This window comes from Mangifera indica, chromosome 18 (genome assembly GCF_011075055.1).
Source record: "Mangifera indica cultivar Alphonso chromosome 18, CATAS_Mindica_2.1, whole genome shotgun sequence".
Taxonomy (NCBI): domain Eukaryota; kingdom Viridiplantae; phylum Streptophyta; class Magnoliopsida; order Sapindales; family Anacardiaceae; genus Mangifera; species Mangifera indica.
The window spans coordinates 2193025-2265113 of record NC_058154.1 but is presented as its reverse complement, the minus strand read 5'-3'; the positions used below and the strand labels follow the sequence as shown (position 1 = coordinate 2265113).

At 33.2% G+C, this 72089-nt stretch overlaps 6 protein-coding genes and 1 pseudogene across 11 annotated transcripts in view; 4 read left to right on the top strand and 3 right to left on the bottom strand.

The window, feature by feature from the left end:
• Positions 1-1313, top strand: part of LOC123202237 (probable LRR receptor-like serine/threonine-protein kinase At1g06840) — an 8242-nt gene extending 6929 nt beyond the window's left edge. The window contains exons 18-21 of the mRNA XM_044618064.1: positions 1-47; positions 112-362; positions 495-629; positions 714-1313. The exon at positions 1-47 is cut by the window's left edge and continues 5 nt beyond it. Of these exons, the coding sequence (XP_044473999.1) occupies positions 1-47; positions 112-362; positions 495-629; positions 714-1064 (784 nt within the window). The 3' untranslated portion in view covers positions 1065-1313. The remainder of the gene's footprint in view (positions 48-111; positions 363-494; positions 630-713) is intronic.
• Positions 1314-3864: 2551 nt separating this feature from the next.
• Positions 3865-4803, bottom strand: LOC123202236 (annotated as a pseudogene).
• A 13871-nt stretch (positions 4804-18674) lies between these two features.
• On the top strand, positions 18675-26743 carry LOC123202231 (probable LRR receptor-like serine/threonine-protein kinase At1g06840). 3 transcript variants are annotated; one of them, XM_044618056.1, is made up of 21 exons: positions 18675-18925; positions 19507-19660; positions 19822-19893; positions 20011-20082; positions 20910-21053; positions 21150-21221; positions 21355-21426; positions 21627-21701; positions 22089-22157; positions 22273-22341; positions 22684-22755; positions 22865-22951; positions 23162-23230; positions 24271-24773; positions 24878-25039; positions 25139-25422; positions 25548-25599; positions 25664-25781; positions 25854-25914; positions 26046-26180; positions 26265-26743. In XM_044618056.1, the coding sequence occupies exons 1-21, from the start codon at positions 18832-18834 to the stop codon at positions 26634-26636; spliced, it is 2808 nt and encodes a 935-aa protein (XP_044473991.1). In that variant the 5' UTR covers positions 18675-18831; the 3' UTR covers positions 26637-26743. The 3 variants fall into 3 exon arrangements, with proteins under 3 accessions (XP_044473991.1, XP_044473990.1, XP_044473992.1); XM_044618055.1 differs by having other exon boundaries at positions 18677-18925; positions 25664-25914; XM_044618057.1 differs by lacking the exons at positions 20910-21053; positions 21150-21221; positions 21355-21426 and having other exon boundaries at positions 18677-18925; positions 25664-25914.
• A 1719-nt stretch (positions 26744-28462) lies between these two features.
• LOC123202116 (putative zinc transporter At3g08650) lies at positions 28463-33524 on the top strand. 3 transcript variants are annotated; one of them, XM_044617866.1, is made up of 6 exons: positions 28463-28726; positions 29195-29835; positions 30117-30401; positions 30907-31035; positions 31654-31751; positions 32368-33524. In XM_044617866.1, exons 2-6 carry the CDS (start codon positions 29359-29361, stop codon positions 33179-33181), a joined length of 1803 nt encoding a protein of 600 aa, XP_044473801.1. In that variant the 5' UTR covers positions 28463-28726; positions 29195-29358; the 3' UTR covers positions 33182-33524. The 3 variants fall into 3 exon arrangements, with proteins under 3 accessions (XP_044473801.1, XP_044473802.1, XP_044473803.1); XM_044617867.1 differs by having other exon boundaries at positions 29185-29835; XM_044617868.1 differs by lacking the exon at positions 28463-28726 and adding an exon at positions 28785-28818.
• Positions 33525-34621: 1097 nt separating this feature from the next.
• LOC123201359 (protein RETICULATA-RELATED 3, chloroplastic-like) lies at positions 34622-36135 on the bottom strand. The gene is made up of 2 exons (XM_044616829.1): positions 36015-36135; positions 34622-35904 (listed from the first exon to the last, which is right to left on the bottom strand). The coding sequence occupies exon 2, from the start codon at positions 35902-35904 to the stop codon at positions 34849-34851; it is 1056 nt and encodes a 351-aa protein (XP_044472764.1). The 5' UTR covers positions 36015-36135; the 3' UTR covers positions 34622-34848.
• Positions 36136-41452: 5317 nt separating this feature from the next.
• LOC123201263 (KH domain-containing protein At3g08620-like) lies at positions 41453-45915 on the bottom strand. 2 transcript variants are annotated; one of them, XM_044616687.1, is made up of 7 exons: positions 45651-45915; positions 45393-45481; positions 44332-44483; positions 43339-43455; positions 43073-43201; positions 42751-42894; positions 41453-42174 (listed from the first exon to the last, which is right to left on the bottom strand). In XM_044616687.1, exons 1-7 carry the CDS (start codon positions 45728-45730, stop codon positions 42028-42030), a joined length of 858 nt encoding a protein of 285 aa, XP_044472622.1. In that variant the 5' UTR covers positions 45731-45915; the 3' UTR covers positions 41453-42027. The 2 variants fall into 2 exon arrangements, with proteins under 2 accessions (XP_044472622.1, XP_044472623.1); XM_044616688.1 differs by having other exon boundaries at positions 43085-43201; positions 45651-45882.
• A 4348-nt stretch (positions 45916-50263) lies between these two features.
• Positions 50264-60216, top strand: LOC123202296 (NADH dehydrogenase [ubiquinone] 1 alpha subcomplex subunit 1-like). The gene is made up of 3 exons (XM_044618148.1): positions 50264-50451; positions 50542-50628; positions 59975-60216. The coding sequence occupies exons 1-2, from the start codon at positions 50344-50346 to the stop codon at positions 50626-50628; spliced, it is 195 nt and encodes a 64-aa protein (XP_044474083.1). The 5' UTR covers positions 50264-50343; the 3' UTR covers positions 59975-60216.
• Positions 60217-72089: the final 11873 nt, after the last annotated feature.

Here is a 72089-nt window from a genome sequence, read left to right as displayed (position 1 = left end):
GGTGTATGAGTACATGCCTAAAGGAAACTTGAGACACTGGCTTTCTGGTATGAAACCCCTTCTATTTTTCTTTCCCTGGCTTAAAATTTTGATGGTGAAATTTAAATGTAGGTAAAGATAAGGCACGCCTCAATTTCAGTATGAGGCTCCGCATTGCATTACATGCAGCTAAAGGGATTCTTTACCTCCATACTGAAGCAAACCCGCCTGTGTTCCATCGAGATATCAAAGCCAGCAACATACTTCTGGACTCCAAGTTTATTGCTAAAGTTGCTGATTTTGGACTCTCGCGGCTTGGTCCGGCCCTGGATGATCAAGGAACCATGGCAACTCATGTTTCCACGATTGTCAAGGGAACACCAGTAAGTTTGAATCTATATAACTTTGCTCGTTCACATGTTCCAGGATCGTAAAGTTTTACAAAATTAATCTTTCTTAACAAATATCCATCTTCATAACAAGTATACACGTATCCAATGATCATATACATGCAGGGCTACCTTGATCCAAAATTCCTTTTAACTCATAAGTTGACAGACAAAAGTGATGTTTATAGCCTCGGAGTTGTATTCCTGGAGCTTTTGACTGGCATGGAACCAATATCACATGGAAAAAACATAGTTCGCGAGGTACTTTCTCACACAGAAAACTCTTTCTTGAATTTCTATTCTCTGTTGCATTTTTTCTTATGAGAAAACAAAACCTATATTCAGGTGAATGCAGCTTGTGAATCGGGCTTGATGCTCTCCATCATAGACAATAGAATGGGACCCTGCCCATCTGAGTGCTTGGAGATGTTTGTAGCTTTGGCCCTCAATTGTTGCCATGACAAGACAGAACGTCGGCCATCCATGTTGGATGTAGCAAGGGAGCTGGAAAACATACTGAAGATGATGCCAGAAACTGATGCAACATTTTCTGAATCCACCTCCATACATTCTACCAGTAAATCAACATCAGAATCAGCTTCTTCATCGTTCATGACAAGGGATCAATATTTTTCATCTCATATATCAGGCAGTAATCTTGAGAGTGGTGTCATTCCCACCATTTCCCCTCGTTAACACCCAGAAAAGGAGTTTTGCTTTGGTTTTTCATGTGCCATAGTACTTTAGTAGTGGTAATTTGAAGTCTTACTATTTAAGTATGGAACTCTTTAGAAAAGGTAAATGTAAGGTGGGATTCAATATGAGCTAAGCCTAGAGTTGGCTCAAGCTCAAACTTATTTTAACTAGAGTACAGTATTATCAAATGATCATCGGTGAAGTAAACAGTATCGTTAAAATGATGAATAAAATCGTTGAATAAAAACACGAGGTGCTCTCAAATTGAATTGAAACGCCAGTTCGAGATCATTAGATTAATAGTATTCACATCATTTCGAATCAAATCAATCCCTAGTTAAAAGAACTTTGATGTGATACCCTTAGGCAAATCCCAAATCGACAAAGTATGGGAGAGATGTTGGGTATGTCTGTACTTTGTCTATGTATCCCACATCGGTTAGTGGTGGGAGAATTTGACTGGTTAAATAGCCTGTGAGCTCCTTAAACTGTTAAGACGCGTTTTGGATTGCAAAGCCCAAAAGCAAAACCATGATGGACTATGTGTCTAAAGTGAACAATATCTTGACAGTGGGTCGGGTTATTGGACCAGAGATGTTACAAATAGTATCAGCGCGGCTCCGCGTGTCCTCTTGAACGATGGTGAGGCAAACCTCAACAAGGACGTTGAGTCTCATTATGGGGGATGTATGTGATACCCTTAGGCAAATCCCACATCGACAAAGCACGGGAGAGATGTTGGGTCTGTCTATACTCTATCTATGTATCCCACATCGGTTAATGGTAGGAGAATTTGACTAGTTAAATAGCCTGTGAGCTCCTTAAACTGTTAAGACTTGTTTTGGGTTGTAAAGCCCAAAAGCAAAACCATGATGGACTGTATGTCCAAAGTGGATAATATCTTGACAGTAAGTCGAGTTATTGGACCAGAGATATTACACTTTGAAGGATGGAATCATATTAAATTCCTTGAACTATTTGTGGAAATTTGTATTTATGGTTAAATTATTGAATTATTATGGTGTGTATATACCATTATTTTTAAACGTAGATTTAGTTAAAGGTCTCGTTGATGGGTTGATTGGTTTAACCAATTATTCAAATCGATGATATCAGCATAATATTAACATAACAATTGGCATAATTAAAATTTTAAAATAAATTTTAGTCAAATGACATCAACATGACTTGAACACTCCTTCCTTTTCAAGTTAACTTTTAGGAGTGAATTTGACATTAGATTAAATTTAAGTCAAGTCAATTTAGACCTCAATCTTACATTTCATAAGTGAGAGAAATAATTTACAATTATCTCAGAGTTAAGAATGCATATTAGAATTTACATTTGTCTCATGTCATCAAATTGTTGAGTTGAGGGATAGATTTGAGTTGAGTTGAATTCGAAAAATTATCAATTTGGTTTAACTTGAATTTAAAATGATCAATTTAAGATCAGATTAGCTTATTTAAATAGTAAGAGAATAAGAATTGTAGATAAAAAAATAGAGAAAAATTGTAGAAGAAGTTACAAGAATAGTCGGCGAAGTGAACTTCAATTAAAGTCAAGCTAAATAACGATTCAAAATTAGTTCAAATTAAATCCACCTTTAGTTAGACTGTTGTAGAATATTTTATGTTGATATTGAAATAGTGGTAACATGTGTCATTGAATTTGTATTACACCAACTCTTGTAACATTTTTTAATACATAAAAATAAAAATTGATGTGAAATATCCAATGAGTCTTGTCTTATCACCCAAAATGATGTGAAATATCCAAACATATTCTACATCTCTCTCGTGACTAGCAAGCAGTGAAGATTCACATGCCCCTTGGTATTCATTTCCAACCTCTATCTGCAACTAGTGAAGATTCACTGTTCCAAGCATGCCTTTGTCTTTGAATTCTACATAAATTTCGTGCTAAATCAAGACACAAATTGGTGGAGAATTAGAAAGCTCTACTGATGAGTCTAAAATGAGACACAACTAATGATTTTAAACCTATAAAAGGTATACACAAGGCTGAACCTTAAAAGTGGGTTAGCTTGAGATCCCATATAAGCAATTTATTATGCCAGATTCAGAAGCCCATGACACAATACATATAGACAAGTGATCAATGTGTGTATGTGTGTGTGTGTGTGACACAATACACATACACAACCAATGATTTCAAACCTATAAAAGGTTATACAGAAGGCTGAACCTTGTGTGTATGTGTAACTAGCAATTTTAACCAGTGATTGTAAACCAATGAAAGGTTATACACCAGGTTGAACCTTGAGTATGTATGTGTGTGTGAACGCATGTGTCTATGTACCTCACTCTCATTCTTGAGAAGGTTATACACAAGGCTGGACCCTGAGTGTGTGGGTGCATGCACTCACCTCACTCTCATTCTTAGAGATCTTAAGCTTTTAGATTTTGGTTTTCCCTCCTTAAGGATGCATAGTTATCTCAATGGGACATGGCTGCACTGGTAACACCACTGCTTTTTCTTCAAGATAGGAACCCATCTCCAAACGTTTTAGATAAGGATTGAAAAGGACTGAAAATAAGGTTATGAAAAACATCGTTGAGACTTGAAAAACATGTCCAGTCAACGTTGAATGAGCCTAGAAGAGAATATGAAAAACATCGACCAAAATTAGAATTGAAAGGGAGAAAGCAAATAAACAAAATAGCTCACTTTAGCAATGTCAATCATACTAATTGAGACTTGATAGGCATCTTAAAGAAAAATACATCATATATCTTCAGTTAAGAGGAATCATCAAGGTAACTTTCCAGGGTTTACTCATGATTTTAGAATCATGAATCTTGAATGTCTTAGCTTCAAATATTTGTCAACTACTCTGTAAAGCCCATAATCAATAATTCGAGCATAATCAGGCAATATCTCAATCATAGCAATGAATTTCTACAAACTCAAGTAAGGATCAGGAGAATCTCTACCGGAAAAGCATCGTCTTTCTACTTTCAACAAAGAACCATGGCCTGGAGAACCAAAGCCTTCCAATTCATAACCATATTCTTCATTTTCTTCATCTTTAATCCGCTGCAGGAAATTAACTAGTATTCAATGGATAGTGTCAACATCGAATAATGAATCACCAGCCTAGATGGATGGTATAAGGAAATCATTAAGTGAAACCATTTCTAATCGAAAAACGATCCTCCTTTACAGTTCGTATCTACCATGATTGCCATCTTTGGAATCCTTAAAAGAAAATTCTATGGAATGGAAGAGCTTTTCTCAGTTGGCAAAAGATTTGCAAGAGTTTCCACAATAGTTCTCTAGTCATTTTCTACTGTTGTAGAGCTCGATTTCAACCTTGCTGGATTCCAAATTCGAAATTCAACATCTTCCAATACACTGTAATGTATTAAAGACGCAATAATACTATCTAGCCAAACACCTAAGCTTCCCTTGGCACAGATAACTCTGATAATACTTAATCTAAAGCAGTGAGAGATTCTCAATCTATCAATCAAGGCACCCAACAGTGAAATTAGTGGATTTGCCACCATAATCTAACTGAGACCAACCTGATACCAGTTGCTACTTGAAAGCATTCATGGTAATAGCCTCCACACATTTCTTCATAATCCCTACCTCATCTACCAAGGAAGTTAGCATCTTACATATAGAAAAGACTTCCACAGACATTTCTAAACATTTCACACAGTGTTGGCAACAAGAGTTATCGACTCTTCCTAACCAAGCAGGTTGCATAAAATACCCAACTAACAATAATATTCTACTCTTACTCGCCCCTCAATTTAACCACTCTGAACCCGTTCTTTTCAGATCCTAAAACCCTTTCTTTTCCAGTCTCAGCATAACCAAAGCGATAACAAAAACACAGACTCTGAATAAAAATACTAAGAACAAGTACAAAAACCGTTTTCTTTTTTACTTTTTGTGAAGCCTAAAAAAAGGAAATGAATTAAAATAGACACCGAATTTGCCACCTTAACATTTTTCAACAAGATTTCTCAACTTTTACCTTTTTAAGCAATTGGCATTTTTCATTCCAAAAATACCTTTCATCTTATTTCTTTCCATTTATAATAGTTTTCATAGATTAAGCTCTTATATTTTAGAGTATACAAATTAAGCTTAATTTTTTTATAATGAATAAGATTTACAGATGAAAAACATATTAATTTTTTATATAATAATTGATATTTCTATACCTTTATACATTTACAAAATGACGGATATAACTAAGTCAAGATGTGTATGGGTTGTATGGGTTGTCTCTTTGAAACGGTACAAAAATGAGTGAAAGGGTGGGCACTTTCTCCAAACGATGTATTTTTTCGAGTGGGTGCAAAAATGTGCGAAAGTGTAAAAAGGTGCATGAAAGTCTAAAAGAGTGCGTGAAAATATGATGGGGGTGCATCAACTCTGAAAGGGTACGTGAAATCATAAAAGGGTGCATGAAATCATAAAGAGTGTGTCAACTCCGAAGGGGTGCATGAAATTGTATAAGGATGGGTCATTCTCTCAAGGGGTGCGTGCATGGATGCATGAACAATTTAAATTGGTGATACATCTATTGTAATGAAAACACTTCCATTAAAAAATTAATTCATTAAACTAGAAGAGAATTCATTTCTTTCATTAATATTTAGATGGCAGTAGATTTGGGGCAAATGAAAATATTTACTACAATATTTAGAAAACAATTATTTACTTGTTCCAGAAAGAACTCTTTCTTGTTATTTCGTAAACATATCTTTCTTCAGTTATTTTCATTATTTCAAATTTGCTTCATTCTAAACCATCACATTTTTGTTTCTTGAATCCATTGATCGGAAAAAATGGTAGGAGTGATGTTCATGCTTGGATTTGGTAGGCAATGGCACAGTAAAGGTGGTAATAATTTAAAATATATTAGTGGAGTTCATAAATTATTTTCAGCAAATAGAAGAATCAATTAAGACAAATTTGTAGAAGAAGTATGTTCTCGTTTGGGTATCAATCAAAGTTATAATAAGATAAAAAATTATATGTCAAATCCAACAAAGTTTAGTGATTTGCTTTATTTATTAAAAGTTGATTATGATATTCGAACGATGATGTAGCTATATAAGTCACACAAAAGGTCTCCCTTATTTCTTGAAGTAGTGATACAACAAATTGAATTCTGAGGTAATTATGAACAATATTCACAACCAGAACAAGAGATTCATCAAAATCTATCAACTAAAGTTCATTCCATATATAACATATATACACAACCAGAAAGTGTACCAAAAAATAGCAGGGTAAATATAAACCATGATCATGACAGTATTGAGAATAATGTTGGTTGGAATCCTCCATCTCAAGACTGGGCACATGGTGAAAGAGGCCCAGAACCGATATTAGGTACACCCAAAGGCTATTATCAAATAGATAATTTACCAACAAATGATATTCACTTCCAAGAAAAATATGAATATCATGGTTGTGATGATAAGGGTGATAGGGATTATAATGGTGGCAGTGATATTGGTGATGATATTGTTAATAATGTAAGGGTTGGTATGTTAGTGATAGTGCCTGAAAGTTTGGTTGACATTGCTCCAATGCATTATAGTTCCGATCCATTTTTTGGTAGTCCAAAACCCTACCAAGACGTTGAAAATGAGGGAATTGAAATTCATATAGCTACACCATCAAATGGCAGATTCAAAATGACAGACTAATTTGCATCTAAACAAGTTTTAATAGATACGTTATATAGAGATACATTAGAAAATGGTTATCAATTCAAGGTTTCAAGTTCAAATAAAAAGAGATAGGATATAAAGTGTGTGCATCAACAATGAAATAGAAAGTAGGAGGGGTGAAGTTAAGTAATAACAATATATTTGTGTTGCAAAAGTTAGGAACACATACTTGTTCTCACGATGTTATAAGACCTTATCATAGGCAAGCAGAAAAAATGGCACTTCGAAAAATATTACAGACATTATTTACTGCAGATGACCATAGGTATAGGATAAAAGATATTATAACAGATATGATAGATAGGTATCGAAATGATATATCTCATGTACAAGCTTGACATGCAAAAAATTGGGCGTTGAATGAGATAAGAGGTTCACCCGAGAAGTCATTCATATTATTACCGATATTTTGTTATAACCTTCAACAACAAAACCCTAACACTATTACACAAATAAACACTGACTCGGATAATCGATTTCAATATGTCTTTATGGCCTTAGGATACGCCGTTAGAGCATTTAGTGAGTATTGTCGTCTTGTTATTTGTATTGACAGGGTGTTCTTGAAAAGTCGATATTGGGATACACTTTTTTTTGCAATGGGTAAAGATAGAAATAATCAAATTTATCCACTAGCTTTTGGAGTTTGAGGAAAGGAGGAAACGATTACTTGGACCTTGTTTCTCCGAGCATTACACAGATGTATTAAAGATCTCTCAAATCTAGCAATCATCTCAGATAGGTACCATGTTATCACTTGTTGCGTGGGAGAAGTGTTTTCTAATGCACATCATGGTAGGTGTAACCATCATGTAAAGAGGAATATGTATAGTTGATACAAACAAACAAAATATATAGAAGTATTATTTTGATAAGGCTTTGCATATGATTAAAATTGAAAACCCCACTACAGTAGCTTATTTGGAAGGAATTAACTATACATGGTGGGCTCGTCCTCACTTTCTTGATATCCGATATAATATTATGACCACAAATATTATTGAGTCATTTAATACTTTGGCATAACACGCATGTAAGTTGCCAGTGATGATACTCCTTGAATTTCTACGTTCGACTTTACAAAAATGGTTTTATACTTGTCACAATATGGCGGGTATGATCATTTGTGAGTGCAGATAATTTGATGCTTGTATAAATTCATAAATTACTAATATTTCAGCATTTGTGCAATCATGCAGGTACTTGTACTCATCCTCTGACTTCGTGGGCTGAAGACAAATTAGCTAGTCATATTCGCAAATAAGCCAATATAATTGTCAAACCAATAACCGTTCATAGATATGAAGTGCATAGTTCTGACAGACCAGTCGCTAAAGTCAATCTTGTAACAAAAGAATGTATTTATAAGAAATTTCAACTATCAAAAATAGCATAAATACACGTCGCAACAATTGCCAGATTTCAAAACCTCTCAAATTGTTATCCATGGGTGAATAAGGATTACTCAACCAAATATTAGAAAACAATTTATAAGGAGAGTGTAGAACCATTGGACAATCCATCTGAATCGGTGCACCCCACAATATAGTTCATCTACCACAAATGGAACATCGACGTTCCAATCGTCCTTCTAAACATAATAGGAGAACGTCTGAAGGGGAAGAAGCACGTCAAGTAGAATGCAGTAGATGTCATCAAAAAGGGCATACACGTTTAGTTTGTACAAATCCATTACCGCATGCTCCAAGATCTTCATCAGTTATCGGTTCGTTAGGAAGAATAAAATTTAAGATAATGTAAATTAGATATTTTAATTGAGATTATTAACTTAGATATATTGTATTGGTTAGATATATTGTTTTTGTATTTGCTTTCTTTTAATGTTCAATTGCTTTTGCATCTGGTATATGTTGAGTGTCTTGAGGACGATTGCAAATTTGTCTCTACAAAGGGAAATGGTCGGTATTGGTTTAGAATGTTGCTAGCTTGCCTCTTTCATTTCTTACCCCATACTAATTCATTTTCATTAGAATAAAACTTAAGCATGCAACTTGAGCATGAAAAGCAAATTTGAGATGTATAAGTTGCAAAAAACTTTGGTTAGGACGTTTAGCCTGTAACGTAATCATCAAAGTGAACTAACAATAAAGGCAAAACTATTTAGTAATCATCATCTATTTGTTTATACATTGGTTTAAAAAATTTTGGCAGCATTTCCTCTATAATTCCAACAGTTCCCTACATGTATAAACCAAAATCAAAGATACAACATTCCAATATATATATATATATATATATATATATATATGAGGATTAATCAACCCGATTATGCCCAAACATTAAGTAAATAAAAAATTAATTTAGGATATGCATCTAATCAACCTATGCCTAAACCTCAACCAACCAATACGAAATAAATATGCAAATTTTTCATAATATACATAAGTTTAAGTATAATACGAAAAATCATGAAGAATGTGAATTGCCACCATGCTTCCATATCTTCGATGCAACAATGCAACGCATGTGGGAAGCGTTTTTTGCATGAAAATCAAAATCACATCCACTAGCAAAATACTCTAAAATATATAATGAGAATGTCCCATAATCACTGAAGGCGGGGCCTTATTAGGGTATATCGACACATCTCATAATCATCAACGACTCTAATTTTGGCTCAAGACCTCAGGACTTCCAATAATTTGTTGCGCTGATAATAGATGGAAGAAAAAGATAACATGTCATCGCCTGAGTGAACCTTTCTGTAGAGTCAAAAGTGCTTTGGATGAGTCATACACAGTCAAAGTCTATGTATTTAAGTCCAGATATACACCTGCAATGGAAAGAATACTATACCATCAATATCATTGTGACTAATATGCCTAATAAAATAATATATCAATATCAATTTAAATGTGACAAACCCAATCCATGTGAGCCCATGAGATATAACCTCAATCTAAGTTTGGATCATCTATTCCTTTGATCGGCTCTAATAATAAACGTGACCACTGATAATTATCGAATCCATATTTTTCCCAATCCTTTATTTCATGCAGTAACCACTCATCGAAAGACGTTTTCACATAAGTCCATTTAGCTGATGGAAACACATGTCGTAATACCACTAAATAATTATCAATGTGCTAAAGGAACAATATTATAAATATAGTGAGAAAGCATTGCAAAATGAAAATATGACGTCAAAATAATCTCATGTGTGAGTTCAAAAGTATATACCTGATCCAACAGCCATTGGTTATCTTCACATAGTAGCTTCTACCATTGATTTTTAACACATGGTCCGTACAGATATGTGACTATCGTTGCCTCTTTGGGAGTGTCCTCGTACCATTGCAAATATTCAAACATGTTATTTTCTTCTCCTTTTGGATACGATGGCTGAAAAACCTCTCGTGCACGATGTTATTTGAAAGGATCAATGACATTAGTTGACACTGGAGTGACACCGTACCATTGCAAAAACATCTCGTGCTCCGAAGTGATTTACCCTTCTTGACAATTATTCCTCGTAATGCCCTACGAGTACTCGAATGTTGCTATATTAGAGTTTCATTTGTGACATTAGTTGATTGATGGATACCCGCATCATCATTACTAGAGAACTCAATCACTACTTCTGTTGACTTATCCTAGAATTAGAAAAAGAATAGTATTGAAGACAAAATTAATCATTTATTTTTAAAAAAATAATAGATTCTAAATAATTAATAATATGATTAAAAGACTTAACTCTTCACTAGGGGTTGCATGATACCTATGTTGAAGCTTTATCAACTTGGTTTCAATCGATGCTTGGCGTGCTTCAAGTATCGTTTGACGCTCGTTGATGTTTCCAAGTCATTCGTTAACTTTTTATATGAATCCTTGGAGAAGCTCCTAAAGTCATTCAAGTTTATCTTTATGTATTTGTGCAAATGCGGTTATATCCATACGAGTAAGTGTTTCTTCTGTCGGTCGAGGTGATGATATAACGGGCTACGCTCAAACAGCTGCATAGCTAATGGCACAAGACTATATATAATTATACTTTGTCACCTATGAACAGAAGTACTCCAACTTGAACGTGAAGATTGGATTTCTGGAGGAGATGTTATAGCGGTAGGAGTAGTATCACATCCTTCTCGATCATTAATGTATTCCATAACATCTTTGTACTAAGATGACTGTTTTTCAACTATGGATACAATCAAACGAGGAGTAAAATCCTAAAAATGTTCAAAATAGGTTAGTTAAAAGGTCAAAATAATAGATGTTTAATAGTATTAGATTATACAACATAATAACTTACTTTAAAAGAGTTCAAAATACAATCAATCTCCTCCCAGTTTGGACCTTCTAAACTTTTTCACCATAACATTCGGGGAATCCTCTTTAGAGATTTACAAACCATAAAACCTTTTAAATTATTAAGTGTTTCGTATATCTAGATCTGTCATACGAAAAATATATTATTAATATATAAAATAATCAGAAATATATCAGTATTTAGACTAAATGTAAATATTACAAAAAAGTGAACATTACTTGAAATGCCACTACACATCCCCGCATCCCTGTAAGTTAATATTGGGATATTTTGTGAATATGATGGATACATTTTCAAAACTTTATTATACTTTTTTTGTAAAGTCTTATCCAAAGATTTAACAGTCATCCTCCAAACAAGCATACCCCATGGATGAGTTAAATGTATCCTAATCATCAACTATATGAAAACATGCTTTGATACAATTTTTCTATTTTCTGATCCCAATAATCCATAATGAAGCAGATATAAGGTAGATATTTTAACAACATCTTCATCATTATTTTCCTAGGCCTTTTCTTTACTAAATTTCAATCCTGTTATTAGAGTAAATTCAACAGGGCTAAATCTACAATCAACCCAATTAAGCCGAAACCATAATTCCTCTCCTACCATTCCTTTGTTGATTTTCAGAAACAACATAGAATGCAATAAACTAAAGCTATGTTTCAAAGTTTTCATCTTTAAAAATCACTCGAAACAACTCTTTTTGAACAATTCATTTTGGGCATGAGTAAGAGTATTTTTTATTTCCTTTATCATTTCCATGTGATCTCTAACTTTTAACTTTACAAAAAAATTATGAGCATCGTTATACCTTCTTTCCCCAGAGTGCTCATTAACTCCAATTGGTAAACCCGCTGAAAATGTGAAAGGGTTTGCAATGTTAAAATATCAACCAATATAATCCATCAAAGTGTAAAAGTGTGCATAAAAGTGTAAGTTGGTGGGTGAAAATTGTGAGGGGTGCGTGAAAGTGTAAAAGGGTGCATGAAAATGTGAAAGGGTGTATGAAATTGTAAAAAGCACGTGAAAGTGTGAAAGGGTGTGTGAAAGTGTGAAAGGGTGCATGAAAATGTGAAGAGGTGCGTGATAGAGTGAAGGGGTGCGTAAAAATGTAAAAGGGTGCGTGAAAATGTGAAGGGGTGCATGAAAGTGTGAAAGGGTGTATGAAAATGTGAAAGGATACGTGAAAGTGTGTAAAAGTGCATGAAAGTGTGAAGGGGTGTATGAAAGTGTGAAGGGGTGTATGAAGATGTGAAAAGGTGCGTGAAAGTATGAAAGGGCATGTGAAGGTATGAAAGGGTGTGTAAAAATATGAAAGAGTATGTGAAATTATAAAGGGTGCATTAAAGTGTGAAGTGCAAAAGGGTGCATGAAAATGTGAAGAGGTGCATGATAGAGTGAAGGGGTGCATGAAAGTGTAAAGTATACGTGAAAATATGAAAGGATGCGTGAAAGTGTGAAAAGGTGCATGAAAGTGTGAAAAGGTGCATGAAAATGTGAAAGGGTGCGTGAACGTGTGAAAAGGTAGGTGAAAATGTGAAGGAGTGCGTGAAAATGTGAAAGGTACTTCAAAGTGTGAAAAAGGTTCATGAAAGTGTGAAAATATGCAAGGGCGTATGAATGTGTGAAGAGGTGGATGAAAATGTGAAAGGATACGTGAAAATATAAAATGGTGCATGAAAGTGTGTAAGGGTACGTGAAAATATAAAGGAGTGCATGAAATTGTAAAGGGTGCATCAAAGTGTGAAAGTGTGAAAAGATGCATCAAACTCTGAATAGGTGCATGAAACTAGGAGAGGGGCCATGAAAGTTACGAAAGGTGCATCTGTAAGTGTGAAGAGGTGCATGAATGTATGAACGGGTGCACGAAGGTCCATTAGTATGGCTAAAATAACTTTTCATTCTTCTTTAACAATGAACCAACACAATCAATCCAGCAAAATCAATGACATTATATTCTAAACTGATAATACTGTAATGAAACCTATCAACATTCGAACATCCAATTAAATAAAAACCTAAATCCCAAGTTAAATATCCCAAACTCTAATTTAATCAATGTTAACAATGTATACGTACCTAAGATAACTCAAATGACATTGTTATAGTTTTTCCGACATCGATTTACCGAGTGTGAATCGAGGGTGGGGTAGTTTTGGTCTTGGCTAAAACTGTTGATCTTCTTATTATGTTTGCTTTGTTTGTCAAAAGATTATTAATTTTCTCATTCAACGTACCATTTCAAGTTGGACGCACCTTTCACACCTCATTCAACGTTGACGTACCCTTTCATGCACCCCTTCAGGTTATGACGCACCATTTCAAAGTGACGCACCTTCACACACTCCTTCAGCATTGCTGCACCCTATGACACACCCTTTCATGCACCCTTTCATGCAGCTTTTCCAACACACACCTTTTCCAAAGTAACACACCCTTTCACACACCCTTTTAGCATTGTCGCATCATATGATGCACCCTTTCACATACCCTTTTACGCACCCTTTCAATGTTATTGCACTTTTTCACACACCCTTTAAGGTTATGATGCACCCTTACAAAGTGATACAACCTTTCACGCACCCCTTCATCTTTGCCACACCCTTTCACGCACCCATTTCAGTGTTGTCGCACCCTTTTAATTAAGATTTCACGCACCTTTTTATAATTTCATGCACCCCTTTAGAGATTGACAAACCCTTTTACGATTTCACTTACCCCTTGAGAGAATTACACACCCTTTTACGATTTCACGCACCCCTTCATAGTTGATGCACCCCCTTTATAGTTTCACTTATCCCTTCGCATTTTCATGCAACCCTTTACACTTTCGCACATTTTCGCATCTGCTCGAAAAAATGCACCATTTCAAGAAAATGCCTACCCTTTCACTCATTTTCGCACCGTTTTGAAGAGACGCACACCCTTTTTCACCTAACACAACCCACACACATCCTATCTTGGTTATGTCCATCATTTTGTAAAGGTATAAAGATATATAAATATCAATTATTATATCAAAAATTAATCTGTTTTTTATCTATAAATCTTATTCATTATAGAAAAATTAAACTTAATCTATATACTTTGAAATATAAGAGTTTAATTTGTGAAAACTATTGTAAATAGAAAGAAATAGGATGAAGGATATTTTTGGAATGAAAAATATCATTTGATTGAAAAGGTAAAAGTTGAAAAATCTTGTCGAAAAAGGTTTAGGCGGCAAATTCGGTGTTAGTTTAATTAATTTCCCCCCAAAAAACCAAGTAAGCTCACAGAAAAAGAAAAACTCATACAAAACTACAGTAAGACGATAAACATCGCTATTCTAATCAAAACATAGAAAGAAAAATAATCAAAAATTTAAAGAAAGGAATATGTTTACCAAGACATCCAATCCATTGCAAACAAACCTTGTGGTAAAGGTAGAGGTTTGCACAATCCAATCTACTGTAGTTTGAAATTTTTTTCAAACTACTAAAAATAACTGTTTGAAAAATTTTTAACCAAATCAAACCATTTTAAGCTTTAAACTAAACTAAACTGGAAAAACATGATTTGGTCTAGTTTGGATTACAGTTTGAGCCTATTAATATCATTCACTTTAAAATATACATTACATTATAAAATTAATTAAATTATAGTTTTCTTGAATATAATATAAATATGTAGAATAAATATAAAATATATATACAATATATATGCAAAGAAAATGAAAAAATAAATACGATAAAACAAGTTGTACACCTTATTACTTATTAAAAAAATTTGTCAAATATAATTTTTTTTAAAATAAAATGGTTTACGGTTTACGGTTTACAGTTTGATTCAATTTAAAAATTGTTTAAACCATAACTCAAATTGAAAATTATTTTTTAAAAATTATTTGACAAACTATTTTACAAACTAACTGTAGTTTAAAACAAATTATGTACATCCTTGGATGAAGGAGCTGCAGAACTTGGGAGCGGGAAAGCGGAAGGAATGAGGAAAGGATAATATGAAGAAACCATGATCTCTTTTATCAACTACATTTAAACTCAGTCAGTCAAAGAAACAGTCAAATAACATTCTTCACCATGTAAGGCTTGAGAATGAACTTGAAACTTACGTTAATAACCTCAAAGTGGGCACAACTTTACTTGCATGACTTTTTCTCTTTTTGACATGTACAAGCTGATGAATTGAAGAGAACTGGAGAAAGAGCTACCTTTTTCTTAATCGTGGCAGCCATTTTTCTTAATCGTGGATAGAGAGATGGGCTTTTCTTGTTTGTGATTCTTTATCAGAAATGGCTGCTACGATTAAGAAAAATACTATTGTTTCATTCATATTCCCTTACAAAATATTGTAAAACAATAGCAAAATAATGATCTAGCATTGTGTAAACTGGTGCATATTCGTTTGGCAGTCAATCTTCAACTTCCTGTCATAGTTTAAGTTTGATCTCTTTCACATGACGACTCACTTTTTCATCTCCCCATTATATGGGTGAGAATTTTGGGAATAACATATTGAGAAGGAAAAACAAACTGCTACTATTTAAAGTTCAATTAATGACTTCCAATCCTCCAAAAATAGGGAAAACGTACTGCTCACGTAGGTTTCCACAGCCTCTTTGATGTGTGGATTGGATACTATTGTTGCTTTTTGTCCACTAAATACCAATAACGTAGTTGACACTTTAATCAAAGTCTCATTACCCTCATATGTTAGTAGTTCTACTTTTATGACAAATTTTCTATAAAGAAATTGAAGGACTTGAAGATTGCCCATCATGTTACATATTTATTCTTTTTTGCAAGTTCTTTTCAAATTTCTAGACCTGCCATTTTGGTTGGACAGACAAACCTAGAATACCAAATAAGTCAAAGTTTCACAAACATAACAAAAACTTAAACCCAGGTCTTCTTTTTAGAAGTTTTAATATTTCATTAATTTTGTTAATCTTAGAGATTGTTTGACTGAGAAAATATTGTTTGTTGTTTTGTTGAGAGATTCTCCACTTGAATTTTCTACAACTTGCCCCTTGATGTTGACACTAATTTTGCCTACTCTTCAACTGGGAAAACGATATTATGTTAATATAGAGTCTTCTTTCTAACATTCAAGTAAACCTTGGTAACGTAGTTGACACTCTAGCCATACTATGCCAGAGTTTTTGCTTCTGTGATGAATTTTCATTGTCTAGATTCCTTTCTTTTCAACCTCTAATATCTTTACTAAGCTTAGAAAATTAAATTTAAAAAAAAAAAAAAACCTTGAAGTGCTCATTAGGTTGCATCTTTTTCTTTTTCCGAAGTTCTTTGCTTTGTCGCTAGCGCTTTTGTTCTACTTCCTATTAAGCTTGAATATAACACTAGTCCAGGAAATACTTGAAAATATAATGCTTGACCATAAATAAAAAGAGAAAATACTTTTACTTCTTTTTTTTAATGTAAAGTTTTCATAAAGGTTTGAAGTTGGGGCCAAGATGATTCGAGAAGCAGAGCAAACACACTGCACTTGTACATTATCAAATTAAATATCAAAGGAAAGATGGACAAAGAGTAGGGTTGAATTCATCTTCAAGAAAGTCTCAAATGTATTTGACTCAAACGAACTCGAGTTTCTGGAAGTTAAATATTTTTAACTCCAATTTTAGAGTGTTTGTCATCAAACTCATGAGTCTGCATCCAAATTAGACTAATCACCAAATTCTGCTTGAATGCATTCCATCAACTGATCCAATATTGGCTCTGAAACATTACTTGCTAAACGCTACGGCCTTGCTACCCCAATATAATTGAATAAATATTTTAATTAAAAAACAAATTCATGCAGAAAGTAATACCCTTGTGAAAAAATTATATTAAACAGTAAAAAAGTAAATTTTCTATGATTGAATCAATCAAATGTAAAAGAAAAAAGTAAGAATTTTTCTTACAAAAATCTAATAAATGAAAAAGTAAAGTGGAAAACTTAAAGTTTGTAAGTTGATGTTTGTGGTATTAGTAACTCTTAAATCAAATTACGAATTGTATCGTACATTGTTTCATTTTTTGATTTTTTTTTCCAATTAATTATATCTTGGGGAGCAATATTACACGTACATATTTTGAATACATAAATGATTGTATAATTATATAATTAGGCTACTATTATACAGAGACGCAAAGGAAATGTTAACCCATGATGCTGTGGCTCCTTCTCGTCCGTAAGCTCTACTAGATAATACTATTGTTTGACATCTGCATCTATTATGGGTACTGATAGACAGTTTATTGTGATTGGCTCCTAAACCTATCAAAGCTGCTGGCTTGTCAAAAAACATTTTATGTGGCTCCTCTCAATAGTGTCCGTGCAATTGAATATATGCCTGTATGCATTTGAAGGAACTTCCAAGGTTTAAAAAGCTTGCAGTTGCCTTTTTATAACTTACTTTGTATTTCTCATTTCAATGGCATCAAGTGGGAGCTTTTTTGCCAAGAGAGAAAGCAGCGCTGAGAGAGCCTTTTTGAATGCCCTTTGTTGTTGAATTGTCTATGGCATCGGATCCTGCAAACAATTTAGCTGCTGGTGACCAAATCATTTCGGAAATGATATTGCAATTGGTGGGTAAATAATTGCATTTGGGACTGGGAAATGCTAAATTCAACTTAATTGTTTGGGTTGATGGATAAACTTGGATTGACTAGATCATGTACTTTATGACATACAATTAAAGGCGGCATTGGGCTGTGCCGGATATGGCCACCAGGAAGACTAAGTTGGTCTTCCCGACGTGGCCCCAACATTTCATGATTCAAGTTCAGATCATGCGAGTTGTGTAACAAGTATATCTTCATTATAGTAGTAAAAAACTGAAGCAAAAGCTTCTCCTTAAACGAATGTGAAAACAAGAGGACCAAAAGGTTGCTTCTTTTATTGTCTGTCAAAATTTCTTATGAAGAAAATAGAAAGCTTATTATCTTTTGGGGTTTTAGATGAACTGACAGGATGACTGTGCCATCTCAGAAACCTTTTTCCCTCCACCTAGAAGTGTCTATGGTGATCTATGTTATATGGTGTATCTCCTGGATAAATATCACTCCAAGAAAACTTGAAGCAATTACATCTTGTATCTATCACTCTCAAGAGCGTGAATAGATATTTCATCCCCGTAATAGTGAGAAGCTACAAAATGATCTTCCCATACTTCTCTGCGTCAACAAGGAAAAACTATCTTCCACTATAATAAACATTAAGATTTCTTATCGCTGCTACTATAACCTTACATATAAGACGACAACATTTTATCAGAAACTTATTTTTTGTTGGTCTGTGTTGATCTGTTTTCTTTAGCTTTCATGGACCATAGGGCTGCTTGACTTCATTTGGTTGAGTTTTTACGCTGCCAGCTCCAAGGTTTCGGATCCACATATTTCATTTGTTTCTTGTCAAGTAAGATATTATCTTCGGGTGTTTTAAGGTATTTTTTTTGCAATAAATTTGATAGTTCCACTTGTGGCTAGATTTATCTTTTTGTTTTTGAACTCAAGAAGAAGAAAAGTCAACTAATGATCGCCATTCGCCAAGTAAGTCTATAAGACTAGCATTTTGATAGAAAATTTGAATTCATTGTTCCCGTTCCCCTTTCATCATGCTTCATGATCTTCTGGGGTTTAAATGCACATTCTTTTGTGGGAATCAAATATTCTGTTAATTCCAAATTATCACTGACACATGCAATTTCTGCTCTTGGTAGCTTTTTAGGGTATCAAGATGATGGGGACGAGATTTTGTGGATTTCTTTATGTGGCATCTTATGGTTACTTGGTGGTTTTTGCAGTTGCTCAGATTACAGATCCTTCAGAAGGTGATTCTTGCTGCAATTTAAGTTTTTTTTTTTTTTTCCATTTTCTTCATATCTCTCACTACCAAGTTTTCATATGTAGCTTTTCTCATCTACAAGTTCTTAATAAATTTATAACATCTATCTACTTTTGAACTTTTCTGCGCTAAATTCCACATTATATCCTGAATACCAGATGATTTCTGCTGCCTAATTTGCATCAGTGTAAAGTCAGTCAAGTGTTTGAAGTCATACAAATAAACCGAAAGAACTAAAATACACCAAACAGCCCACCTCGTTTCCAAGCATCCCACCAGGTGTAAAGTACAATTTTTGATCTCAAGGTGCATCATTTGTGCACATAAATTTCATAGTTTGTGAGATACATTTACATAAATGATCTGCCTCATCATGTTCTGCCTATTCTTGAACTATCTTGTTTTTGAAAAAAATTCTACAGCAAGGGACTGATGAGGTCTTGAATTTAGGTGTTGGGTTGTATGTATCTTTTCTACATTTTCAGAGGGTTTAGCATTAAAAGATAATTACTTCCTTATCCCCTGATTGTTGTAGAGGTATCTATATTTGCTAATGCCCATTTGCAGTCAGTGCATTGGTAGCAGTCCGGAGCAGATTAATCGATCCTATGGACAGTCTCATAAACTGGAACCAGGAAGATCCATGCCTATCAAATTGGACTGGAGTTCTTTGTTTTGACTCGATTAACGGGACAGATGGTTACCTGCATGTTCAGGAGCTGTATGTCCTTCCAATACCCCTTTTTACCTCTTTCATGTTTGCTATTACTTGGAATTTCCTGATGTTAGTCATGCTCTTAGTTGCCTATATTCTGGCTTGCCGAATCTTCATATTCTAAAGATGTGACAGTTAATGATTCTAAATTTTTATCTTTGATACAGGCGGCTGCTGAACATGAATCTTTCAGGATCATTAGCACCTGAGCTTGGACTATTATCTCATCTTCAAATTTTGTGAGACATAAAATTCACAGAAGTTGATATCTTAAGAAAATGAGATTTTATCTTATATCTTCCAAGTTAATCATGCAGTTTTGCCAAAAGATTTTTTCATTTATTGTCTGCTGGCAGGGATTTCATGTGGAATGATCTGACAGGAAGCATACCAAAGGAGATAGGGAATATGTCATCTTTATCACACTTGTAAGTTGTAGATGCAGGTGTTCATAAAATTATTTATATCCAAATAAGGCAAAGCACTATTTCCCAACCAAGTTTTAGCTCAATCTTAATAATACACTCACGACAGATTAAAAACTCAAGCACTCACCCATCCCTAAACTGTTTATGAAATTTTCTATTAAATATAAAGGTAAGATTGTTATTTAATAATAATATTTAAAAATATATAATTTAATTTTATTTGCCCCCTCAAATTTTAAAATTAAACATTTAACCCCCATACCTGAACTTTGAAAAGTGACTCCTCCCCCCCCCCCCAAATCTCTAAGTTTTTTTTTCACCTCTCCCTCCGACCACCGACGATCGACGTGACACATTGCTAGACGACACTCATTATCCTTCACTAAATGACAAAGCGTTGTCCATTCTCTGGACGATGCTCTTTGTCCAAATCAAAACGACTCCATCTTGTTCCTTCATTGTTGGTCCACCGTTCGCCAAAGAAAATGGTTGAATTTCAAGTTTGGTATCTTAGGGGGGAAAGTAAATTTTTTAAAACTTAATCAAAGAGGGAAATATTAGTTTTTCAAACTAAGAGGGGGAAATTAGATGTAATTTTAATTATTTTAATATTACTGATAAAATAATGATTTTACCTCTTAACCTAAACAAAAAATTTTTTGTGTATCCTAACAGATTAAAACTGTAACAAGTATTTGGATTTTTCATTTGTCACGAATATATATTTGTCATTTCATCAAAACTTCGGTGGAAAATTGTCCTTTTCCCATCCAAATATGATGTTGTTAGAGAATACTATACTTTGTATGGTGTACATGCTTGCGCAGACTCTTGAATGGAAACAGATTATCAGGATCTTTACCAGAAGAGCTAGGCAAACTTTCAAACCTGGATAGACTCCAAGTAGACGTCAACAGTATCGCGGGCACAATACCAAAATCCTTTGCTAACTTGAGCAGAGTGAAACACCTGTAAGTGGATTTTTGATCCAAAGGATTGTACCATGCAGCAAGGCAATTATATTTCTTCCCCTCATTTTGTCTTCTGATGTATCTTAAATATTGCAGTCACTTGAACAACAACTCAATTGTTGGTCAACTTCCACCTGAGCTTTCCAGATTATCCGAACTTCTTCATTTGTGAGTTTATAAAAAAGATTTTGTTTTTATCATATATTTTCTGCAGTATTGTTTTCGTTTGGACTGTTTCTCTGTACTAAAAGCTGTTATCTGTTCATGAATGATATGTGTTTGATTAAACACATGCTTGCAGGCTTGTGGATAATAATAACTTGACCGGATATCTCCCACTAGAATACTCAGAGATGCCAGCTTTGCGCATACTGTATGTTAGTCTGCCCCATACTGTCACAATTTTTATTTTACTTGATCTTAACTATTCCTACATATCTGCTTGATTGTATTTGCTTCATTGATGGTATGAATTAAGGGCATTCTAAATGGGGTTAGGTTTACTGGCAACTTGGTTTATCAGATTGCAAATTATTTTACTGATTATATTTTTCTTCTTTTTTCCCTCTGCAGTCAACTTGATAACAACAACTTTGCTGGTGCAGAAATTCCACGCATGTATGGAAACTTTCCCAACTTATTAAAACTGTAAGGGCAACTGCAATCACACTCTTCTACTGAACAATTATGTGTATTGTTTGGCCTTGAGATCTATTTTTTTTAACATACCAGTGATTGTATAATTCTAGTCATAAAGCACCTAAACTTGTAAGGAACTCCAAGAGGAGTTTCTATGAACTGATTATATAGCAGGATCCACTAAAAGTTACTTCAATTTGAGTTTGAAACCTGAAGTACCTGTGCAATGTTCATGTCATGGCCATGGTTGATATTGAGAACATAGATGCTTCAGGTTGCAAATATCACTAGTTGGTCACTGTTGTTGGAAGCATCAAAATGATAGTTTGTTTTTGCCATACATCAAAGAATAGGCTATGCTGATGCTGCTTTACTTTTCTCTCCCGAAATTGGCAGAAGTCTTAGAGATTGCAGCTTGCAGGGAGCTGTTCCTGATCTTAGCAGGATTTCAAGGTTTTACTATCTGTAAGTTTTGAGTATTGTTCTGATTTGTATCAGATTTTTTGTAATTCTCTTCCAGTAGGTTGCATTAGCTCTTGCAGAAATTCAACTTTTATATTTTTTACTGGACTTGTGACAGGGATCTTAGCAGGAATCAACTCACTGGACACATACCATCAGATAAGCTTTCTGATTTTGTGAGAAACATGTATGTAATGGCGTGTAAACTTGTCACTTTTTTTTTTCTCAACGTCCTAGTTCATAGCCCAACCTACTGTCAAAACATCATGTACTTTGAATGCATAGTCCATCATAGTTTTCTTTTTGGGTTTTGCAATCTAAAACATATCTTAACAGTTTAAAACCTCATAAACTATTTAACCAGTTTTGTCTTAGTATGTCCAAAAACAATGTGGGATGTCTATACATACCCAACATTTCTCCCTTGCTTAGTGTGGGATTTGCCTATAGGTGTGTTTTTACAATTTTGTTCAAAATAGATAACTAAAATGGAGAGGATGTCAGAGTAATTTTATTTTTGCCATATCAGTGATCTGTCAGAAAACAATCTTACTGGATCCATCCCAGAAAGTTTTGCAGAGCTTCCTTTTCTTCAGAGACTGTGAGATCATATATACTTCTAACTTTTCCTTGTCATTTCCAATGAATTATTATGTCCATGATCTTTTTAAGCACTTTGGATAAGATTTTCAAATTATCTTCTGCTTCAGGTCACTTGAGAACAACTTTTTGAATGGTTCCATCCCAGCTAGCATATGGCAGAAGAAGCCCATCAGTTCAAATGATAGATTGTCACTGTAAGATCTCAAAAATGAAACCTTTTTTCATTTGCTGTTATGCTTCACTAATTCCTGGATGTCTCATCGACAACTTATTATTCTGAAATATGAATTAAGTGTTCTCATTTGTTAATTTTTTTTGGAGTTAGCTTCATTGGTTTTGTTAGCCTGGCTCTGTAAAACATATCTATTGCCTGTCATTTATCTTTGTTCCCATTCAAAATGCAGTGATCTGCGGAACAATTCATTCTCAAGCATTTTAGGAGATCTAAATCCTCCAAACAATGTCACAGTCAGGTATGTTGTTTTCTTATTAGGAAAATGTTGCTAGTCCATTACACTATGAATGAGGATGTTACGAAAACTAAAAGAACAAACAGCAAAAATGCACAAATACTCAATACAAGAACACAAGTACTTACTTCAGAAACACAATACAGAAAAACCATGCATAAATAATGGAGAAAATTTCACCATGAATGAAGAAGAGATTTCTATGCTCTCTCTTTCTGAGCTCATAATCTTAGTGTACTCTAATTGTGGCACACACTCTCACTTACATTACATACTCTTGAATATAACTTTGGTGAACAAACTCTAGTTGACAGTTATTCGACACGTATACTTATTGGTCGCATTTCCATAATATGTCATACATGTAGTATAGTAGGTCACTCCAATCCATAAGTCATACCCATTATGTTCGATTAGACTAACTAGCAAATAAGATCCTAACCCCTACTAGAATTCAAGTCACCACTTGAATTCAATCGTGATGGAATATGTCTAAAATAAATAATACTTTGACAACGGGTCGAGCTATTTAACCGGATTATTACAAATGACATCAGAACACTGGAGAGATGTTAAGTATGTATGCGATGATAAAAGAGGATTGGTATCAGTGCATGGAAGATATAATAGGTATGTATGGGATGATAATAGAAGATTAGTTAAATAACTTACTCCTTAGCCACGGATGCTAGGTCTGTATGAAATGATAAGAAAAGATCGGTGTAAAAGTACGAGACAAATGTTGGAGTCTTTATAGGATGATGAGAGAAGATTTGTTATATAGTTTATGAATTTCTTAAATGTCAAATGCAAAACCAGGCCTGTGTCCAAAAGGGACAATATCTTGATAGTGAGTCAAGTTATTGCCCCAAGATGTTATATGTTTATTATATTTTTCCTTTTTACTACTTGATTTTCTACTATCTTCCGGTTATTCTGGTCATCATGAAAACTACAAATACTTTAATATCGGAAAAGCTGATCTGCATATTGCTCCTTAAGTTTGCCATTTATTTCTTATCATTTTATCGGTTTATGTTAAGGCTTGGCGGCAATCCTATCTGCACAAATGCAAATATACCAAACATAGGCCAATTTTGTGATTCTCAAACAGAAGATGATGGGAAACCTGCAATACCGACCAATTCAAAGTGTCCTACTCATGAATGTCCCCTGGATAATTTCTACGAATATGACCCAGCATCTGGTGATTTATGTGCCTGTGCAGCACCTTTGCGAATTGGATACCGGCTAAAAAGTCCAAGTTTCTATTATTTCCCTCCATATGCCAGCAATTTTTCAGCATATGTAACTACTTCTCTCAACTTAAGCTTATATCAACTATCAATTGATTCGTTTGTTCGGGAGAAAGGACCTCGTCTAAGGATGTATTTGAAGCTGTTTCCTCCAGCCAACACAACTATGTTTAATTCAAGTGAGGTGTACCGAATTGGACGCATATTTACATCCTGGGCATTTTCTGGTAATGAACTATTTGGACCATATGAGCTGCTCAACTTCACTCTCCTTGGACCTTATGCCAGTAGTAATTACCTAAGCTTGCCATTGCTCTTTAATTTGTTCTAATGAAACTGTTTATCTGCATGCTGCAATTTGTAAATGCTCTCTTGATTTTTACTTATGATTCAGTGATTCCTGTGACAAGAAGGACTAGTAGTATTAGTGAAGGCGTTTTGGCAGCAATTTTAGTTGGAGCCATTGCCAGTGCTGTGCCAATAACTGCAACTCTAACATTCCTGGTGACAAGAAGACATGCCAGAAGTCAGCAATCAATGTCAAGAAGGCGTTTGTGTGAGCTTTCTTATACAACCACCTATGATTTATTTTTGCAAGATCTTCAATATTAGCATACTACTGGGAAAGAAGTGTGAACTTCCTTACGCTTTGCAGCCAGAAAAATTTCAACGAAAATTGATGGAGTGAAGGCCTTCAGGTTCAAGGATTTGGCATCGGCAACTGACAACTTTAACAGCTCAACTCAAGTTGGTCAAGGAGGTTATGGAAGGGTTTATAGAGGAGTTTTATCTGACAATACAATTGTCGCCATAAAACGTGCAGAAATAGGATCTGTACAGGGCCAAAAGGAATTCTTGACAGAGATAAAATTATTGTCAAGATTACATCACCGGAACCTGGTTGCTTTGTTGGGCTATTGTGATGAAGAAGAGGAGCAGGTATGGTCTTGTAGATGCCAAGACATCTGATTTGTGAATATTTTACCCAAGAAAAAAAAAAGTCTATACAAATTTGTTCAATCACAGATATGAACCATCTGCTTGTGTTCTTGGTACTTATGCAGATGCTGGTGTATGAGTACATACCTAATGGCACCTTGAGACACTGGCTTTCTGGTATGAAACCCCTTCTATTTTTCTTTTCCTGGCTTAAAATTTTGATGGTGAAATTTAAATGTAGGTAAAGATAAGGCATGCCTCAATTTCAGTATGAGGGTCCGCATTGCATTACATGCAGCTAAAGGGATTCTTTACCTCCATACTGAAGCAAACCCGCCTGTGTTCCATCGAGATATCAAAGCCAGCAACATACTTCTGGACTCCAAGCTTATTGCTAAAGTTGCTGATTTTGGACTCTCGCGGCTTGCTCCAGCCCTGGATGATCAAGGAACCATAGCAACTCATGTCTCCACGATTGTCAAAGGAACACCAGTAAGTTTGAATCTATAAAACTTTGCTCATTCACATGTTCCAGGATAATAAAGGTTCACAAAATTAACTTTCTCAACAAATATCCAGCTTCATAACAAGTATACACATATCCAATGATCATATACATGCAGGGCTACCTTGATCCAGAATACCTTTTAACTCATAAGTTGACAGACAAAAGTGATGTTTATAGCCTCGGAGTTGTATTCCTGGAGCTTTTGACTGGCATGGAACCAATATCACATGGAAAAAACATAGTTCGCGAGGTACTTTCTCACACAGAAAACTCTTTCTTGAATATCTATTCTCTGTTGCATTTTTTCTTATGAGAAAACGAAACCTATATCCAGGTGAATGCAGCTTGTGAATCGGGCTTGATGCTCTCCATCATAGACAATAGAATGGGACCCTGCCCATCTGAGTGCTTGGAGAGGTTTGTAGCGTTGGCCCTCAATTGTTGCCATGACAAGACAGAACGTCGGCCATCCATGTTGGATGTAGCAAGGGAGCTGGAAAACATACTGAAGATGATGCCAGAAACTGATGCAACATTTTCTGAATCCACCTCCATACATTCTACCAGTAAATCAACATCAGAATCAGCTTCTTCATCGTTCATGACAAGGGATCAATATTTTTCATCTGATATATCAGGCAGTAATCTTGTGAGTGGTGTCATTCCCACCATTTCCCCTCGTCAACACCCAGAAAAGGAGTTTTAATTTGGTTTTTCATGTGCCGTAGTACTGTAGTAGTGGTAGCTTGAAGTCTTACCATTCAAGTATGGAACTCTTCAGAAGAGGTAAATGTAAGGTGGGATTCAATCTGAGCTAAGCCTAAAGTTGGCTCAAATTTATTTAAAAAATTGTTGGTGAACTGAATAATATCATCAGAATGATAAACAATATTGTCAGATAAAAACACGAGATAATCTCAAATTGAATTGAAACCTCTATTCGAGATCGTTAGGTTAATAATATTCACATTATTTTGAACCAAATCAATCCCTAGTTAAAAGAACCTTGAAGGATGGAATCATATTAAATTCCTTAGACTATTTGTAGAAATTTTTATTTATGATTAAATTATTGAATTAATATGGGATGTACATACCATTGTTTTTAAACCTAGATTCAGTTAATGGTCTAGATCATGGGTTGATTGGCTTAATCGAATGTTTATGTCGATGATATCAACATAACATTAACATAACAATTGGCATAATTAAAATTTTAAAATAAATTTTAGTCAAATGACTTGAATACTACTTCTTTTTCATGTTAACTTTTAGGAGTGAACTTTACATTAAATTTAATTTAAGTCAAGTCAGTTTAGACCTCAATCTTACATTTCATATGTGAGATAAATAATTTACAATTATTTAACTTGAGGGATAGATTTAAGTTCAATTGAATTTAAAAAATGATAAATTTGAGTTTAACTTAAATTTAAAATAATCAATTTAAGATCAGATTAGTTTATTTAAATAGTAAGAAAATAAGAAGAATTGTAAATAAAAAAATAGAGAAAAATTGTAGAAGAAGTTACAAGAATAGTCGACGAAGTGAACTTCAATTAAAGCCAAGCTAAATAACGATTCGAAATTAGTTCGAATTAAATTCACCTTTAATTAGACTGTTGTAGAATATTTTACATTGATATTGAAATAGTGGTAACATCATTGAATTTGCATTACACCAACTCTTGCAACATTTTTTAATACATAAAAATAAAAATTGAAAAAATAAAATAAATACCCAAAAATAAAAAGATCTTAAAGAGGCTTGTATCATTATCATATTTAATAAAAAGGGTAAAATATTTATGGATAAAAATAAACTAATTTTCTAGAAATGTTTTGATATTTTCAGATTGAGATATACATTATACAAAAAAGGAAAGAGGAAATCCGAATAATTTGATTAAATTACATTTTTTCCACACCTAAAAACATTTCACTTTTAGATAATTTGAAATTAAACTCTATTTATGAATAAAAAATTTGACACAATGTAAAAATGAAATTATATTATTAATTTCTTAAAATTATTATATAATCTCAGATTACTATAAAATATATATAAATATTAACTTTATATAATAATATATTTAAGGTAAATTATAATTTTTTAAAACATTAAAAATGTTAATAATTTTTTTCGGTTTCTGAAAACTTGAATTTATAAAATTTTATTATGTTTTGATATTTTAAAAAGGATATTTACATCTCCAAAATTAAATTATTTTTATAATAAAATTATATTTTTTTATATAATTTAGATACATAAATAATATATTATTATGAGTAATGTTATATATATTTTTATATAAATATATTATTATATAATCAAATATTATTTTATTATTAATTTAAAATTATTTAATTATATCTTGAGTTATTTATATATATACTCATTTATGCACATATTTGCGGTATATAATAATATTATTAATTTGCAACAAACAAAAGAGTAGGGTGCAGAATGGTCAAACTGACCACCGATTGACAGAGTGCTTTCTCAGGTTGACTCTCTAAAGTGTCATTTGTCTGGTCTGAAACCGGTAGCGAGAAATCTGGTATTGAGTTGTGGTTTTGGGATCATTTCCTGAAAACAACGTGCCATGATTTATCATTTTTTTTTAATTTTAATTGAAATTGATAATTTTTCTCTTATTTGCTTTAAAAAATTATAAAATTTTATCTGCAAGCAGATCAATTTGAGTTTATTCCTTGGAATGTACTCTACTATGTCTTATTGGATTCACGAGTTTGTGTCAGCAATCAATCAATCAAGATCCTTTGTTTCGGTTGGTAAGTTCCATCCTTTTTAATATTTCCTGTAAATTTTAGGAATTTTGTATCAAACCCATCTTCCAATTTTATCGTGTTTCTCTTGTAGACTTGTAATCTTCTATTGGATATTTTAGGTTTTATTTATAATTGATGTTGTTTTTTTGTTTTTCGGGCTTTCATTTTCTTCATTGATTGATTAGTAAATGATCTCCCGCTTCGATATTGCAATGGGGTTGTGACTATAATTCCTTTTTTTCAATTTCGAGAAAATTTTACTTCCTGATTTTTTGTGGGTTAACCAAATTCTTTATATTTTTGGGATTTATGCTGATTTTATTCTGGTTTGTTTTAGATGATAAATGGTGTGTTTCTTATAGCTCATGTGCAGTTGTATTATTATATTAAATTTTGTGTTGCTCAAGTTTCTGACTATTGCAACCCGGTTGCAATTGCTTATACAAATTCTAATTTTTTAGATTGCGGCAGGTGTTGACCAACCATATTTGCGTTGACTTGCTTTGGGGTTCTTGACTTCTGCATAGAAATTTGCTTATGAGGGCATTCTTTCAGTTATTCATGTGTATGGAATTGTCTCTCTGTCTTAGTGCAATCAACATGATGGGTGCTGTTCAAACAAGTGTGTTTTTGTGATGCATAGGCAGAGAGCAATGCAGTTGACATTCAGACCGGTCCTTATAATTTTGGTGTTCTTCTTAGTGTTATTTGGATGTGTGACCGCAGAGTCTGAAAGCAGAAATTTACAGAGGATAAGAACTGCTCCTCGAAGAAAAGACAGTGTTATAGATGGAACTGGTACCGAGAATACCTTAAGTTTTGATGACAGCGATAGTGCGCTGCATGAGAGGAAGAGTAGTCACAGCAGAGTCTCGGTGTCTACTGTGGCTTTATTTACATTGGCAATGGCTGCTGCCACTGGTTTAGGTGCAGTCCCATTCTTCTTTGTGGAGCTTGAACCTCAATGGGCTGGAATATGCAATGGAATGGCTTCTGGTGTGATGCTGGCTGCAAGCTTTGACTTGATACAGGAGGGACAGGGCCACAATACAGGCAATTGGGTTGTGATTGGGATTTTATCTGGTGGTGTTTTCATTTTACTTTGTAAAAAGGTGATGGCTGTAGTCTTTCATTTTTCATTAACAAAGTTTTTGTCGGCTTTCATTGCTAAACTTCTTACTGGTTCTTGGATACTTATTTACTGGTTCATTATTCATTGTAGGCACACATTCATCAATTCTTAAATGTTCTTTCAATATGTATATTTCAGATCAAAAGTCAATGTTTGTATATAGACTTAATATTGTGTTTTCAAATCATATTCTTTTGCACATATTGGTCCATGTTTACATGCACTAACTTCCCCGTAACATTAAATATCTTTTCTTTTCAGTTTCTTGAACGATATGGCGAAGTAAGTATGTTGGATATAAAAGGTGCAGATGCAACTAAAGTTGTACTTGTCATCGGCATCATGACTCTTCATTCATTTGGGGAGGGCTCTGGTGTTGGAGTTTCCTTTGCTGGCTCAAAAGGCTTTTCGCAAGGCCTTTTGGTAACTCTGGCTATCGCTGTGCACAATATACCTGAGGGTTTAGCTGTGAGCATGGTGCTTGCTTCTAGGGGCGTTTCTCCACAAAATGCAATGTTATGGAGTGTAATTACATCCTTACCCCAGGTAACAGCTTATAATTCAGTATATCATTGGCCTTTGAGCTTGTAAAACCATGTAAGACAAAATGAATCATTGATCTTATGTTATGGTAAAGTCATAGTTCCAGAGAAATAATTATGAATGAGATAACATGTATTTTAAAGCAAAGCTCTGGACTAGATATCTATGAGAAGATTTGTTATCAGTTGGTCTAAATTTGGTAAAACTACTTTCTTTTATGCTGGTTTTGTTCAATGTTTTGTATGTCACTCCGAGTAGAATGATGCAAAACATCTGTCATGGTATATATAATTATTTGCATACTATTTGGTATATGAAAAGAGTACGTTTTGGGTTAGTTATACGACTAGTTGGTTGTGTGCAAACTAATCTTAGCAAATTTGCTCCTTCAAGTGCATATGTAAGTTTGAGGAGCCTTGGTGACTGGATCTTGGTCTGTCACATGTATCAAAATTTAAAGTTAGTGTTGAAAGGGTTGAACTTATAACAGTTTTCTTTCACTTTGCAGCCTATTGTAGCAGTTCCATCATTTATGTGTGCTGATGCCTTTAACAAATTCCTGCCTTTTTGTACCGGCTTTGCTGCTGGATGTATGATCTGGATGGTTGTTGCTGAGGTACTCCCTGATGCATTCAAGGTAATTTTTCATGGGATGCATAAATACTTAGTTGCCCCTTGGTATTAGGGGTCATATTTCCCATAACGTTTTCAGATTTCTTTGGTTTTGTTTGAACTGTACCCTATTGATTGTTAAAAACTTTGATTTGATTTAGTTTTGGAATTCAGATATCATGACACTTTTTTTTCCTATTAAAATTCACATTTGCTTGCATGATGATACTTGTGAGTATAACACTTTTTACTCTGTCCTAAACATCTTTTGTTGCTTATGGTATTGTGCACTATTTTTTTATGGTCATAAATTCCCATTTGTGTCTGTGCTCATATATGTATATTCGGTTAGTTGAGTTTTAGCTTCATACTTATTATGTCATAAATTTACTAAGACCTATATTTAGGATAAAATGTTACTTCTAAATACTTACTATTGTATCAGAAATAGTTATATACTGTTTGTTTGACAGGCTGCCCTCACCACCTTGCCTATTTTTCCATCCTTAAAGAGATAAAGCAATCTACATGAACATGATTTGAAGCTGAATATTGTTTGTATTTTTGCTTTAAATTTGTTAAAATGTAGTTCCTACATGCTATAGACATGATGATGTTTGTTTAACTGGCATCTTGACTATAGGAAGCATCTCCGTCTCCAGTGGCTTCAGCAGCTACACTTTCTGTAGCTTTTATGGAAGCTCTTAGCACTTTGTTTCAGAATGTCAGCCATGATTACAAGTGAGTTGTTTTGTTTATTTTATTTGTCAAGAAGACTCGAAAACCAGAATAGCAATATGCATTTGTGATATCCCAACTACTTGAGTTTGCTTCAGTTATTTTATGTTGGCATTTATTTTTGCCTCTTAGTGGTAATTTATATATTTCAGGCTCAGTCTAATACCTGTCTTTATGCAATTCATAGTTGTTATCATTCAGTTATTTAGTACTCATTGCTGTAACTAAGTGTGCATTGATGTAGCATCTATTATCATGAATTAATCCAAGATGAAGTCATTGCTTCAATGAATATTCCTTTACCACTTCATAACCACTGCATCAAGCTATACTTCTATGATAAATCTCATATTGGTATGACATGGTTGATACATCATGAGATCATAAATTCCTCTTAAAGCTAAGCCTTGACATTCTAAATTTCTCACCCTTCAACGCCTTAGATTAATGAACTTTTAGCTCTTGCCAAGCGAGTGAATTATGATATTCTGATCCCAAACACGATCGTGCCATTGCAACATTGACACTGATTTGGCCGGCTTTCTTTTGTGCCCAACTGCTGGAGCATGTATTTTTTCTTTACCTGGATTAAAATTTTCAATTCTCCCTCTCTTTGCAGTTCACAGGATGCGTCTGGATTTTTTGTTTCATTGCTTTTTGGCCTTGGGCCATTGCTTGGTGGCATGGTTCTTGTTTCTTTCGCTCTTGCTTTCCGACTTCAGCATGCCCTTCTCATGGGCACAGCCTCTGGCATTGCCTTTGTCCTTGGTGGCTGGCGGCCACTGCAGCTACTTTTCACAGCAAAGATGGGACTTATTCCCCTTGTTTCTCTGCTTGCAGCGGGGGCTGCATTTGTCCATGTATTGAGCATCAGTGTATTAAAACTTGCGGGTCGGAAGAGAAGTTCAGCAGTTACCTTGCCTACAGTAACTAGTTTTCCGGTGAGTGTTCTTTCCCTTCAGTCATTCTTATCATGTGGAGCAGTGGCCTTCCACGCATTGGCTGAGGGACTTGCACTTGGAGTAGCTGCACCTAAGGCTTATGGACTTGGTCAGCACATGGTCCTTCCTGTTTCCCTACATGGGCTCCCTCGAGGTGCGGCTGTGGCAAGCTGCATATTAGGGGCTACTGACAGCTGGTCCAGCGCCCTTGCAGCAGCTGCTTTGATTGGTTTCATGGGTCCATCATCTGCCATTGCCGCCATATTTGCTGGTATTGACTACAGTGGTCTAGACCATGTGATGGTTTTCGCATGTGGGGGATTACTCCCGAGCTTCGTAAGAATAGTACAGAGAGCGGTGAGTTTGGACATGCGGAAAAGCAGTGGTGGGCTTGTTATAGGAGTCGGATTTGCTACTCTTTGTTTAACATGCACCAAGTTGGTTTGCTTGCACACCCCTTATTGCAACTCTGCACCAGAAGCTGTAAGATGAGATTATCTTGCTAGAGCTCTTTGTTGATATACTCTTTGAGGTGCTCATCAATACGATTGGTAGACATGCTTTTTTTTTTTTTCCGGCATATAAGATAGGCAACTGCCTTAGATAGAGCATACTCATAATGTGTAAATCAGACCATACGAAGAAGAGGAAGGAAAGTTGAGGAGGATGAAGTACTCAAGTTTTCCTTTTTTCTGTTCAGAATGGGAGGACAAAGTGTGGTCAGAGGGGGGTGAGGTTACCTTGTTTTATTTCTGTTTATACAAACACTTGGGTGTTAAACAAAAGATTAAAGACCATCAATTTACATTGAGACAATAGAAATGCTTTCCTTGCAGGATCTCGTTTGAACAGGTAAGGGATTTTAAATGCGAAACCAGTCACAAGTGATTTTTATTTGACTGTCAACTCAATTTTATAATCTCCAACTCAATTTTAAACTTGAACTTTTTTGAGTTGGTATACAGTATCATCAAATATTATTATGGGATGAACGGTATTTGCATTATTGGAGAGATAAACAATATCATCAATAGCGACGGCAACGAAAAGGGACAAGGCTAAATATCTTATTCCTTGTTTTCGTCTCTACAAAAGATATCAATCATTATCTTTGACTCGTCTCTGTTTCAAGAATGATAAGGATTCTTCATCTCCTATTTATTAGAAAAAAATCATTTTTCCGTTTTTTACAACAAGGAAAAATTCTCTCCCCATTCTCATATCTACGAAAAAAATTTCTCTTTTCATATCTTTTAAAGATAATATAAATATATTAAATAAAAAATTAATTAAAATTAGAACTAATTCACTATTTTAAATGTCAAATAACATATGCCAACAATTTTAATATACATCACAAAAAACATAAGTAAATTTGAAAAATATAAATAATCTAATAGGTGGAGCAGGTCAAGGATATATTCTTGTTTTTTATTGTAAAGATATTTTTTATCATCTTTCTCTTTTTCAAAACAATCAAATAATCTCATTTCTATTAGAATAAAGACGGGTCAAAACCCTTAAATTAGGGTTAAAATTATTATCTCTAATCATTGATATGATAAACTATATTATCAGAGGATAAGTGAATCAAATTTGAACTGAGTTGTTGAGTTAGAGTTTCATTTTAGGTTTAGCATATTCAAATCAAACAGTAAATTTGAACCGAACTGGTTTGAATCCACCTTCATTAACAATTGGTTGATATTATATAAATTAATATCGGATGGAATCACTCCTCTCCGCCGCATCTTATCAACAAAAATCATATCAAATCATTGATTCTGGGTATCTGTATCCAGACATTCCTGACAACAGGGACTACAATGTTTTTGTGTTTTGTCATATCTAACATGTTATTACTGTAATGTCTTCTGCAATCATACTGTAAAATTTGTCAAATATTTTTGAATAGCCACCAGCTACAATAAATAAACCAAAAAAAATCAAATAACATAAACCAGAGAAAACATCTCAGTTGAGTTGGGTTCAGTTGGTGCTATCCTTAAAACAAGCTCAGAACAATTGTAAAGCTAAACATCTACGCATCTTGGACCTTGTTGCTACTGTACTATGACATATCCAAGTTATGAAAAGCCAAGAAATGACCGATAAAAACACATAACATTATCTCACCATGATCAAGTCGACTGGTTGCTTCACAAGTCCTTTTTACTCTCACCCACCAAGTTTTGCTTCTCCTCCGCCAGCTCTGCCACTGACTTCTCATTATTAGCACCCTGTGAACCAGTGATTCTGGCTAACATCACAAACGTCATCCCTCCGACTACATTATTCAAGCATCTCAAAACCAACACCGAGGACTTGAAAACAACATCAGGAACAATCCTGGCCAGCAAAAATTCTATCCCATTCAGTGTCTGGTACCTGAGATTACTGCTAAAACCCATGTGAGCAGCCCATGTAAGAGCATTCAAAACAGTGGGTGGAGGCTTGTTTGGAGGTTCAAATGCGGGATCCATCTTCTTCCTCAGCTTGATCAACCCATTTGAAATGGCAGTGCCCACAAGCCCAGATGCGAAACCAACAGAAGCAAACAAAACCCCTTTGAACACAAATGTGCCAAATCTGTCCATCAACCCATAAGCACCAGGCTCAAACATGTGACCAGTTGGGCAACTCGCAAAGATCCCAGGCAAAGTATTAACAGTTGAAGACACTGTTGAAGCCAACATATACATAAGACTGAAATTCAAAATGGACCCAACCACAAGAGTTGAAAAAACAAAATCTAACTCATTGAGACCAAAATTTGGACGGGACGCCATGTCGCCAAGAACACTAGCTGTAACACCAACCAACTGTTCCATCAAAACCTTAAAAGGGAATTGCGGGTCAGCTGCAACTCTTGATCTCCACCCATTAGATAAAATGCCCAACGGACCAAAATCTCCTCCACTCTCAAAATTCCCATCTCCACTATTCCCGTCACCGCCTCCTCCACCACATTTCCCGTGTCCCGCTCCACCGTCATTGCCGCCACCGCCACCAGTTGATGCAAGCGGCTTCAGTATGGGATTGGGAATTTTATTATTGGAAAACAAGCGAAGAGACTGATTCCCAGCAAATGGGAGGGGAATATCGGGAAGCTTGTAAGGAAAAGCTGAGATTTTTTTATTGTCAGCAACATTAGGGTTAGGGATGTGTCTGGTTGAACAGACGGCGGAGAAACGAAGCCCAGCCACCGGGGCCATCTGATCAAATCATATTAAAAAAATACACAAATGTAATCTAAAGCTAAAAACTTTCGATATGAATAAGAAAAAATAAAAAAAAAAAGAATAAAAAATCGAAGAAAATGTACCTCAAAAGAGATTAATCTAGAAGAGGAGCGAAAAGTGAAGTGAAAAGTGAAAAGGGAGAAGAAGAAGATCGCAGGCGGCGGCGAATAGGCGTGGACTCAGAAGTATGGCTAGGTAATATATATATATATATATATATATATATATATATATATATATATGCTGTATTTATATGATTGAAAAAAAGGGAAAAGGTCTATGTTTTACCCAAATTTTAGCGCAATCTCAAACTCACACCTACAAGAGATAAAAAACTCAAACTCCACCTATGGCCAAACTATCGTTCAAATTTTCAGTCAGAGACAAGGGTAAAATCATCATTTTATCTATACACTTTGAAACTTTAAAATTTTTATCATTCCCCCCTTTAGGGTTTAAAAATTAATACTTTAACCCATCTTTAAAGTTTAAAAAATTTAGATTTCACCCCTAGAATTTGTTTCCTTCTCTGACCACCACCGACAGCTGACACTTTCAACCGATCTTCCATCTTTGGCTACAAAGGATGATCATTTGTCGTCTAGATCTAGAAAAACAGACGAAGGATGACATTTTGTTGTAGCTTTTGGACAACGCGACTAACGACGAAGGATGACTAGGTGGTGTGACGAAGAGAGATCTCTTTGTCACACCTCTCTTCGTCACACCACTACCGTCGCACCAGAAGAAGGAGAAAGAGAGGGAGAAGGTCGGAGACGACACCAGAAGATGAAATTGAAGAGTGGAGGTGAAACTATAATTTTTTAAAGTTATGGGGGACGGCTAATTTTAAAAAAATATGAAAACCCTAGTTTCGGGGTGAAAATGTTATTTTTTAAAATTTGAAAACTTTAGGTAAAAGTGAAATGTTAGTTTCTAAAACTTGGGGAGGGGGGAAACTTTATAACTTTTTAATATAAACAGTAAAATGATTATTTTACCCTTCCCTTTAACAGAAAAAATTAATAGAAATTTGTCCATAAATAAGAGTTTGGGTTTTTCATTTCTCGTGAGTATAGGTTTAAGATTAGGCTAAGATTTGCCTGGGAAATAGTAGTTTTCCCTTAAAAAATTAATAAAGAAATAGTAAAAGAAGGTATTTTAACTAAAATCTAATCACAAACAGAAAATACTTACAAATTAGTCTCATTTAGGCCCCACATGACCAAATCAATTTGGATGGATTCTAATAGTTATCAGTATCTTACTATATAATATGATATAAATAAAAAATTATATATATATATATATATATATATATATGAGATATATCGTAATTAATATAATACATATTCTACAATACGAATTCTACAATACGATATATATTACCAATATGAATCGATACACTTTTTAAAAAAATAGATATAGTAAGGGTATATGTGAAAATTTTTAAATTTTTAATAGTGTTTGTGATATTTTTTAAAATGATGACGTATCAATTATATTTTATTAATATTTTATATTTTTATATTTTAAAAACTATATCATATGATACGATACGATACGATATAAAAATAATGCTTTTTATACACGATTCAACTATCATGATTCTATCTTGTCCAAGTCAAGTCTCACTTTGTTAGAACATAAGTGTGTACAATCTGATTTGATATAAGTTGAGAGTTTTTTTAAACTAAACTTAAAAAAAATGATTTGAAAATTCTTTAAACTAAACCATTTTAAGTTTTAAACCAAATTGAAAAAATTTAATCTGGAAATTAATTGAATTATAATTTTATAGAACATAATATAAATATGTAAAATAAATTTGAAATATATATGTAATATATATAAAGAAAATGAAAAAATAATTATGAATAAAACAAGTTGTATATTTAATTACTTATTAAAAAAATTCTATCAAATATAATTATATATATATTTTAAAAAATACAGTTTATGGTTTTTATTCGGTTTGAGAATCGTTCAAACTATAACACAAATAAAAAACTATTTTTCAAAAATTTATTAACACAAATCAAACCATTTTGCAAACCAAACAATAATTGTTTAAGCAGTTTTGATCGGTTTTACAATTTAAACTGAATTATATACTACTCTATATTAAAGTTTGGATCAAATTTATAATGCCAAGTTAAGTTCGTTCGAATTAATATATAATGTCATCCAATGGCTATTAAAAAGATAAATAGTATTATCAAATTGATAAATGAGTTAATATTAAGTTAAACTATAAATTAAAACTTTTGTCTGAGATTGACTGGCTCAATCTAAACTATAAAGTCAACTCGAGACAATTTGTATGTGATCTACCCTGGCAAATCAGATCGTCCAAAGTCAGTTCCACCCGACAATTACGTGTTTTCATTCACTCCATAGAAATAAAATGATTCCAAAAGACCCCTAATATTTTACAAACTATCATTAGAAGGCGTTAACAAAAAATTATAATAGTCAACATAAGCCAAATGATGAAAGGGTAATCCGGTAATCTTTTTATTCTTGACGAGATTACATTTAATTAATTAAATTAAATAAAGCAATATTGCATGTATTAATAATATATACAAATAATAACGTGTTATCATGTGATTAAATATCACTTTATCTTAAATTCAAAATTACATAATCATATAATAATATATAATTATTTGTAATTACGTATATATTTATTTTTTGTATATAAAATATTATTGAATTAAATTTTTAAATTTTGCTTCTAACCAACCTTGGTCCTTGGTTGAGTCGACAAAGTGGAATACCAAAGTAGATCAACTAGCAATCCTTAGGTCTACTTTAGATTTAATTTAAGTTAAGTTCGAATAAATTTAAATGTTTGAATTCAAGTCAGTTTGAACAAAGTACAAAATTAAATTATTTTTTTATCAAACGTGAATTAGATTTTTTTGGATTCAAACTGGTTTTAAATTGACTTTTATTCCAAATTGAATCCAATCTTGACAAAAGAATTATAATTATAAAAAATGGCCAAAAGACTTTTTCCCACCCAAGTTATAGTGAAATCTCAAACACTTATCCATTAACTTTCAAAAATCCGAACACTCACCTATCACTCAACTTATGTTAAATTTTTTGTTAGGGTAAAGGTAAAACCGTTATTTTACTAATAATATTAAAAAAATTATAATTTAATCATTTTTCCCCCCAAAATTTAAAAACTAATAATTTCACCTTATTTTTAAAACTTTTTCAATTTTCAAAAATAGCTTTTTCACCCCCAAATTCTTAGATTACTTTCCTCCCTTTCCAGCAACCATCCGACAATGGTGGCAACTGAGAGGAGAAGACGACAAGTGTCTCTTCAGCTCCGTCAACAAAGACGTCTCTTCGTTGATGGAGACGAAGCGTCAAACGAAGAGACGTCTCTTTTTAGACAGAGACAAAGAGACATTTGTCGCTGTTATCGAATGATTGCAAAAAATTAAAGGAAGAAACCTAAGGATTTGAGAAGGGGAAACTATTTTTCAAAAATGAAAAAGTATTGAAAATATAATAAAATTATTAGTTTTCAAAACTTGAGGAAAAATAAAATAAAATTATTTTTTTTAATATTACTGATAAAATCATAATTTTACCTTTTATCCTAATAAAAATTCTGATAAAAGTTTAGTAATAGATAAATATTTAAATTTTTTAAAGTAAACGGATATGTTTGAGATTCCACTATACCTTAAATAGGAAAAAGTCTTTCCACCTATAAAAATTTATCAACTATCCTAGGAAGTTTTTGTTTTATAAATTTATAGATAATTTTATGATGAATTTCATTATTTAATGTCTGATGCTTCTTTAATATAATGAATGAAAAACGAAGTTTGCATTCACTAAAGACTATTTCCCACCCAAGAAATAGTGAAATCACAAATTTTTATACGTTAACTTTCAAAATTTTAAATATATACTTTTACGATAAAATTTAATATTATAATTAAAAATAAAAATATTATTTTACTAAAATATTAAAAAAATTAAAAATTTATCATATTACCCCTCTAGAATTAAAAATCTAAAATTTCCTCCACTCAAAATATAAAAAGTGGTCATTTCCACTCTTAGATTTTCTACTCTTCTCTAATCACCTCCATTTCAATCAACAACTAGCTCTTCTTATCCATCTCTCCCAATGTCATCGACAAATATGAGTGAAAAAGGTCAATCATTAGCCAAAATAGAGATAGTTAAAGAAGAGTAGAAAACATAGGAAAATACCCGTTTTCAAACTTTAAATAAAAAAAATTATTAGATTTTTAAACTTGAAAAAAATGTAACAAATTTTTAATTTTTTAATAAAATTATATTTTTATCCTTAACCTTAATAATAAAACTTCACAAAAAAATAAGTATTGAAACTTTTCAAAAATAACAGGCATAAGTTTAAGATTTTACCAAACCTTGGGTAAGAATCAGTCTTTTGGCCTCACTAAAATAATAATTTAAATTTTAGAACAAGTTTTAATCATTCTAATGTTAATGTAATAATCATATCAGTCTGATCCAATAATTAAATCATAACCTAACTCAATCTCGAATCAATCCAATCTAAGAGCTATAAAAACAGTTTTAATCACTTATTTAAAGCACTAGTTTCGACACCCAGTATCTATAAACCATTTAGTCATCTTCTCTTCCATTCATTTAGGATCTCACTCTCAAATAATATTATACGTATTCATTTTAAATATACAAATAAATACATATTTATTTGTATATCATGTGATCAAATGTTATTTTATTTCTAATTCAAAATCATTCAATCATACGATTATGTATATTAAATATATACTTAAAATAAATACACATAATTTTATTGCTCACTCTTGTAAGCACTATCATACATACATATATCAATTAAACTATGTATAGATACTTTTGAGAACATATATGAACAAATAAATGATATATCATTATGTGGTTGAATGATTTTTAATTAAAAATAAAATAACACTCAATCGTATGATAACATAATCATATATACACCAAATTATATGTGCGTGCGTGCGTGCGTGCGTGCGTGCGTGTGTGCGTGCTCGTGAAATTATAAGTTCTAAAGCCTGATGCAAATTTGTTCAAAAGGTAACAAGACTAAGTTCATACAACATAGAGGGTTGAGCCAAGCCAAACCAGAATGGGCTAATTTGAGCTCGTCAAAGATTTCATAAAAGAGATAAATAGTATCACTAACGAGATAAATAATACTATCAAAAGAAGATTCAAACCAAACTCAACTAAGTTACTAAACTGAAGCTCCAACTTACATCTATCTCAAATCAAGCCAAACACTGAGCCAAGTTAGCTTAACTCAGATCCAAACCTAATCACACGGGCAGGGCAGACATGTTTGAACAACCCCACCATCATCTTGGAATCTCTTACCTAAAGCTCGAAAGCATACAAAATTAAAGCCACTCCAGCAAAGGGAAAAGGATTTATATTTACAAATTTACATATAAATATACTTGGGACAGAAAGAGAGAAGCCATGCTAAAATAAGTACAATATTTAATAGGGTAGATGTCTCCACAAATTCAAGATCCAGAAGATTGAGATTAATAAATATGAGAAGAGAATAGTACAGACTCAACTAACATGATTTCATCTTCTCAAAGCTGCTATATTTTTTATAATAAGAACATATAGACATAAACACACCTACAAAATTCTGAATTTCTTGTGATAGCACCTAATGCTTGGACCCCATTAATATTTATATATAATCCACACTCCTCAAAGTTACTGGCACAAGAATAAATCCAATGAATGTATTGAGTTTACAGGAAAATCTGACCTCAACAGAACCTACAACTCAAGAACCAACTATATAACTTTTTCTTTTTTTGTGCTTTTTAATGTCTTCCATTCTTTGTTATACTTTTTGTTCTTCCCAAAAACAAAACCAAAATAAAAGAAACCGACCAGAAAAGCTCACCAGCAAGAACTGTTAGCATAATCCTTTTCTCTGTAGCTGTGCTGAATTGAGCTGTATCAGAATTTTACTCAGCCAGGGAATCATGGAAAAGGGTAAAAACCATTTCAAATAGGGATAAATATGAACTATCAGCGCCCTGTTTTTGCACGTTTCATTCCACTCGAATTGAATGGAGAGACACTACTACTTGGCCCAGGGCTGTCTTCTCTGAGGTTTGAATTTAACAGCGCTAGTTCACGCAACTGCTGCCTCTTGATAAAATCTTGCGACTCATCCTGCATATGAAAGTTTCATGATAAGAATAAAGAGAACTTGAAAAATATGAAAGCAGCAGAGAAAATTTTTAGCTAACTGAATCATGATCTTATGAGCCTAATAAATCACTGGACTATCTGTGTCTGCTCATTATTTCACCAAAATTGATCTGATATAAAGATCGAAAATAACTTGCAACTTGAAGAATCAGATGTCATCTATTTCTGCATAACAGCATGTAATTGGGCGGCATGCCTTACCCCAGACCTCTCTCCTCACTTCTAAGCAGGCAGCAGCCGCTGCCACACACTTCCATTTGAATGACATCAATAAACTTGGATGGTGAAACTCAACAGTGATTCAATGCTTATGACAATGACAAGAAATTTATAGGGGATCAACCAAGAACATATATCAAGACTTGTCCTATAGAAGAGCACACTTTCTGCAACATAACCACATAATGTATCATGTCTTTCCTCTTCATACAGTCTTGTGAAGTGAAAAATATGTTTTAGGAAAAAAGTAAAAAACAACTGATATATCTGAAGAAGTTTTGAATAGAAAATGACAAGAACTATACTAGAGATGCATACCACAGGTTTAAGCAATTCTTCTATAATCTCCTGTGCCTGTCTCAGCCTTATATCGACAAGACTGGCAGGTAAATCAGCCTCAATTAAAATGTGGAGTGGATCATTGAGGTGCTCATATCCTGGTCTTCCCCTCAGCTTATCTTCCTTGAGACGACAAAAGATAAAGAAAAACTGACTTCAGCACTCAGAACCAATCTTTGATGTCAAAAAATTGAAAAAAGAAATTGTTTGGAAATTCACTGTGTTAATATGATGTTTACAGCAAAATCATCATGCAAATTTTGCAAGTTTACAGAAGTACTAGATCAAAAAGAAGACCTACCAGCAAGCTTACCTTGTCTGGATCTTTTATTGAACCTTTTCCTCTAATGTACACACGGCATCCAGTACTAGCTTCCACCCGTTTCAGTGAATTGCCTCTAGGGCCAAGAAGACGTCCAACAAAGTTAAACTGAACAAAAATAGTAAACCAGGCAGTTAATGTATTATTACCCAATAAAGGCTTAAATTTATTGAGAAGAATTCCAGTGGTACAATAAACCAATCAGATTTGGCAAAATAAACTAGCATTTTATGTATTGAGCTTACATTGGGATAAGTATCCACAGGAATTTCCAATCGCAAAATTCTCTTTACTGTATATGAACTAGGGCTTGCAGAAGCACCTTGCCAGTCCATTGTCATTCCTGGAGGTCCACCTATTCTCTGTAATGTAGCCATGGAATTACACACATAAGTATAAAGCAGTGATAGAAAGTAGAAACAGAAAAATGGGTTTTCACCATTCAAAGAACACACAGCATAGGATATGAGTTGATACACAGAGAAGCACACAAAATGTATGTAGTAATCTGCAACAACCATTCTTGCTGAAGGAACTAATTTCACTTTCTAAAAGTCATCTTTGCTTAACACTGATGTTCAATTAATAATTAAAAATTTTAATAAGAACAAAAAGTCAGATCTTTTTGAATTCTTTTATTCGTAAAGGGATATTTGACTACTAAGATTCCAACAATAATCTGAATCAGACGGATAGTCAAGAACAGCATTGAATGACCTCACAAGAGTGAAGTCAGGAGGGGTCATTTAGGTCATATATTGAATAGTTCACCAAATTCTAACCGTTCATTTTAGAGCAGAATCAATCTCAACTATATTCAGTTTGGTACATTTAACATGATGATTCGACCCCATTTAATGGTAAGTTAAAAGCTTTATAATGTTAGCTAAACCAACTGTAGTGCATAGAAGCCACTTCCACAATGCAATTATTGTTCAATAAGATATGAACAAATAATAGAAAAATAAATCAAGAAAGTGCCACAATTCCAAAATTGAATCATGAAAAGAGATATGTGAGAAACTACAGCCAAGTAATACGATTCTGAACACCTCAAAGAGCTATTCACTTAATTTATACAAAATTTCATATAAAGCAAGAAATAAAATTTGCAAACTTATAGTGGGTAGAATTAGACATGTTAAAGAATTGTCAAATGTAACGAAAACAAAATTTAAGAGAACACAAATCACAGATAAGCGATTGACATCCAGAATTGAAAACAAGAGAACAGATACCTCTTGAGGAAGGCCATTCCAGCCACCTAGTCCTGTACCACCAACATTTGACATAAGGTTTGAAGAAGCCATCGGGCTGGGGCTTCTATGTCGCAGTCTATCAAAATCACCAAATCCTTGATTGGGCATCATTCCAGAAACCCGAAAAATCTCTGCACATATAAGAGCATTTTGTATGAGAAAATCATCTGCAATCAAGATAAGTGGATCAACTCAAGAAACATGAGATCATACACAAACAAAGTAAAAGGAATTAATTACAAGAAGGAGAAAAATGAAGAACAATGAATGGTGAACAGAAATTGGTCGTAGTAAGCAAGAACTGCAAAGAAATAAGCCTAAGTAACACCAGCTCCAGTGTCATATTGGTATGAAAGACAAGATGATTACATCTTGAATGTTAATACAAGTCGGCAAACACATACATCTGTTTCAAACAACCCCCATTAACTAATTAATTTCCAAACCATATATGGCTATTAAATCCCATCCTCAAAAGCATGAATTTCCACAGTGCCACTGGTGTGCCTACAGATGGATTACAAATCATAACTACATGCTTGTTACCAATTTGTGCTCTATGCATAGCACATACACCAATGTCACAATTGAAGTAGTTTTCTTCCATACTTCACAATAAGCTGAATGTAAAGTTAATTCTGTACCCATTCAACTACAGTCACTCTTTGAATGCCGCATTTGGAGACACTCATCCAAGGCAACAAACACCATCTATAACTGAACAGAAATGATAATCAAAATCACATGAACAAGAAAACAACTGCTAGTCTGCTACCGTGTGATAAAGCCCCATTCATAAACTCAATTTCACAATCAGAGAAAAGAGAGATGCATATTCGATGGTATCATTTCAAGAGCAGCTAAGGCTAGTCCTTAAGGTTAATGAAAACAGTAGCACAATCAAAATGATCTAAATGCACAAAGCAAGTACAGCAGTAAGAGCAGCAATGCAGTTAAAGAGGCAAAACAAGGGAGAACTAAAAAAATCCCATTTAAAGGCAGAAAAACCTAGATCCAAAACTGAGAGATTTAAGAAAAACCTTGAGTTAATAGTCGGCTGCATATCGGGAGCACCTGAGTGAAAGGTCCAAGCTTTTGATGTTCTGCCAAAAGCTCTGACAAATATTGACTGGAAACAGAACAATCAACCGACATAGATCAGAAACCAAGAGAATTACGAAACAAAAGTAAACCGACATAAAAATTAACAGCAAGAAAACAACAACAAGTTATTGTTGCAGTCAGGAGCTCCGATGAGTGAAAAGTGAGAAAAATAAAGACTTTCTTTGAGGGTATACCTGTCAATATCTGGGGTGCTTCTAATTTGTGGTGAAGCAGCTCTTGCAGGTGAGAAGTTGGGATTATACAAACCTGACATGGTTTTGCTTTGGGTTTGGCTTGCTTTTAAGAGAATTCAGAACAAACAAAAGAATGGATTCTCAAAAAAAGGAAAAGGGTTTTATTTGTGGTTGTTGCAGAATAAAAAGGAGAAACACAGCACCATCAATAAAGGGCGTGCCTCTGTAAAAACCAAAATAAAAATAAATAAAAATTAAAAAAAAAAAAAACTGTGAAAATTTTTGCAGAAAAAGTACTACCCAAATCTTTAACTAAAGTATATGATTTCCTCCACTAATTTGTCCTTCACTGGACACCTAAGAAAATCTAAACCTTTTCACAGTGGCCAGTTAAGTAGACACTGTAGACTAGTCTTTAAAGATTGCATTTTTATTTTTCTTTTACTGCAGCTGAGTCGAGTTGAGTGGAAGAGAGAGGGACTTTTTGACGTGTGATGCGTGTGTATGGAGAGTAATAAAGTGGTGAAGTAGATGAAGCCACGTGTCGCGCATGCAGAGATCAAACCTGTGGAGTGGTTGAAGACCCCACAGTTGCAAGAGATTATTGGCAGATGATAATGATGTTTGCCAACGCGGTAATAGCTGGACTGTGTGAGAGAGTGTCAGACACTAAAATATTACGTCGTCGTTTTATTTTTTTCCTCTCTTCTAAGAAAATTAGATAATAATAATAATTTTCCGTTTTCCTCTCTTTGACTGCCCTTTACGTTTTGACCACTTTTTGACCCTTGCTTAATTCTTTCAATTAGCTGTTCACTTACGGTAAATAATTACGTCGCAATCAAAGTCGTTTGCTAATGTAAATAGGCCGAAGGACTATTTCCCATCTAAGGTAAAATGTAAATACAAATATATGTTCACATAATTTTAAATTTTAAATATTTATTTATCAATCAATTATAATTATTTTTTTTAGGTTAAATTTAAAGATAAAATCATTAACTTATCAATAATATTAAAAATATATTTTTTTTCTTGAATTTTAAAAACTTGTATTTTACCTTTCAACCTTAACTTTAAAAAGTTATATTTTCTCTCAAATTCTTAAGATTTTCTTTCCTCTCTAGCATTGGTGATCATCACCGTTTCCACTTTTAGTTTAGTTGTCTCTCTTCTCAACAAACGACATCAATAAAGACAAAAAACTTTGTCTCGATTGACGAAAATGAGAGATGAGTCATCTCATCCGTCGAGGAAGAGACGAAGATTTTTCGTCTTTTGTCTTTGTCAACAAAGAGACAAAGACGCTCTTGACGGAAAGACGAGACTCATCATCGTGGCAAAGACAAAGTTCTTCGTCTCCATCGACATTATCTGCTAAGGAGGGAGATGGTTATACTAAGGGTAGAGATGGTGGTGATCACCATCACCGTCGCTGGAGAGGGGAGAAAAAGCTAGGGATTTAGAGGAAAAAAATAATTTTTCAAAGTTGAGTTTAGGGGGTGAAATATGAGTTTTCAAAATCCAGATGGAAACTGAGATAAAATTATATATTTTTTAATATTTTTAATAAAATGATTATTTTACCCTTAGTTTTATCAAAAAAATTAATGGTTATTGGTTCATGGATGAGTGTTTAAGTTTTTAAAATCTTATGAGTGTGTATTTATTTTTGAATTAAAACTTAGGTGAAAAATATTCCTTTGGCTATATAAATAAATTATTAAGAAACATTATGACTAAATATTTTTTATTAACTAATTTATAATAATTGATTTTACAATATGTAATTAGATGATTTAAAGTAAAAGAAAATAATCATAGTATGCATAATTTATTATTAAATATATAATCTGGAATATTTTTATATTAAAATAAACTTCGTTTGATATTATACATTTTCAAAATTGATATATGAGGTCTTGAGTTTAATTAATAATGAATTAAAAAAACTATTTTTTATGTTGATTAGACCAAACTGAATTTTTTTGCTTGCTCTAATTGGATGGTTCAAACGATTTAATCTATTCCAAAATAGTTTAACTTCAAAAACAGTTTTCAAATTAATCGAAACCCTTTTGGTTAGTGGGTTCCTATTCAATTGGTCAAACTAGTTGATTCGATCCTGTTTTCAAAACCATGTGATACATATCTTATGGTGGATGAAAATTTGGTATATCACAATACGTATATCATATAATACGAATATATAGATCCATATCGATAATTTTATTAATACAAACCAATACACTTTTTGAAAAATGGTGACATGATAAAACTTTATTATTTTCGAAAAAGAGATGACATGAAAAAGTAAGATTTTTCAAAACTTTAAAAGTATTTGTAATATTTTCTAAAATAATGATATTACAAAAAAATTATTATTTTATTATTTTTAAAGTTTATCATAAGATTTGATTCATAATACACAATTCAAATATTAGATTTTCAATATGATATATAATTTGACTACCTTATATATTTATGATTTGTGTGGTGATATTTGTAAAATATTAAATTATAGTAAAATCCATACGGAAAAAATTATTTTCGAGTAAACATATTAAATGTTATTTATCCGTAAAACTATATGTTTTCATATCAATGACGATGTATTACACGTGATTGAATGATTTTCAATTAAGAAAAAAGTAACATCTTGTCATATTGTGACATATCATCATTAATACTTAATTTAGTATTTATTTATACATATAACATTTGATTGAAAACATATTACATGTTTTTGAATTTTGTGGTTAACAATAACATTAGAGTAATATTACGTGTATCCAATTTGGGTACAAACTTATATATATAATCACATAATTAAGTGTTACTTTATTTTTAATTAAAAATTATCCAATCATGTGACAACACATATAAGTATATACATATTTGTATACTCACTTTGGGTACACATAGTTTTATTGTGTAAGAAAGAGTAATACTCTTGAGTTAAAATATGTGCACTAACTATGGGTAAACTTTAGTCAAGCTTAGATAGGGGTTAACTCAAACCTAATTTAAATCCATAAAGTTTGGTTTAGTGATAAAGTCATTAGAAAAGTCATTGGAAGTTAGTGAAAAAGAAGACTCATAAGAGATGACGATGAAGAATAATCATCAGAGACAGAGTCAAAGAATAAGAAAGATTGTAAAAAAGGATGAACTTGTTAAAGACATTTTAACAATTCATTTGATTTAAGCCAAACAAATTCGAACTTGAACTGGAGTAACTCTAACTCAAATTCAACTCATTTTTAATTAAATACTAAGTCGAGATCAAACTGACTCAACTCAAGTCCAATTCTAACATAAACAGTAGGTATAAATTTGAGTGTAAACATGAAGTGACAATTTTTTATACGACTTGTTAGCTCAATACAATACAAAAATAATTGTGTTAAAGTTGACTTTTTTGTTTATACGAAATCTATTAAATTAAACTGAGTCATGTTAAGATTGACATGGAACCATTCCGAACTGATTTGAATGTATAGAAAAATATTCTTGCAGTAAAATTTATTAACGGAGTATTGAATTTAAAAGGACAATTATTAGTAACAGTAAAATTTTTACATATTGTACATAGTTGAATATCCTTATAGTTGTGCTTATTTTGATTATTTTTTATTTTCATTTAAACTTTTTTTTTTTATAGTGATAATGAAATTTAATTAATACGATTATTAATGCGATCTAAAGGGTTTTGGTATATAATTTTTTGGGTCATTTAGAAACAAAACAAAATGCTATATGTATTTTGTTAATAGTATATTGAAGTAATTTGCGGAAGAAAGTTAAAACTAAAAATAATAACAATAAACAATTTTAAGTTGTGTCTCAAGTCAATTTAGACATGATTCAAGTTGAGTTAAGGTTACAAGATTTTAATACAATTTTAATTCAGATAGAGTTAGGGTTAAAAGTCTTTAACCTAAAACTTGAATAGACACAATACAAATATAATCAAATAATACTAATTATCATATTTACATATGGTAATATGGTATTGACAAAGTAAATAAAAAATTTAGGTTATATTAATTTGAATTTTAACTTAAAACGGTGGCATAGTGATACATCAATATTACTATAAAAATTAGTACATATTATTAATCTCGTTATTGGATTTTTATTTTTAATTTAAAAACATTTTAAAAACTTTTGTATGGGAGTTTGACTATCTAGCAACCAAATTTATTATTAAATATTTATAAACTAAATGATCGTTGCATGTAGATTCAAGCTGAGTGCGAATATAGATTGACTTGATTTTAGTTCAAATCCATTATGATTATCTTTAATCAAATTCAAACTGAACATAGATATTATTAAAAGATTGTCGACATGATAAATAGTATTATTGATGAGATAAATAGTACTGTTATTGATATAAACAATACTATCGAATGAGGACTCAAACTAAATTTGAGTCAAACCGTCAAATTAAAACTTTAGCCCGAATTGAGCCAAATGCCAATTCAAGTGGAGCTATCAACCCCTAAATGGTAGGGATGTAAATGTAAAATTTCGAAATCAAAGGATGTACTGTGGTGGTACTCGATAGTACAGGGATTTCCGTTGCCCTATAAATGATAGAGGAGCACAGAAGAAGAACCTCATCAAAAAAAATAAGTAAACAGTAATTGATTTTGAAAGGAGAAAAAGGAGGAAGAAGAAGAAGGAGATGGCGTTAGTGTGGTTAGAAGTAGCTTTGCCACTTGGAATAATTGCTGGAATGCTTTGTATTATGGGTAACGCTCAGTATCACATTCACAAAGCCGCTCATGGACGGGTATTTCTAAATTTATTTTTTTGTATATATTTGTTAGATCCAAATCAGTTCTTCATTTAGATTTTCAATTCTTTACTTTCTGATTTATAGCCGAAGCATATCGGTAACGATATGTGGGATGTCGCCATGGAGAGAAGGGACAAGAAGCTGATGGAAGCCGCCGCTTCTTCCAAATAGGTTTTTAATTTTTATTTATTTTAATTTTTATGTGTATCTCTTCTGTTTGCTGCCAATTGGTTATATATCATGCAATTCGAATTGTTATGGATTGTTTATTGGGTAGGATCTTGAATGAGCGATTTGTTTAGGGCTCCTAAAATTACGAAAAATGCCTTCTTTGTAAGATTTCATTTTGGGTAGTGTTGGTTAAATATATTAGATGGTTTTTGAAACCTACAGACTTCAAAACTATGGAGTATTACATAGATGTTATGGATGTTTCAAGAGTGTATAGAAAATAATTGTGGATGATTGTGAGGCACAATTAAGAAAAAAAGGTGGCCAACTTTTCTGAGGAAGTTATACTATGTTAAGAAATGGAAAATAGAATGTTTCCTGGAGATATGGATTGTAGATGATGGTGATATGCATTAATAAAAGATAGAGAGGTATATCCTGCATTAGTACCTATAAGGATCTGAATAGTAGTTTTGATTAAGGGAAAAGATTTTCAGTTTTAGATGATTTTGTGATAGTGATGATCTTCTTTGCATTCGTCGGTTGTGATTTAGGATTATGTAACTTTGTTACATCATAGTTTCCCTCAGATGTCTTTATTTTGTTTTCTCTCTTGCTCCCGCTCACACACATTGATAAAAATAGCTTTCACCTATATGCGTGCTCGCACACACACTACCAACCTAGATGCTCTTCAGAATTTACCTTAAAATAAGGTTCCAGATTTCTTAATTCTATGTTCTTCATAGTATATTTGAACTTTATAGAGCTTGAAACTCGAAATTGATTGTCTGGTTGATTTCTTCTATGTTCTCCCACTTTTTGATACAAGGATAACTTGCTGAAATAAAGTGAAAAAAGTTTTAAGGAAGTCCAATTACCATTCTGTGGAAAAAACTGCAAGAAATATAGCTTCATTTCTCTAGATTTAATCAAAGTTCTAGGACCTTCCTCGATGAAAAAAGCTTGAATACTTTGATGTTGAGTCATTATTCATTTTCATGTTTTTTACACCCTAGTCATGGATTGTGTTAGGTTGAATAAGGTTAATTTAGGAAATTAACAATTAATTAGATTATTATTAGAATGAATAAAAGCTAAGGATTATCTCTAGGAAAATTAGGATTATCTTGAGAGGATTATTTTGAGGGAGATTAGGATTATTTTGAGGGAGATTAGGATTATCTTTAGATGTAAATAAAAGGTAGGGTTCAGGGGATTGGGGATCATCGTTGGGAAATTCAATTTTTACAAAGAAGCTTTGTATCCAGGCGGTGTAGCATCACCGGAAGTCTTTTGGTGGAGTGCTGGAGAAGTTGGTTTCTTGATGTAATTCTGTTAGGTACCTAGAGATGAAAAAGCCTTGAATCTGCTGTGCACTCTGCTTATCCAGAAAATCATGCTTCCCCTGTCAATGGAATCTGCTTTCCAGGATAGTTATCTACTGAATAGGAGGTTTTGATTGTTGTAAACAATGTTATGCAGAATATGGTGTTGTAATTGAAATATCAATGTAACAGTAACGTTTTCTTGTATTAATAGAAGTTCAGAAACATTCATAAAAAGGTTCCTACATCAACTCTCTGTTTCTCTACATTCATGATATATAAGACTTGAAAATAAAAACATCAAAAGCATACTACAACCAGAAAATGTTAACATAACTCAGAAAACATAAACAAAACCCAGAAAACACTATGACTGTCTCCCTCCAGCATTTGAGAGGCTGGGACTCTCCATGTCACTCTAATTCTTCAATTTTCTTCTCTGAATTATTTTTGGCTCCTTCCCTGCTCCTTTTATCCTCATAACAGTCAAGCCTTCCTATAGAATGCCATGTTCCCTCTCTAAATTTGGTGGTCCTTGCTGTTGTGAAATTGTCATCTAGTCCACTCCTTTGCTGCCTTGTATTTTTGTTATCCCAATTGGTCCTTCCTTCTCTTGATTGTTTTGCACTTAGTGTCTTGTAAGCATAGGCTTTAGCATTGTCTTGCTCATCAAGAACTACCTTTTCCTCAAGGTGAAAAGTTGGGGAGTATTCACGGAGTTCAAACCATTGTATGATAATGAAAGCATAAAGTAGATGCAAAATATCAAGAAGCCACCACGACGAACTTTGAGAGAAAGCAACTTTCGGTTAAGCTCCATCAAAGTTTCAATATCCACAACTAGCAAAAAAAAAAAAAGCATGTAAAGCCACGAAAAGGGTTGCTTTTACCGTGAATTTACCAATACATACTGGCAAATTAATCATGCAATTATAATGCTCCATATGGGGTTCAACCTAAAATTCTTTCAATATCATATCAAAAAAATTACAACCTTCACCAACTAGCGCAACATGATTTCTAGTAAAAAGAAGAGAAACAAATGTGATCACATCTAGATTAAATCTTGCTTCACACAACCGAACAAAAGCAACTATTAAATTCAACTCTTGTCCCATATTTCAAAGAAATTCGCCAACAAATTTTATGAGCACCTTTTTGCCATCACTAAGCCTTGAACCAACATTTGAATAGTTATCATTCGTTTGCCTCTTTGATTTGTTGTTGTCTCGAAAGCTTAAAGAGGAGCCTTTAATTCTAGCTTCCAAATTAAAATTTGCTTCTTTTTGTTGTGCAAGTGGAACATAGAGTTTTGCAAGAATGCCACCATCAATGTGTTTTGAATGAGGAAAGCCTCTCTTTCGACTAGAAAATGGCGTAGACTGACCACCAAAAATATTGCCATGATCGCCGGTCAAATTGGTTATAGCGTTGACGGTGCTAGTGGTTGTCAGTGAAATTAGGTCTATGATCATTAGAGAACCAAAAACAAGAATTACCTGAATGTAAATTGTGATTCGCCTTTGGTTGATCACCGCAATGTTCTCCACTATGCGTCTCCATTTGCAAAACCCTAGTGATAAAATTTTCATTGGACAAGTTTGCACCCTGAAATTTATCTACGACTTTCTTAATATTGTGTTGAAATCGACATTTTAGTTCAAGTTCCCTTTCAAATTTCCTTTGGGCTTTTCCAACATACCATTCCTTATCATCAACTTTCTTTACGTTAAAAGGTCTCGATAACATTTGCTGCAACACTAACATTCTCAAAATTGACAAAACCTAGACACTTCAATTTGCCATCTGCGTCCCTCATCACCATAACACTAGAGGTTGTGCCAAATTCAACAAAAGTTTTTTGTAAACCTTCTTCAATCATTGCTTTTGAGATATTCTTTACATAAACTTTGTTGAATTTGTTCTTGCTGATTTCAATTTCTCTTTCCTGTTTGTAAGGGAATAGCCTTGCATAAACTTGTTTATCATTCAACTTCTCTATAGCTTTTTGGGCGTAATCCTCATGTTCAAATTGTACAAAGCCATCGCCTTTCAATTGATCATTCAAATTTTTTGCCACCTCACAAGAGAGTAAGTTCCCAAATACAAAAAATGTAACCCATAACGCCTTGTGATCAATAACCTTAGTCAAATTCTTGATAAATATGGCCACTGTCCCACTTTTGCATGAGAGTACATAATCCTAATGGGTTTTCCTTTCACAGGAGTGATTTTCAGCAAATCCAGTGCACTTGTAGCATCCGGTGGACTATTGTAATTAATGTAACCATAATCGAGGTACGCTAGGTTGACCATGGGGAGGCGTCCAAAGCAGTATGGTTCTAGTGAGGAAAGGAGAAATATATGGGTGGTGGTGTTAGGAACCCAGCTCTTATTCAACCAAAACACAAAATTAAAACACAAAAAACATAATAAACTAAAACTATTCATTAACTAAAACATTATAAAGATAAATCGAACAATTCGAGGAGTTCGAAACCTCCCATTTTCCGGCCATTCGAGGCGCCGGAGACCTCCCATTTTTCGATCATTCGAGTCGTCGGAGACCTCCCTAAATCAGCCAAAGATGGCTGCCCTCAAACCAAACCCTAATATTTTTTTTCTCTTCCTCTTTTGAAACCTAACACATATATTTATAATAAAAATTAACCGTTGGATTGAAGACAAGTGTCCCAATCCTAACATTTCTCTCCTCTTCAAAACCATCTTGTCCTCAAGATGGTAATTTATAAAATGATTTTTTTTTTAATTTTATCTTTCTGATTTTTTTTAATAATTTTTTTTCTTTTCTACGGCGCCATATCTTTCTTTTCCTCTTTCCAAAAATGCTTTTGCCTTCTTTTTCGCTGCCGTTTCTCTTCCCAAAGCTTCTACCTTCTTTTTTGCTTTCCCAGTAAGTCAGCCACATATCTCTTTCTCTATTTCCAATAAACCAACGCCCTGGCCTTCACCTTTTTCTATTTTTTTATTTTATTTTTTCTCTCTCCTTTCTCTTTCCTTCTCCTTGTCTTCTTCTTTTCTTCCTTCTTCTCCTTCATCCTTCGTTCTTCTTCCTTCTGCTCTCTCTGCGTCCTCCTTTCTGCCTATGTAAATTTTTTTTTTTTTTAGGACTCTTGCCGACATTCCATTTTCATCCCCCTTCTCTCTCTGTTTTCGTTTTCTTCTTCTTCTCTTTTTTTTTTTTTCGGCACTTTTCCAGCATGTAGCCACCGACTCACAGCCTCCTCTGTAAACATTTTCCAGCGACTCTTTACTTTTTCGACCATCATCTATCTTCTCCGCTGGATCGAACGCTCTGATACCATTTGTTAGGAACCCAGCTCTTATTCAACCAAAACACAAAATTAAAACACAAAAAACATAATACACTAAAACTATTCATTAACTAAAACATTACAAAGATGAACCGAACAATTCGAGGAGTTCGGAACCTTCCATTTTCCGGCCATTCGAGGCGCCGGAGACCTCCCATTTTTCGATCATTCAAGGCGTCGGAGACCTCCCTAAATCAGTCAAAGATGGTTGCCCTCAAACCAAACCCTAATATTTTTCTTCTCTTCCTCTTTTGAAACCTAACACATATATTTATAATAAAAATTCACCGTTGGATTGAAGACAAGTGTCCCAATTCTAATAGGTGGTGAAAGGAGAAATATATGGGTGGTGGTGTGAGGAGAAGGAAAGCCAAGAAGAGGCGTTAAAGATAAAAAGCAGCAAAAAATATGTTAAAGATAGGTGCAAAACTAGCGGAGTGGGGTTGAGTAAGAATAAGTGAGTTTGGGTTGAGTGAGTCTTGTTTGATTGGATTTGGATTGGATTGCTTTGGTATGGTGTGGTGGGATTAATTACATAATTGGGTTGGGATGATTTGTATGAGTTTGGGTTGGTAAAGTTGAGCTGGGTTTGGTTAAGGTTATGGGGAATGGATTGATATGGGCTTAGGTGGGTTGTATTTGATATATGGGTTAATGTGAGCCAATTGGGTTTTGGTTTGGGTCTTAGACTTGTGTTATGATTGTATGGGCTGATGAGATTAAATGTGGGTATTATTGGGTTTAGTTGAATTTGGTTTAAATTTGATATTTGAGGGGTGGGTTGGTAAGCATTTAGATTGGATGTAATATTTGGGGTTAGGTTTAATGGTAATGGGTTTGGTCTTAATAAGTTGGGTTTGGGTTGGATAAATGGGTTGCTGGGGTAGGTAGGTAGGGTTGAATTCGAATCGAGCTGAGTTCAAACTCGAACTTAAACTCAAACTCAATTGAGTTCAAACTCGGCTCAGTTAATAAACAACTAAGCCCAAGCCCAAGCTTTAGCCCGAGCTCGACGAGCCAAGAAAATGGTTGCTCGAACTCAAGGTTGCTCGCTCGCTCGCTCAGCTATACAGAACAACAACGCATGAATGAATGAAAACGTGCATGAACTAGAAAAAGGTGTTTTGTGACTGGAACAAGTCGAACTGTCGAATGTTGTCGTTGACTAGAATTGACGTCGTCAAATGCCTGAGTCTAGAACATGGAGTGGATGCACGGAGATGGAGACGAAGTGAACAACAAAAGAAGAAGAGAACGCCAGAAGTAGAAGATTGAAGAAGAAGAAGTTGAAACACATGCATTAATTAGAGGGAAAGTCTTTTTTCCCTTTGACCAATGTGGCATGCATTAATTGGAGGAGGGAAATTTTTTTATCTTTGACTAGTGTGCATTTATTGGAAGTAGGAAAATTTGAATTCCTTTGGTCGATGCATGTGGAGACTGAAGAGGCAAAGGGAAACTTTTCCCTCTAATTAAAAATTTTAAAGTGAAACGCACTGTTCACTTTAAAATTTTTTTAATGACACAAGCGGATTTTCTCACGAGTTGCTCGGCTACGCAGATTGAGCTTAGGCTTGTTTATATTGACATGCAAAGCTCAAACTCGAGGTCGGGTTTGGACTCGTTTATGTCAGACTTATTTCGAGCTCATTCGAATTGAACTTGAGCTCAAGTTCGAATCTAACTCTACGAGTAGGGTTATTAAATCTTCTTCCTCATTTTTCTTCCTTCATGCTTCCTTATATCCTCAAGTTTACAACAACCTTTTCACTAGCTCAGCTTTCTTTTCCTTTGCTTCTTCATCAAACACAATTAGGACACCCTCCTTATACAAATCATCTTCCTTCACCACCAGAACAGCCCATGACTTGCGTTTATAGTCATGGTTCAAATCTTCCTTGCCTTCATAGTGGATACAAACTCCGTTCTCCCAACGATCTTGGCTTTCCCACTGTTTAGTCATCGGATAGGCCTCAAGCGTCCAACATCATCCATGATAGGGTCGAATCTGTCCATCTGTAGAATTGAAAGCTCTGATACCAAATGTTAGGTACCTAGAGATGAAGAAGTCTTGAATCTGCTGTGCACTCTGCTTATCCAAAAAATCACGCTTCCCCTGCCAATGAAATCTGCTTTCCAGTTGTAAAGAATGTTATGCAGGATATGGTGTTGTAATTGAAATATCAATGTAACAGTAACATTTCTTGTATTAATAGAAGTTCAGAAACATTCATAAAAAGGTTCCTACATCAAGTCCCTGTTTCTCTATATTCATGATATAAAGACTTGGAAATAAAAACATCAAAAGGAGACTACAACCAGAAAATGTTAACATAACCCAGAAAGAATAAACAAAACCCAGAAAACACTATGACTATCTCCCTCCAGTATTCGAGAGGTTGAGAGTCTCCTTGTCACTCTAATTCTTTAATTTTCTTCTCTGAATTCTTTTTGGCTCTTTCCCTTCTCATTTTATCCTCATAACAGTCAAGCCTTCCCATAGAATGCCATGTTCCCTCTCCAAATTTGGTGGTCCTTGCTGCTGTGAAATTGCCATCTGGTCCACTCCTTTGCTGCCATGTGTTTTTGTTGTCCCAAGTGGTCCTTCCTCCTCTTGATTGTTTTGCACTTGGTGTCTTGTAAGCATAGACTCTAACAAATTCTCAATTAAGTTTTTAATAAAACTTATTATTTCTAGGATTCTATCAATGTTGTGCTTGTTATAAAGTTTACTAGTTGATTGTTGTTCCTGCAAGTGGGAAATAAGACATAAGTTTTCTAGAAGTGGTGCTAGATTTATCAGCATAGTCTACAATGTTTTAGTGCCATTGTCCTCCACCTTTGTGATTGCCTCTATTTTTTAAGCATCTGTGTTATTGATAGTTACCTGATTCCACTGGAATGATGCTTCCACAGATTCCCAGCTGACTGCTTAAACCTCTCCTCTAACAGTCTGCACTTCTATAATTAACCTGCTCCTATGATATTCCTCAACCAATACAACAACACAGAAGGCAAGATATTGGCATAATGCTCACTGCATTGCATAGATGTCTTTCCAGAAACACTCTCAGTTCATTACAAATAACATGAAATATAATCAGCCAATAGAAGAACAGTATATATAGAAATCCAGTTACAATTCAATGAAACATCCATCCAAATATCCTAATTCGATCGGTTGCTTGGCATTCGAAAGGCCAGCACTTTCCTCACTACTCTTTTCTTCAATTTTTTGATCCTTCTGATTCCCTTTTCCTTTTTGTTCCCTCCATAACTGTCAAGTCCAATCAATGCTTGCCACTTCTCCTCACTGCTTTGTGGTCCTTCTTTTGATTGAATACCATTTGTTTCTTCCCTCTTGCTGCCACTTGTCTCCTCTACTTTCTTTGCTCAATTCTGTCCTTGGATGGCTGCTACAGCTACTCTGTATCTACTTTTTCTTCTTGCATGAGATATGGACATGGGATCTAACAGTTATATACACAGAACAATTTTGATACTGTCATCCATGCAGTGATTTAGTTTTATAATGTAACAAGATTACCAAGACAGGTATGGAGTATTAGGAGATTTAGCTAAGTATGTAGTTTGGGGAAGAAGCCATTGCCACAAAGTGATCAAGTTCTCAAAGCATATTTGACGGGAAATGTTGAGATGTTTTGACTTCTGATAACCGCCAAAATTTAAGTTTGCCTTAGTTAGGCTTTGGTGGCTGTGGAGTTGACCCAATATAGTATGGTGGAATAGCAACATCATTGTGTTTGCTTCCATGAAAATGGTTGAAAGTCATCTTTAACATTGTCAGAAGTCTAGGCAATGTATTGTTGCAGATACATAGTCAATATCCAGTACAAAACTGTTTTCAGCTCAGACCCCAAGATTTTATTGAACTATGAATGATTTCTATCTTCTTTTTAGGTAAATCCAAATTTGTATAACTAAATTGACATGATTCCATCTCAATAGCTGTTCGGCTTGCTACAGTTAAGTCCACCTGAATATCATGCTTCACTAATTCATAGATAGCCTTTTCTTCAGACTAGGTTTTGTATTAAATTGATGAACTGTATCTGATGTTAAAACGTGGTTATCAAGATCCTTATTTTGAAGCCTGCTCAAAACTAGGTTAATGGCTTACATTTGCTTTTACCCTCGGTGTCCTACCCCTTTATTACTGTCATATTTAATAATTTGTCTTAATCAGTCAAATGAATGAAAAGGTAAACCATGTTGCTCTTTCTTACAAAAAGCCAAGATTTGCTGATCTGTACCCCACGTAATGTTGAACCTCGTGGGACTAGGAATGTCAAATCAAATATTTGCATTTTCAGTTGAGTGGAGATTTCTTTATTTTTGGTTCTTGATTAATGTGAGGACTTCTAGACTTTCTGTGTTTGTAGGCGTGTGTGGGTGGTTGGGGTGGGAAATGTTATTATACGCATGTCCAATCATGGGTTTCAGAGCAAAGGCTCCAACTTTGCTTTAATGTGTATCTTTTTAAGGATATAGATGCCCCCACCAAGTTCTCCCTTTTTTAGGAAGTATAAATTGCCACTTGTTTCTCTTGCTTTGTCTTGTCTTTCTGTCCTCCTGTGTAGTCAGGGTTATGCGTCTCTGTGTGCATGATATAATGGCCATGCATGCGAATGCAGCTTGACTTACTGTGTTGTGGTAATGCAGGAAGCGGTGCCAGTGGATTTGGGAAGGATTAATAAATGCTCATCATATACTCCAGCATAGCTTATGAAGACTGAAGAGCAGTTTCCTTCATATTTGTATACTTTTCTTTTGTTTGCAAATCTGGATGCATTGTGAACTGCTTCTAAGGATGAATTTCTTTGTCCGCCATCAAAATTGCTTCTTAACGGTGACGTTTTGGAATTGAATTGTTTGAGCTTTATTGATATACCATTCCTTGTGCCTGTTGCATGTGTTTATTGTGTGCGCTTATTTTATCGAGAGCTGAATGATCAAGTGACTAGTGAGTGAGTCTGGAGAACTCGGAAAATAGGTTGTGCTTACCATCTGAATGTTAACATTTTGACGTGGAAAGATGAAACATAGAATCTCTGGGTATGTTTTTAACTAGACGATGATAGTATATTTGAAGGAGATGAAGTCTTGATCAATTCTATGGTACAATTGTTGAAGGGGCAAAAGGCAACTGAGAGTAAGGTGGATACGAACCAAACTGAATTAAAATTCTCTCTAGTTTGAGTTCGGTTTGAATAAAAAATGTTCTAGTTTGAATTCGGTTTAAGTTTGCTAAACTACGATTAAGGGTAATTCCAATTTGATTTAAATAAAAAATGGTTTTGTTTGAATTTATAGTTTGAATATGTGATTAGAGTTTGTGACTTATCGATAAAACAATATTGTTTTATCTAATAATAAATGAAATAATATCGTTTTGTAAATAAGTTGTAAATTTGAACTATAAATCTAAGTTACAAATTCAAGCTATAAATTTGAGTTAAACTCGAGCTATGAATTTGAATTATGGATTTAAGTTATAAATTTAAACCAAACTTAAGTCAAATTAAATTAAACATCCCTTGATTCAAGTTCGATTTGATTTAAAAATAAGTCAAACTTCTTCTATTTGAACTTGGTTCAAATTTGTCCTAGACAAATTCAAAACCAATTGATTAAAGTTGAGCTGATTTGATTTTACCTGTATTGAGTATGGTTCACCCATGATCAGTTGACCAATCCATTACGGTTAAAATATATTATTAATTAATTCTTACAAAGAAAATGATTTTACTGCTCTTGACAATTATAGAGGTTAATTGTAGTTGAGACTTCAAAGTTTGAATTCCAACTGTCTCTCATATTAATTACGAAGTTATGTAACTTCTAAGAATGGGCTTTTTAGAACTCTCAAAATTGCACTCTTTTCTGCTATTCTTTCTTTGCAAAATTATTACAGAATACAGAAAGACAATTAAACAAATTGTGTTATGGATTGATAATTAGAACGCATGAATCACCAATCATCATCAGAGTACAAGAATATCGAATTTGGGTATATTTTTTATGATCCTAGAATTATTTATTTTCTATTAACATTGGTATCATACCCTAGTTATATGTTTGATTGTGATGTTGGTGATGTAAGCATGATTCTGAAGCATGTTTTTAGAACTTAAATTGCTTTAAAGAGTGACTATTTTCATTTAAATATGTATGGACCATTTTCAAATTATTGATGAATTTGATGTAATTGTGAATAATTATAGCCTAGAATCATATTAGGATGATTTCTAGATATGATATACATGTTTTATGATAAAATATTGCATCGAAAATCATATCAATTTATCAGATTTTTAGTGGTTATTCTTCATCCCAAAAAAACTGTGATGTTCATGCATTAAATTTGCCAGAATTCGGTGACGTTTGCACCTGAAATTGGATGAATATGAATCTTCTAGTCACGGCTTCAAAAGCCCCATCAAATCGCTATTATTCAATGGCCGAAAGTTGGCCAATTTTGCCAGTGAAATTGCTAGGGTTTTGTATTTATTGCTGTCAAAATTGGGCTGAAAAAATTCGATTGCCCAACCCGTTGGTCAACAGGTCAACTTACTTGGTCAACTGAATAGCTCGACCCGAGTCTCCACCCACAAGTTGGATGACTGTCAATGGTCAAAGTTTGACCAACAAGGAAAAATCTGACACCAGCACATGAGGACCTTTCCTTGGCACGTGGCAACGCGTGACTCGAATTTTCAGCTCGTAAGAGCATGTGCATGCTTCTATATGTGTTTGACAACTTGTATTGACTCATATTCTATCAATCCTATTATGTATGACCTATTTTTGCATGAATTGAACACTTATAAATGTTTTTCGGATCATGGTTTTGAATTATACATTGCTAAACATGTGAACATGTGTTGTTTATATAGTCATGCATGTGTAATTTATTATTGTCCATTTGTTGGTCATATATAAAGTGAACATGTTGACTAAGGACTATTATATGAATTATAAGATGAATTATGAATTATAAGATGAATTCGGAACATAACTTCTTCACTCATATTTGGACCATGAGTGGAAGAATATTAGAATTAAGAAATGAGGACATATTCTTAACTCATAATGAAAGTATATATGGCCTTTTGATGTCAATCCCGATCATTAGACCCACATAATTGTCAATATTATCTTGGACAACAAGAAAGTATTAAACTTTTGGGATTGTTTATATGAGTTACAACTAGTAGAAGAGCAAACATTATTATGAACATAAGAAAATCTACAACTTTTTCTGTTTTCTCAAATTAGCGAAGTGCGAGGCTTGTTGGCTATCGCAAACAATGTAGGAACTTTATCTCTGATAAAGTCACTCCGAGGATTGTTAAAAAAACTGAAGAGGTCTTCTGTCCTCGAGGTTGGTATAAAATGGAAGAACGATTAATTGTTAAAATGTTATGTTTCAACAATTATAAACCACATATCAAAGATGGTTCAAATTCTAGTTCTAGTCAAAATAGTCTTACTCATTGAAACTAGTCATTAGAATGTTTTTGGATTTTATGCTTATTTTCTATTTTTAGTTACGCTATTGTATAGAACTTCTTTTGAATTATGAATATAATGAAAAATATGTTGATTCAATAATTATTATAACTATTTGTGAAAATTCTGAAATTGGTAGAATTTAACTATTCTCTTCTAAAATATACATTGAAGCAACTAGATTAATTGTTAAAATATTAAACACTTGTGTTATAGACGATGATTGGGAATATAGTGAACTTTCAACTTTATATGTTATGTGCAATATTTTATTTTTTTAATGCACAATTGCGACAATAAAATATGTAAACATCTTATTGTTAGTGTTATATTGGCATATCTCTGTAATTATATAAATAATGGCTTTGAAAAATATTATTGTCTATTTGAATAAAGGAGAAAGACTAAATGGAAATAATTGTAAGATTTGGATAATGAAAATGCATTATATCCTATATGAACAGAATGTCTTAGAGGCTGTTAATTAGGTTATGAGCCCCAGCTAGTTGAGAGGCAGAATCCTAACACTACCCAATATAAGCGTGACATGGATACTTACAATGCTTGGAAGAAGAAAGATTCAATTGCTAAAGAAGTACTTATCAGCTCAATGAATGATGATATTGTTTATTAGAATAAGCAATTTAAAACTGCAAATGCTATGTGAGTGACATTGATGAAAAAGTTTAGAGAAATGACTGTCTCCAAACTGAGGCACTTGACTATCAAGTTTGATACATATAAGAAAATTTCCAATAAGACGATGAATCAACATCTAAGGGAAATATCGAATATGATAACTAAGCTAAAAAATGTTGGGCATGACCTTACTGATGAACATGTTCAAGTTGTTATACGATCTCTACCTTATAGTTGGGAACACATGAAAGTCAATATGACTCACAATGACAATATTAGGACTTTCGATGACATTGCTTATCATCTTAAATTAGAAGCTAAGTGCCTAAAGACTGTTAGACCAAATGTTCATGTAGATGTTGTTGAGTCCAATTCTAAGAAGTTTTCTGGCTACAAGCTAAAATGGAAAAAATCCAGAAAAGGGAAAGAGATTGTCTAAGGACTTATGAATAATAACAAGCGGTTCAAGTGCAAAAGAGGCAAGCATATTGGAAAAAGAGATAAAACCAATCTGACCTGTTATAATTGTGAGATTAAAAGTCACTTCGCCTGTGAATACATGAAGCCTAAAAAGATATTATCTTATCTTGTCTCAAATTGTGAGATTTATGTTTCCAGTACCATTTTATTAACTAAATCTTATCCTATGTGAACTGTGGACTTATGAGCCACATACCATGTAACTCTTAATAGAGAAGCTTTCGTGAAATTTCATTGAATACTGAGAGAAATACGATGGATTTATATAGGTAATAACACTAAAGTAAAAGTTAAAGGAATGTGCACACGCAAATTAGTTTTTTACAGTAGTCAAACCTTATACCTACATAATGTCTTGTATGCTTCAGAAATTTAACAAAATTTCGTCTCTGTAATTGTTCTGTTAAAACTAGGATACAGTTTAACATTTTATTGGAACTTGATTAAAATTTATTATAATACTTTATTTTTTGGATTTGGATTTTTGTTTGAAGGTCTTATGGTGCTAGACACCTTATCATGTAATTATGATAATTTTATCAGTTTTTTACTATTTAAAATTCTTAATAGTCTGAATGTGGATGCAAATAAATGACATATTAGATTATGGAACATTGGCCAAGAAAGAACGAACAAACTGACCGGTGAAGGTTTATTAGGACCTGTCACAAAATTAGATCTGTCTATTTGTGAGTATTGCTTAACAAGAAAAACTACTAGAAAACTTTTTGGCAAAGTTATTAGAGCTGAGATTCTCTACAACTTGTACACTTAGATATTTACGATCTTATGAGTGTCAGAGCTAGAAAAGACACATTATATTTCATCACTTTCATAGATGATTATCCATATTTTGATCATGTCTATTTGATCTCCCATAAGTGAGAAACAATAAATTGTTTTAGACATTATATAAATGAGATTGAGAATTAGTTAGACAAAAGAATAAAAGCCTTGAGAATTGATCGAGATCGTGAATATTTATCTACTGAACTTAAGGAATTATGTAGTGAAAAAGGTTTTGTGCGACAACTAACAATTCCAAGAACTCCATAATAAAATGGTGTAGCAAAGAAATGGAACCAAACTTTGTTAGAAATGATTAGGTTTATGATGACACAAACAAATCTTCCAATTTCATTTTGGGGAAATGCACTTTCAACTGTGACTTATAATTTAAACGAATGTCCACTAAGTTAGTAACTTTTACTCCTCATGAGTTGTGGATAAATAAAAAACTTCACTTGAATATGATGCGATCTAGGGGTCTGCTTCATACATCCATGACACATTCCATAAATTCAAAAAATTGGAACCAAGAGGAAATAAATGTATTTTCATAAGATACTCTAAACACTCTAAAGGGTACATCTTCGTAAGGAAGACTCTGATGAAACAATGATTGAAAAAGAATCTAGAGATGTGACATTCATAAAAGATGACTTTCCTAAAAAGGTGATATTGATAAAAGTCTTCATCTGTATGAGATAAAAGAGGAATGTGGAAAATGTACATTTCAATAACCATTAGTTGTGTCACAAAAGATAATGTCTTTACCTATTTCAGATAACAGGGGCAATGCGATTGAACTCCTACCTATTTCAGATAGTGGGAGCCTAAATTCTCAATTGCATAGAAGTGAATGTCCTAAAATCCCTAAACAACATTTTGGAATTGAAAATGAAGTTTTTATAATCGCTCTTCTTGAAGACGCAAAGCCTAAGAATATCAAAGAAGCTTTATCATCCTTTGATAAGGAAAGATGATCAATAGCATTAAAGAAGAAATCAAATTCATGGAAATTAACCAAGTCTAGAGTTTGGTGGACATATCGTTGAGTCAAAAACCCATTGAGAATAAGTGGATTCTCAAAATTAAACATAAGACGAATAACTTAATAGACAGATACAAAATTCATCATGTGGCAAAAGGTTATCCTTAACAAAAAGGTATAGATTACGAAAAAGCTTTTTTGCCTGTTATAAGATTTACTTCAATCCGTGTAATTTTAGTTGTAGTAGTATATCTAGATTTAGAATTACATCAAATGGATGTTAAAACAGTTTTTCTCAATGAAAAACTTGATGAAGAGATCTACATGAATCAACATTTAGGTTTTGTGGTAAAACACCAAGAGTGCAAAATATGCAAGCTCTAAAGATCGATATATAACTTGAAACAATCTTCAAGACAATAGTATTTAAAATTTCATATATTGTCTTATAATTTTAAGATGTTAGAACAAGACCACTGTGTCTATGTGAAAAAGGTCTGATAACAAGTTTATAAGTATATCTCTTTATTTGGATGATGTACTAATAACTGGGAGTGATTTGAAGTATGTGATGATCATTAAAAATTTGTTATCCATAAATTTTATCATGAAAGATATGAGTGAAGTAGATCATATTTTGGGTATTAAAATCAAAAGAGATCGTTCGACAAAACTTTTAGCTCTGTTACAAGAGCGTTATATCAAAAGATTCTAAACTGATTTAACATTGCAAATTGCAAACTTGTATATAACCTTGTGCTAAAAGGTGATTTGTTGAGTTAAGATTTATGTCTAAAGACTCAAAACAAAATAAATGAAATGACCTTAGTACCTTATTCAAATGTGGTGGGAAGTCTCATATATGCAATGATATATACTTGGCCCAATATTTGCTTCGCTGTCAAATTGGTTAGTCGATATCAATCTAATCCAAAAAGGAAACACTAGAAGGTTGTCAAAAGTATATTGAGATATTTGAAAGCCATCGTAAATTACTGTTTATGTTATCAAGGATCGGATTTGTGTATCGTTGGCTATTTAAATACTGATTGGGGTGGTGATTTAGACTAGAGCAAATCAACTTTTGGTTATAGCAGTAAGAAATAGACATGCATAGTTTTATCCATAATGGAAGCAGAATTTGTAGCATGTTCTACAACTGTGCAAGACGTCATTCGATTAAGAAGATTTTTTGAGAATTTAGGTGTACAAGAAGAAGTAATTGGTCTGATAGTTATACATTGTGATAATCAAGTTGTGATAGTTTTCACAAAAGCTCTCAAATTCATAATATAACCAAACTTATCGACACTAAATATAGTTTTTCAGAGATATCATTTCGAAAAAATAAGTGATTGTACAATATATTTCTAGGCATAATATGATTGTTGATCCTTTAACTAAACTGATTTCGAGAGATGTATATCTTGTACATGTTAAATCTCTTAGTTTACGTAAAATATGATAGATGAATTGTTGAATATATATTGTACTTGTAACACAACGTTAGAAAATCAAAGAATTCAAATTTATTTTATTATTCACGTTCTTGAATTCTTATTGTTTTTTTATATACACATTGTTTTTGAAAGCTTAACAAGATGATAATATCACATAAGTTTGAGATTGACTTATGCACATAAGCAATCGCCTTTGTCACTAAGAAAAGTGTTCAAAGATGAGACATATTTCTTGAGCTGAGAGAGTGCACTTAGAAGATGAGAGTTACATAAGAAACGAATTATTATTAGATATGTCACCTTGATAATTAATCAATATAACGTCATGAATAGATGAATTTTTGCAATGACCGATTTGGATTTCCCACATCTAAATAACTTGTGAATTTTTAATATATAGTGACACCTGCAAAATTGGAGAGGTGATTAAAAGCTCAGGTGAAACGTTGAGTGCAACGACTAAACTAGGATATATACAATGTTAGTAATGACATTTTGAATAGATATGCATTGTAACACATGATTTATACTATGTGTGTATAAGTAAGATAACCATGTAAAGTAATGGAATGATGAATCCTTGCTCCTTCACTGTGTGAGACTTTATGAGAATTACCTCATGTTAATACCCTTTGACTTTTTGTTGTTATTTGATATTTACTCTTAGTGTTACTATCTTAGTTTGACACCTATGACCGCACATAATTCAGTCTATAAACATGACTAGAAAAACAGTTAAGTTTAAATTGAGAATTTCGAATAGAAGAGGAAGACTTATATATATTGCGTGGATCCATTGGTTGGCCAATCATATCACTCATACGAGAGATTAAAGGGAGTTAGTATTGTCGAGTAAGTCTGGGATGCTACGAAACTAATGCTTTATCATTTTGTTCGAATTGAAACGACTATGTTATTCTTAACAAATGCATAGTAAATTAGCTCCCGAGTATAGGTTACTCATAAGGTTGCATGACACATTTGCCAGTATAAATTGCTCTGTTTCATAAAATTTCTATGGAAGAGTATTTAATTTGGATCACCTATCATGTGTGAGTAAGAGATATTAGATCTAGTCCATCTATGATGGGTTAACCTGTTCTATTAGGTTTAACCCTTATAGAGAAAATGACTGTATTGCTCTTGACAGTTATAGAGGTTAATTGCAGTTGAGATTTTAAATTTGGAATTTTCAACTGCCTCTTATATTAATTAAGAAGTTACGTAACTTTTAAGGATGGTGTTTTTAGAACTTTTAAAATTATGTTCTCTCTTTTGCTACTCTTTCTCTGCAAAATTATCACAGAATACAGAAAGACAATTAAACAAATTATGTTATTGATTGATAATTGGAATGCATGGATCACCAATCATCATCAAAGTACAAGAATATCGAATCCGGGTGTGTCTCTTATAATCTTGGAATTATTTAATTTCCATTAACAACCTGGAAGTAAATGGACCATTATTTTATGAGATATTGAGTTGTACTACACATGAGGTGGGGCTCCATTTCCATGTGACATCTCAATCATGATACGCAATTTTAGCAAACCTTGTCCCTGATCATGTTGATAATTTGATGAAATTGGCAACCTAATCTCACTAGCATTTATTTTGTTTAGAGGAGTTCTAGGCTTAAATATCAGATGACCCAACAATGAGAACATATAGTCTTCATAGTCCACTAAATATGCTAAGCAACCAGTTTTGTTTTTGTATAGTAGCAACTTTGATCAAACATTTTATATTATTCACCAGAGGTTGATTTGAATCGAGTTGCACTTACACAGGGGTAGGCTTAAACTCGGCTCAAACCCATAAAATACAATTTGAGTTGGCGATAAAGTCATCAGAGAAGTCGTGAAAAAGCATCAAAGAAGAAAAAAAGGTTGTTAGAGATGATGAAAAAAAAGAGTCACTAGAGAAATTGGATAAGAAGAAAAATCACTAGAGATGAATACGTTAATGACGTTTCAATGATTCGTTAGATTCAATTTGACTCAAGTTGAACTTAAATTTAACTCATTTTGAATCAATAATGAACTAGCTCGACTTATAGCCAACTCTCATTGTAGGCTCTTCAACACAAGTCTTAGTCCTAATCCTAGATATTCCTTTACCTACTTTGACAAATAGTCAATGACTTAAATTATATATTATGATTTCCATCTTCTGAACCCATTTAATTACAGGGGATTTTGAAAATGGAACATGACCTCCAATTATAGATGATTTGAAATTTAAGAGTTACATGGCCTCCAATTCAAGTTCAACAATTCTATAATCAGTAACAAGCAAGAAACCATTAAAAGGGTAATCTTATATTAGATATCTTATTATAATAAAACATGTTAAAAAGTTAGTAAACATAGTGTTATTTTTTAATAAATTTAATAAAGGCCAAAGACTTATTCCCACTTAAAGTATCTTGTTTATCCAAGTTTCCACCTTTTATCTTTGAAAATCTCAAACACCATGGATGGTTAAAATGAATGATTTTAGAGGCAAAATTGTCATTTCATTTGTAATAGTAAAAATAAATTAAAATTTAATCTCCTTCCCCCCTTAAACCTTAAAAACTAAAAGTTTTCCACTAAACCAAGTTTTGAAAAATGACATTTTCCCTCTAGGGTTTAGTTTTTAGATCTTCAATGCTAAATCCGACTTCATTGCCAACAATGAATATCTCTTAATACCTCCTCTTACTATAGTGGTCAAGCTTTTCTCATTTGGAAGCTTGGTCGACATCAATTGATATTGAAAAAAGCTCTTAGCTTCATTGAGAAGACAAAGACGACATTTGACAACAACGAAAGATCTTATTTTTGTTGGGGAAGACGAAACATTGTCTTCCCCTTAGGTTTAGGACTGCCAGTAGGAGGGAGAGATAGTGAGGGAGCGACCGTCGAAGGAAGAGAAAAGAGATGCAACTGGATAAGTGTTGGAGATGTCGTCGGATAATTAAAAAAACCTTAGGGGGAAAATTGTTACTTTTTAAAACTTGACCTAATGAAGAAGATTGTTATTTTTTAGGGTTTAGGCGGGTGAAAAGAGATAAAATTTTAACAGTTAATAGGTGTTTGAAATTTTCAAAAATAAAAATGAAAACTTAGAAAAACAAGATACTTTGGGTGGGAATAAGTCCTTTGGCTTTTAATAAATATAAGAGTCCGAAATAGCTTCAACTCCTGTAATCTTTAGCTAAGATAACAACAGATAATTAATATATATTAATAAATCTTACTGACTTTTATAAGTCTAACAACTTATTCCCACCCAAAGATTAGTGTTTTTTTTTTTTAAGTTTTCACTCATTAATTTTAAAAACTCAAATATTCATCAATCTGTTAATTTTAAAGTTATCATTTAATAAAAATATTTAAAAATACTAAAAATTTAATCACATTCTCTCTTTCCCCTCAAGGTTTGAAAAATCACTATTCCCCCCTAGGATTTCCACAACGACGAAGTCAACAAGGAGACAATCAGAAGAGACCAAAAGGGAGAGAAAATGCCAATAACCGGAGAAGAGAATGTTATGGGAGAGTTGCCATGAAATTATTAAATAACAATTTTATCTAGACATTAACATTAAAAATTATTATATAAAATTGAGTATTTATATTTTTTTAAGTTAATAAATAGAATATAATCTTTAAGCGAGAATAAATCTTTGGACCACTTTTTTATACAAATTTATAAAATAATTTATAATTAAATATATATAATTATTTATTATTTTCTTTCTAATAGCGCTAAAAGCCGTACATCTCTTGGATGCTAAAGGGCGGTAGGGTGTCATCTGGGTGCCCATGACAAATTTAAAAAAACAAGGCCAAATGGGTCCAACATCTGTGCGTAAAAGTGATTCCCCACAGACAAAAATCATTGAATATCTTATACCTGCACTGTTGAGTGGTCCATTATTGCTCATCTTGGCTCTTTCGCAAAATCTTTTATGTTTAATGAAATTAAAAATACAGAAGTAGAGCCTTTATAAAGCTGCTTTAATAATTCAATCAATGTAATGGTCAACACAACCACAGCACTTAATTTACCCACAAAAAAAAAATGGTTGCCCTGTGAATACGTGACATATATGATAATCGAATTATTTATTATATCATATATCAAAAATTTAATTATATATTATCTATTAAATATTACATCATATTATATAATATAATTTTTTAAAAATAAAATAATATAATATCATCCGTATTGATAATATGTTATATTATATAATATATCTATTATATTATAATAATTATAATATATTTTATAATATATATTAATTTTTATTTATATTATATAGAATGAAATTAATACGTATGCCGACACAAATTATCGTAGAAGAAAGTTTCGTTCTCCTCTCCTATATGCTAACTTTAATGTAAAGCAAAGACAAAGCCATACAGTAGGATACTGTTAATCTTTTTCTGCCCTCAGCATAAGAAGAATCAGCTTTAAAGGACATCATCTCGATGAATTTGAAGTAATACGATACCATTTTTGACCCTAAATCATTTAACAAAATGACAAATACTATCGCGGATGCCATTCTAAATTTGCCACAATGATACCACTTGCAAGTCTATCGAATTGAGTATTCTCATGGTTCGATAGTGTCGTTTAACCATGGTTCGATAGTGTCGTTTAACCATGATTCGAGCTCAACCTATGATTATTTATTTTAATTTCAAATAAATTGAGGTGATAATTGAACTTGAGCTAATTTGATTCGAATCTATCCCTATTTATAGGATTGGATGCGAACCAAGCTAACTCAAGTTTATTTGATTCGATTCAAATGTATATATTTTGAATATGAATTGAATTCGAACTAAAAAGTTCAACTTATTTTAAAACAGAATCGAACTTGAATTATAGAAAGTTTGATTCGGTTAAA

What these genes read in the sequence shown, in the direction of transcription:
- LOC123202231 (XM_044618055.1), top strand. Translation starts at nt 18,832, where the DNA reads ATGATGGGGACGAGATTTTGTGGATTTCTTTATGTGGCATCTTATGGT. An exon ending in GTGATGAAGAAGAGGAGCAG is followed by an intron (nt 25,423 to 25,547) that starts GTATGGTCTTGT and finishes GTACTTATGCAG; the next exon opens with ATGCTGGTGTATGAGTACAT. An exon ending in GAAAAAACATAGTTCGCGAG is followed by an intron (nt 26,181 to 26,264) that starts GTACTTTCTCAC and finishes ACCTATATCCAG; the next exon opens with GTGAATGCAGCTTGTGAATC.
- LOC123202116 (XM_044617866.1), top strand. Translation starts at nt 29,359, where the DNA reads ATGCATAGGCAGAGAGCAATGCAGTTGACATTCAGACCGGTCCTTATA. An exon ending in TCATTTTACTTTGTAAAAAG is followed by an intron (nt 29,836 to 30,116) that starts GTGATGGCTGTA and finishes TTTTCTTTTCAG; the next exon opens with TTTCTTGAACGATATGGCGA. An exon ending in TAATTACATCCTTACCCCAG is followed by an intron (nt 30,402 to 30,906) that starts GTAACAGCTTAT and finishes TTCACTTTGCAG; the next exon opens with CCTATTGTAGCAGTTCCATC.
- LOC123201359 (XM_044616829.1), bottom strand. Translation starts at nt 35,904, where the DNA reads ATGGCCCCGGTGGCTGGGCTTCGTTTCTCCGCCGTCTGTTCAACCAGA.
- LOC123201263 (XM_044616687.1), bottom strand. Translation starts at nt 45,730, where the DNA reads ATGTCAGGTTTGTATAATCCCAACTTCTCACCTGCAAGAGCTGCTTCA. An exon ending in GGAATGGCCTTCCTCAAGAG is followed by an intron (nt 43,456 to 44,331) that starts GTATCTGTTCTC and finishes GCTACATTACAG; the next exon opens with AGAATAGGTGGACCTCCAGG. An exon ending in AAGAATTGCTTAAACCTGTG is followed by an intron (nt 42,175 to 42,750) that starts GTATGCATCTCT and finishes TTTCATATGCAG; the next exon opens with GATGAGTCGCAAGATTTTAT.
- LOC123202296 (XM_044618148.1), top strand. Translation starts at nt 50,344, where the DNA reads ATGGCGTTAGTGTGGTTAGAAGTAGCTTTGCCACTTGGAATAATTGCT. An exon ending in ACAAAGCCGCTCATGGACGG is followed by an intron (nt 50,452 to 50,541) that starts GTATTTCTAAAT and finishes TCTGATTTATAG; the next exon opens with CCGAAGCATATCGGTAACGA.